Below are 72,089 nucleotides of genomic sequence, written 5' to 3' on the forward strand. Positions count from 1 at the left end.
TTTCTTCATTTCTCCTTTTCTTTTCCCTTTTCATTTTCTATTTTTCAGGGTCTCACTATGTTTCCCAAGCATAGTGAACTCCTGGGTTCAAACCATCCTCTTGCCTCAGTATGCTGAGTAATTATGGCTACAGATGTGTGCTACGGTGCCTGGCTTACTTTTCCTTATTTAAGCATGTGCCAGTGATTTTATTTAACTCATTAATTAAACATATGAACCATATTCCAATAGCTCAGGAGGCTGAGGCAGGAGGATCACAAGTTGGAGGCCAGCCTCAGCAACTTAGCCAGACCCTGAGCAACTCAGTGAGACCTTGTCTCTAAATAACATATAAAAGGGGCTGGGGATGGGGCTCAGGGGTTGAGGGCCCCTGAATTCCATTCCTGGTACCAAAAAGAATCAAAAATAAATGTGACCAGTAAGATATCACAACCTTTCAAATACCTGAATATTAATTTAAGAACTTAAATTTAAAAAAAACAACAACAACACCATTTTTCTGGGCTGGGGCAGGGGCTCAGTGGTAGAGCACCCACCTAACAGGTGTGGGGCCCTGGGTTCAATCCTCAGCACCACGTAAAAAATAAAAAATAAAAATAAAGGAATTGTGTCCATTTGCAACTTAAAAAAATTTTTAAAAAACCCCATTTTTGTGAGACAAAAACCTGATAAAACTGGCCTTCACACAGTTGCTTGAGTTTCAATGGCTCAGTGGGAACTGAAATGCTTTGAAATTTGAAAAAGTAGAGGTCAATAGGCACATTTGATGGTAGTCGCCCCTGGAGTGGGGGGGTGGGGGACACAGCAGGGGCTTTTGATGGCAACAGATGAGGAGACATTTCTAGATCCTGCCACAGAATAAAGGGCAAGCCGTGGCCTCCCCTCAGACAGGAACCTTCTGTCCCTGCATCTTTGAATTCCTGCAAAGCTGCAGAGGGAGGGAGAGAGGGTCATCTGTCCCCGTCTGTGCTGCTCCCTTGACGTGATAAAGATCCCTGTCAGGGACTTAGATACCAGAGCCAGCAGATGAAACCCGTGTCCTTTGTGCTGTCATGGCCAGAAACAGCGCCTGCAGCCCCTCTCCTGGCCACCAGCTGGGCCATGGTCCACTAGGCCTTCCCCTGTCTACTTATCACCACTGAGAAACTTCTAGACCAATATGAGTTTTTGTTTTTGTTTTTGTACTGAAGCTTAAACCCCAGGGGTGCTTACGCATGGAGCCCCGTCCGCAGGCCTTTTTATATTTACTTAGAGACAGGGTCTTGCTGAGTTGCTCAGGACCTCACTAAGTTTCTGAGGCTGGCCTCCAACTTGCGGTCCTCCTGGCTCAGCCTCCCAAATTGCCAGGATTTTTAAAGACACGTACCACCATGCACGACTCTGCTTGATTCTTGCAGGTCAGAGGAAACCTCCAGGGGATCCCTCTGAGTTCAGGAGCCCCTCCTCCTTCCCAGGGGAGCTGTGCTGGGCCTGTCTACCTCAGGCTTCCAAGTTGAGTGACATCAGGACCTGCAGGAGGCAGAAGGATGGGCCTTGGTAGCAGCCTTAGAAAGTCCTCTCTCCTACAGGGGGGACAAGACATCCTGTCCATGATGGGCCAGTTGATGAAGCCAAAGAAGACAGAGATCACAGGGAGGATGCGTGGCGAAGCCTGGGCCCAGAGCCAAGTTGAGGCCCTGCCTCTGACATGCTCCCGGCTCTGAGTCTTCACTCCCTTTAGAAGCCGTGGCCACACTGTGTGCTCTGGCCCCACTATGGTCAGCATCAGCTTCCTTTGAGGTCCCAGAAAGGTGCCGACTTTGACACCAGGCAGTGGGTCCCCCTTGCTCCTTTGTAGACTTTTTTTTTTTATGCAAGTGATTGAACTCGGGGGCCCTCGACCACTGAGCCCCATCCCAGCACTTTTATTTTTTATTTAGAGACAGGGCCTGGCTGAGTTGCTTAGGCCCTTGCTAGGTTGCTGAGGCTGGCCTCCAACTTGTGATCCTCCTGCCTCAGCCTTCCCGGCTGCTGGGATGACAGGCGTGTGCCACTGCACCTGGCTCTTCCCCAATTTTATGTCCTTCTCAGGCCCATTACCACTTTACTCCCTGAAAACGTAAGTTCAACATGAATCCACTGTTGCCTTGAGGCCTCGCAGCAGCCTAAGCTCCTCCATGAGTGGCCAAGAGCAGATCTGTCTCTGAACTGGGTTTTGACAGCCCCGCGTCATGGCTCTGGGCGAGGACAGGCCTCAGATCCCGGTTCTTTGGGAACAGCTCCATCCTGATGACAGGGGGCGCTGGTGAGGGCTGGGACCTGAGGTGGGTCTGCCTTTCTGCAGAGGCTGGTGGTTCTGGAGCCGAGGCTGGGCCTGCTCTGACCCTCCTTGCTCAGGTTTCCCGGGGAGAGGATTCTAACTGCACTGGATGGAAAGTTCATGAACCTGAGCATTCTCACGCAGGGCCCCAAAAGGGCTCCTTGACTGAGTGCAGCAGAGGAGAATCTGCATATGAAAACACATCTCCCTAGGGCTCCCAAGTGGGTTGTCTCAGCATCAGGCTCAGGGCTAGATGGGGCAGCTCCTGGACACTGCACCCCACACAGCTCCACAGAAGGCTTTTTGTGGGATTTGGGGGCGATGATGCCTGTTTTCTTTTTTTTAGATGAGGGTACAGGGATACAACTCAGGGGCTCTTGACCCCTGAGCCCCATCCCCAGCCTTATTCTGTATTTTATTCAGAGACAGGGTCTCAACTGAATTGCTCAGGGCCTTACTAAGTTGCTGAGACTGGCCTCCAATTTGCGATCCTCCTGCCTCAACCTCCCAGGCTGCTGGGGTTATATGCGTGTGCCACCACACCTGGCATGATTCTTGTTTTCAAATGATGACACCAAACCTGGAATGGGTCCAGTACCCAGCCTGGGGTCAGAGAGCCAGTAGGAGAACCAGGCTGCAGGGTTGGGTCTGGAGGGAATTGAGGTGGGGAGAAGAGAGCAGGTGACATTTCCCGCACTGGTTGGGACCCTGTCCAAGGTGAGATCAACAAGGTGGTGAACAAGTACATCGACCAGGGAGTGTCCGAGCTGGTCCCCAGCGTGCTGTTCGTGGACGAGGTGCACCTGCTGGCCATCGAGGGCTTCACCTCCCTGCACCGAGCTCTGGAATCTTCCATCGCCCCCATCGTGGTTTTTGCCTCCAACCAAGGCCACTGTGTTATCAGGTAGGTGCTGCCGGCTGTCCCTGCTGCCCGGGTCTGTCCCTACCCATGATGTCACAAGTCAGGATGGGAAGAAGGGAGTGCATGTTGCCCCTGGGAGGAGACAGCAGGGGGACCAAAGGCCACAGCTGCCCTGTCCCTGAATGGCAGGGTCTCCGCGGGCCTCTGAGGCTCCACAATCCTGTAGGGAGCAAAGGCCTGAGGAGGTGGGGCCGCTCTGGTGACCTGAGTGTCAGCTCCCTCACACTGGCTCCCAGAGGCCAGCAGAGCCCACTTCATCTTTGATGAGGACACTGATTGACATCGCGCCTTGTCCCTTGTCATAGGTGGGAACACAGGTTTGTCTCTGAATTTGTTCTTCTTAGCTCCCCGTGACAGCAGCCTTCATCCTGTCATGTCACCTACACGGGGCGTGATTTTCATTCCTGTGGCTGGCCCTGCTGTGGGGTTTCCCTGGTTGTGTTCCTATGTGAACATGGGAAAGTGACGTCCATTCATTCCCCTGTCTCTCCCAGTCCCTCCCCTCCCTTCCCTTTGTCTCATCCAATGAAATTCTCTTCTCTTCTCCCCTATTGTGAGTCAGCATCTGCATGTCAGAGAGGACACTCGGCCTTTGGTTTTTGGAATTGGCTTACAGTATTACTCAGCATGATCCTCTCCAGCTCCATCCATTGACCTTCAGATGCCATCATTTCATTCTTCTTTATGGCTGAGTAATATTCCACTGTGTATAGGGACCACAGTTTCTTTATCCATCCATCTGCTGAGGGGCATCTATGCTGGTTCTGTAGCTTGGCTACTGTGAGTTGAGCTGCTCTAAACACTGAGGAGAATGCAGGTCTCTCCAGGAATAAAACCAGTAAGGACAGTAAGACCTTCCTGGAGACACAGTGGGGCCTCTGGCCCCTGCCTGGCCTCAACCTGTCTTTGAGAATAGCTGCTCCAGGCCGTGGGGACAGGGGGTCAGGTGCAGAATGGACACATCTTTAGCACAGTGGCCCTGCCACCTGTGCCACAGCTAGGTGACGTTCCTTGGCTCCTGAGCCCACCCTGGGCCCCTGTGCTGGAAGCCTCCCTGCCTCCCCTCAGGCCCAGTGGCCGAAGTGGGCAGGTCATGCCCTCGGGATTTTCTGTCTTCCTGGTTGAACAGGAGCTGGGCCTGGGCCTGCTCAGTGCAGGTGGCAGGAGGGCCTCTTCCCCACCAGTAGCCGAGGGCTGAGGGGACAAGTCCCCGACAATGCATGCTGGAGTAGGAATCAGAAAAGGACCCTGTGGTCCAAGTGTCTCAGGACAGCTAGAGCCAGAAGTGACCCCCCATTTGCCCAGACTGGCTGCTGAGCGATGGACAGTGGGGAATTCAGTGGCTCTCGATGGAGAAGGCCCGTCTCAGGAGCTAGGGGACCACAGCACCAGGTCACCCGCGGGTCCTTGCCACTGGCTGATCTTTTGCCCTTTGAATCTGAGCGAATGACCCAGGCTCATGGGCAGCATTTTGTAGTCCCCCCAAGTCCCCTGATGTGACTGTACAAGATCCGGACGAAAGTGCCACCCGCAGCCTGGGGGGCAGCTGGTGTCAGCCCGGCCAGCTGCTGGGGGAGCTCAGGGCACCCTGGGTGGCATTGGGGACTGAGGGCCCTGCAGCCACCACCTGGTACTCCAGGAGTCCCCTCACTCGGTCCCCTCACTCTGGGGGCCTGTGCCTTGGGGCCTCTTGGTCCTGGCTGCCTTCCTGGGTGCCATCGGCTTGGGGATGGGGATCCTGTTGGCTGTCGCCAACGTCTCCCAGTCCTTCGAGATCTTCGTCAAGGAGCCAAGTGAGGTGGGCAGCATGAGCACCCCGCTCTTCTGAGAGCCACGCCTACCCGAGGACCAGGGAGGATGCTGGGCAGTGCCTCGGAAGGCAGTGGTGGCCGGGCAGCAGTGCTGTGGTGCATGGGGACGTTGTCGTCTGGCTGACATCTGCCCCTCCTCTCCACTGTGGGGCAGCCACCCTCGGGGGGGGGCTCCTCTCCTCCTTCTGGCTTTGGCAGCTGCAGGGATGGGGAGCGCTGTCCCCACTTTCTGTCTGACTTTGGTTTGGGCCTCCCCTCCCCCCTCAGTGATGTGTGCAAGTGGACTTGATAAACGTTCAACACCAAGGAGAGGAGCCTTGGTTCTGGGGTTGACAACCAACTGTCCCAGACTGGAATCGGTGCTTCAAGGGGAATCAAACTTTCCTTTGCCTGAGGCAAGGCTTCGGCTCCAGTATTCCAATTTTGTTGGGCTAGTGACCCCACCCCTGGCATACAAGGGTCACTCTAAGCCCACCTCTGCCCTCTCACACTGGGCCAATAGACAGTTTAGGGGTGGAAGACCTCCCGGGAATCGGACAAAAGGCGTGGAAAAAGCCTGTCCCAAGGAACTCACAAACCACGCTGCATCCAACTTCAGAGTGGGTCCCAGACACACACTCTGCAGCCCACCAGGACCCCAGGGAACCAGCTGTGAGCACTGCTGGGAGAAGGACTGGAGGAAAGGAAGGGGTGCAGGCCCGCGTGGGTGTGGGAAGCCCATCCCACCACGTCCCAGCAGTGTGACTTTGGTCAGGGCGCTGCACCTCTCTGTGCAGTCCGAGCATGGAAGCGCACAAGTTAAGCGCCTGGCACACAGCAAAGTGGAGCTGCCATGGCCAGCAGCGCCACCCCTCCACCCGGGAAACTGAGGCGGGACCTGGGGTCACTCCCGAGTGCGAGGTCTGACTGGCCAGGAGGACCGGCCCGCAGCCCTGGCTGACCAGCTGGGCGCAGGTCCAGGTAGCGCGAATCAGGTGGTGCCACCGCAGCCACGGGGTGTGCTGGGCTCCTCCAAAGATGTGGGCCACCTGCCTGCCCGCTCCCCTCGCCCAGGACCTTGGTTTCAGCCCCTCTCACCCTCCTCAGCCCCGAAAGACCAACACCACAGCCCGCCACTCACCAGCCATGGGGCCTCTGCCGCCACCACTACCGCCACCACCATGAAATCTCGCGAGACTCCACTCCTCTTCTCAGTCCCCCGCCCTCACTGCTGGGTGCTCAGACCAGGTCTGGACCCATCTTGGCGGGCTCCCATTTACACAGCCCACAGGCTGGAGGGTCAGAACTAGCAGTTCTCCCGACCTTCTATCATTACTCCTTCCCCTGAATCCACTCTGCCCACCCCCTTGACCCTGAAGGATTAAAATCCAGGGGCTAGGCAGCTGTCTGGGTCTCACCTGGCTGGCGGGAGTTTGTGCGCATGCGCCTGCAAGGGCCTTGGACCCGGGCGCCTCAGCCCAGGTTTGGACCACAGAGAAAGTAGTGATCATAGCAGCTGAGAACTTTAATGACTCCCCTTAGGTCCTCACAACTGCCCTAAGAGGGTATTACCGTCCTCCCTATTCCACAGAGAAAAAATAGGCCTGCAAGGTTAAGCAATGGACTCCGAGTCACACAGCTAGGAAGTGGCAGGAACCCACTTTGGAATCTGGGGTCCTCTGGTGCCCAAACCAGCACCCTCCGTGACATCCCCCAGGCCCTGTCTCTGCTTGCACCAGGGGCACTGCCTCTTAGCCCCAGCCATCACTCCCCACCCCTTCCCTGGCCCCAATGTTCACCAAGGTGAGAAGAGACAGGCCTAGGAGGTCATTTGCTACAATACCCCTGGTCTCCATAAAATTGTTATCAATAAAATATTTCAGCTTCATTGCACGAATTTCCTAAGGCCTCCCTGTGCCATTTCTTGGGCAAGAACCAGAAAACCATGAGACTGTATTGAATTCTGTAATCTCCTTGGGTGATATTTTGCTGATTCAAAGTACGATGGAATGGCATACAGGACATAGAATACACATGACGTTAGGAGAAGACACGTGGAACTTCTTCCCAGGAGAAATCTTAATAATTGTTTCTAAAGAAGAGGGGCTAACATTTATTGAAGGCACATATTCTTCCAGTCATGGAGATGAAGATACTAGCATAAATGTTCATAGTTAGTCAGAATTTGAACCTGAGTCTGAGTTTGATCCTGTTCCACAGGACAGTGTAGGCTACTTCTTCTGGGTCAGCCTCTGTAAAATCATGAGCCTTGAAGGTCCAGTTTACCCCTTTGTTGGGGTCTACCTGGGCTAAGGCAGTTATATCTGTTAGCAAATGCAGGGCTACTCACCCTCCAAGATTGTCCACTCTCCAGGAAATGATTTTACTATATGAGCCAGAGCATATGGGTCCCCTTCTAAATATCAACACAACTCAATCCACCAGCTGAAGGAGTGGGTAAGGAGGTGAAATCACATCAAAGGGGCCGCTACAAGGTGCCTACAACAGCTCCAAGTGCTGTCCACTCACTAACTCATTTAACCTGACAATGCTGTGTCAGTGTTCCCCAGAGAAACAGAGCCAATAGAATATAGATATAGATATGTAAAAAGGAATTTTTTATGGAATCTATGAAATCCCACACTATACTGTCACCTGCCAGTTCTGTCCCCGGTTGTCACTTTTGCACTTTACTGTGCCTGCTTGACGGGAATGGGATTATCACAAGGGCTGGGAGGAGATGACATTCAAATGCACTCTCTGTGAGATCCTTCAGTGCAAGGGCTGCTGTTATCAAGATAATGGAGCAACTTTGAGGACTCCAATTACTCCAGGGATTGGAGAATATCTTGGAGTAAAGCCACCCCAAAAGGGAAATCACCAAATGCCAGGTACTTCAGGTCTGTATTTCTGTCTTAGCTTAGAGGAAGACATGCTCTCTCTGGAACCAAAGGCGGGGCAGCAGAGAAACTGCTGAGTCTCAAGTGTGTATAGCCAAGTGCGTATAGCCAAGCTTCTGAAATCTGGACCTGGAAGCAACTGTCAAGTCCTCTCTATGTTCTTGGCATTAAACTGTTAAAGAATTCTTCAGTGTATGTTAATAGTAGTATCTGTGTATTTAGCAGGCTGCTCACTCTAGATAAGAAGTGGCCCCTGCCCTTGTAAACTACAGTCTCATGAAGAAAGCATGAAACCCATGTGATCCATTGCTGTGCTGACAATAAACATTGCATATGAATTCTGACATCATTTATTGCCAAGTACTGACCAGTAACTGTAACACCACAACCAGGGTTGCTACTTTAGGTAAAAATTTTGTTCACATTGGAGTAAAAGATTCTGGAAATTATGCAAGCTTAAGAAATTATTTAGTCACAGAATAGTATGTTCATGTTTGGGTGGTCAGATTCTCACCTGTCTGTCAGGCTTGATTTTTGTCCTTTAATTAATTCTATGTTTTGAATATGGTCATTGTTTATGTGGCTCAAATATAAACCCATGTTAAAATACACTAAAGTCTCACCTCTACCCCATCCCTAATAATCTCCTCCCATTGCCCCTCATGAACATCTGTTTTATTTTGTTTCTAGTATATATTCTTACTGTTTCTTGTTTTGGTAGGAGGCAAGAATAATGATATGTTATTATGTAAATTTCTTTCTTACCCAAAAGGGAGTGCTCCTGAATATTCTGTCTGCCCCTTATTTTTTTTACTCAATGAAACAACCTGGAAAACACTCCACATATGCAAAGATCTTAACCTTCCATGGTGTAGCTAGACCAAAGTTGAAATTAATCAAATGATGGACATTTGGGCTATTTCTGAAGTTCATTTCTGGACAACATTTCTATACTGAATAGCTCTGGGAATCTATTTTATATTCTTGCAAATGCCTCATCAGCATTCAATCCTGCAAGAAATATTGCTTTATCATTGGCTAATTTTTTTTTATAATACCAAATTAAAAAGCCCAATTAGCTGGAGGGTTGCAACACTTTTCTTTTTCCCAGCAGGTATAGAGTTCATGCATTCTGTAGATTCCCCAGTAGACAGAGGCCACATTTTGGATATTCTGTGCACTGCCACAGTGTGCTTGTAATTTCTTCTGTCTTCTTCTGAGGGAACCATTTTCTATTTATGTTAATTATTTTTTCCTTTGACGTATAATTGATACCATGTCATGGTCCTACCCTTAATAAACCCATGGCTTGGTGAGGATCCAATGCTGAAACCAATAATTTCTTCCCTTTATGATGATCACCAAGGACACAATGCATTTTGATAGTTTGTGTCTTCCAACAAATTGATCTATGTAATCTAAGTTCTCATATCTATGGGCTTAGAGTTGTAAATAAACATTGTTTATTTATTTTAATGTTCAGGCATTAATAGTGATAACATCCTTTATTTTTTAGTGAGAGGTTTATCTATTTATTGACCTTTAGACCGAACTAAGGACATGAGCCCTAGAAAGAAGACTTCCTGGAATACCCCCAATATAAAAAATAAATGCCTTGGGAAGTAACACATTGGTGCAATTGTTCAGCATACAGTAATAAATATAAGATCATGTGAGGTCACATTGGTGATGGCAGTAGAAGAGAATGAGAAGCAAGCATTCAACATCATGTAGAATACCCATAGGAAACAAGGAATCACAGGCTCTGATGTGGGAATTCATGGTTAATCTTTGCCAAGCAGGAGCTTCTGGGGCTGATGGTGGTATCATAGAGGACATTCAGCAGGCAAGTGGTACAAATGGAGAAGCCCCGCAAAAAACCTGTGGAAGTAGATTATTTATTTACATTCGATGTCACCTCTAAAATTCTGAGACAAAAAAAAAAATCTGTAGCTATAAACCCCATCATTACCAGCACCCCTAGGTGTATCAGGGCCAAGATACCAATGGTAATGTTCTTGTGCTAGAAAAGGAATGTGAAGTTGTAGAAGAAAATGATGGTGTTAGCTGAGACCTCAAGATGAACTTCAGAGAAACATGTTTCTTATACTAATAAAATAATATCATTTACTTGGTATTTTTCATCTTTTTTCATATTCCATATAAATAGTAAATATCTTAGGAGAAAATGAAGCAGAAGTTTTCATTTCAAATAGTATCATCTTCATCAATCTCAGCCTATGCTATTACCAGGGATAGATGTGGATTCACCCAACATGCCCTTTTTCCACTTCAGTTAACAAGTTTTTCTAACACTCTCCAGGTGCCATTCCCATATTATTACCAAATCATGTCTGGATTATGTAATGGTATCTGTGCTCCCCCTGTACATTGGCTTTTTTTATAGATTCAGAATTACCATATGTTATCAAAATAGTTCTTGATATAATTTTATCTTGATATAATCTCAGAGGTTTTCTGGGGTAGTGTGTTACTTTGATTTCATCTTTCTCTTCTTGATTAAACACTAGAAACATATTGAGAACTTTACATTTTTTGGTGAATTGAAATGAGATGATTGCACAAAATAAAGAATTGCAACTTTGTCAAAAAATGAATCTCAATGTAGTAGGTATGCCAATAGGTGTATTGTTTCAGTGCTGTATTTTTGACCATTTATTACCAGACCTAATGTCTTTAATATATCATCTAAGATGACACTGAGAAGCATCCCCTCTAAGATTTTTTTTTTAATTTGCATTTTTGATCTTCCATTGAGCTCAAGTTTTACCTTGATGCTAAACCTGATCATCTCATATGATATAGATGGGGTCATACTACTTATACTCTAGAGCTATTATGTATGAAAGAAGAACAACTATAAAATATGGATGTGTTTCTGACATAAAAAGTCCTCAGTAGAAATGTTGGTCATTATGCTTTAATTATGCAGTTCCTCATATATGTGACTTGGGAGATTTAAATCTCTTGTTTTAATAATGGCTACATAAGTTGCTCTTTCAGAATATTTTCCATGATGTTAGAATACTCTAACATTATGTGTAGAAAGCTCTTTGGCAGTATTTTAGGACTGTCTTTGAATCTCTCATGAAGCTATCCATCTTACATATATGTTATTATCATGACCAGAAAAACTATCTTAAGTGGCCAAATCCAGCTATTGAAAATCAGTAGAAATATATTATTATTGTTTTCTCCTCAGTCATCTGGAATAAAGGTGGTAATTGAAGTCACAGTTCAGTTAGACTCAAAGTCATTTCATTGTAAGGTTTTTAATTAAAGAACAAAAATTAGGGGCTGGGATGTGACTCAAGCGGTAGCGCAGTCGCCTGGCATGCGTGCGGCCCGGGTTCGATCCTCAGCACCACATACAAACAAAGATGTTGTGTCTGCCGAAAACTAAAAAGAATAAATAAATATTAAAAATTTCTCTCAAAAAAAATTAAAATAAAAGAACAAAAATTAGACCCAAGCCTAAAAGATGAACTTCCATAAGAGTCCCAATATTCATCTGCTTGAAGTAAGCAGTGTATTTCTACAGTAAAGACACCATGCATAAACTTGATACAAAAAAATTGATGCTAATATTTTTTTATACAAGGCATGTTGTGTTTTAAGTCAAGTGTCTGAAATACTGGTATGCATTTTAAATTGTTTCCAGTCACATATTAAAAAATACCAGTCATCAGGGCTAAGATTGTGGCTCAGTGGTAGAGTGTTTGCCTCGCACATGTGAGGAATGTGTTCAATCCTCAACACCACATAAAAAATAAAATAATAAAATAAAGTGTAAACAAGTTTTGAAAAATAAGTCACCAGAAAACCAAGTAGATGAGGCTAAATCATTCCATGACTTTTTAGACCTTGTAGATCTAAAAGACATGACAGTAAGAGAAACCAAAATAGTGAAACATTCATGAACATAGGATACCATTTAAAAATCTGAGATGAGTAATGAGATGTCAGTCCAGTTCCTCACCAGGCTTTCCAGCCTGAGTGCATCCTTGTTTCAGTTGGCTGAATCCCTGTTCATTAGCTCTATATTTTACACTAAATTTTGGGGCTTTATGACCCCCCTTGAAATCCTTATTAGCCACCACCAGACTTCTCCAGGATATCATTTACCCTGGGGTCAGAAACATCTGGTCTGGTGGTCTCCACCCTTATCTTCTCACTTTATCCTCTTATCAGGAGAGTGCAGCCTGCCAGAGGCTTCACTCTGTTTATCAGAGTAAGGGGAAGTAATTGTCTGAGGTCATCTGGAGGGATCTGTGGGTGTGCCTGGTGAGAATGCAGGTTTCAAACTGGAGTTTTTAAAATGGAGTTCCTTAGGCTCAGGCCTAAGGCCATTCTCACCATTCACCCACCTGATTCACATTGTACATCCGGGGGAAGGGGTGCCTAAGCTTGGCACTGTGAATCATCCATTCCATTGGCCAAAGGCTGAACTTCACATATGTCCAAAAGTCACTTCTCATTGTGGTTTGTTGCATTGTTCCATAACCACCAATAGTGACCATAGTTGAATTACATCTGGTTAAGACCAAAGTGTTTGCAATGTACCCAGGGATATTAAAATTACAATATAGTCAAAATCAAGTGGTATGATTGGGTTGAGACATTTATAAATTTGTCTTGCATGTAAGTCCCAATGGACTAATTCTGTTACATTGTCCCAGTTGATTCTAATAGTCACTGTAAGGCTCTCAAATGCTCTGAGATATATTGAATCTAAATATTGACTAAAGTACAAGAATGAGGGTGATTCCTCTAATTATATATACATAGGCATTGGAAATCCAACTTCCATCATTCTGTGTTTATTAAAAGCAGGACTCTGTCCTCAAGTCACCTCCCGGGCAAGATGTGGGCAGACAAACAAAACGTGGAGTTCTCACTGTTCCATTATAAGCTCAGGATTTAGATCTTCAATGCCTATTTGTGCTGAAAAAAATAATGTGACTTTCCAATTTTGTAGCCTCTGAGTGACGCTTGCAGGCTTTCTGAAACTGGGAGAACATGGGTCTGTTTTTCAGTCCAGCCACATACGCACCCCACAGCCTTGGCTAATTGCTCCAGCAACACCCCTGCTCATTCCACATCTGCAAAGTGGGACTTATGCAGTTTTGGATCCTAGGGTGGTTTTGAGGATCAAAGAACAGGCTGTGGGGATGAGTGGGAGACCCCACATAACTGGAATCCTTGTAAAACCAAGGTATGCCCGGGAGCCATGGGGCTGCACTTTGGTCTGAGAGACATTAGTTTGCAATGCGTGGCCCGATTGGCTTCTGGGGGAATTTAGCAGGGAACCTACTCTGCATTTAGCATGCTTGTTTTGGTGCCAATGAACTCATCGACAGACAAAGGGGCAAGAAAAATGATTAGGCCGTGGTACGCACCCAGACCACATGTGCTTAGCAAGGTTAACTTCTTAACGCTGACTCATTATTAATCAATGGGAAGAATAGGACTCACCTCATGGAATTTTCAGGAAGACAGAGATACGGGTGGACAAAGCATCGAGCCCCATGTCTGGCACACAGTAAGCTCTGTAAATTTTATCTGTGTTTTAGAAGACAATTTAAAAATTTCCTTCCTCCATAGACAGTAACATCCTGATATCTTCTCTGTCTGCTTTTAGAAGAGTGGACTCACTCTGACCGTCCCTAACCCAGCTGTAACAGGAGCCATAAAGGTTCCTGAAGAGGAGTGACTGCAAGATGAACCTGGGAAAGGAAGACAAGGAGAGGAGGCCATGGTAGGAGGCTCAGGAAAGGCAGTATTTTAATCACCCCCAAGGGCAGGCATGTGAAGGGCCTTGAGAGATCACAGGGATGGAGTGCAGGCTCAGGCAAGGCCAGAAGGACCAGGCCAAGAACACAGGACTTGTTGTTATATATCCACGGCCCACTCTGCTCGGGGCTTTACCCTGGGCCAACGAGGGCAGCATGACCAAGTCATTGCAGTCTTTTCCACTGAGTGAGCATGTAAGGGTCACTGCCTTTGACTGACATTGGCACCACCCATGTTCTCTCTCTAGAGGAGATGGGTTCCAGAAGGAAAGACCATGGCTTTTCCAGGAGTGGGAGATAAAAAAGAGAAAGAGAGGGAATGGAGTGAGAAATCTCAAGATGGAAAGACCTGATACTCTCAATTCCATGTTTAGAAAAGAAACCTGGCCTCTGACCTAAGCACACAGGATACAATGGAGCAATATCAGGTGAGGAGCAGACAGATTTAGGCCAGTCTCCAAAGAATCATGTTAACTGTGTTAGCCAATGGTCCATTCCTGTAACAAAATACCTGAGATGATCAACTTACAAAGAGGAAAGGTTTAGTTTAGCATAGAGTTTTGAAGGTTTTAGTCAGCTGGTGGTTGGACCTCTTGCTTTTAGCCCCCTAGCAGGTGACAGCACATCATGGTAGGAACAGAGAAGATCCTTTCACCTCCTGGGTAACCACAAGGGAGAAACACGGCAGGGCCCCACAGTCTTTTGGGGGGCATGCCCCATTGACCTAAAGCCTCTCATCAACCCCAGCTTTAACCGGCTCTACCCCCCTCCCAGATCCCCCTACACTAGGATGAAGCTGTCAGCACATGGGCCTTGGAGATACATTCAAGATCCAAACACAGCAATTCCAAATATTTCTTGAACCCTTCATCTGTGGCAGGCACACTGTGAGCCACATCCATGACCTTTCTCATTTAATCCTGACTGCACTATTGTGATGTTAGCCACGGCACAACCCCAGCCTGTGAACAGGAGAATGAGCCAAAGGCAGCCACGATACTCAGTGATGGAGGTGAGGCAGGTAGGATGGCCAAGCCCAGCACTGCCCACACAGAGCCTTCTGAACACATGAAAGACACAGTTAGCACATAAGCACCCCGTGAATTAAAAATGCATGGACTTAATAGTCACTTATTTTCAAACACAGAGTTATATGGCCATCAAAATTGAGGAGGAGCGGAACCACTTCTTTTGGCCTCCTAGCAGGGGGAAGCACATGAACCAAGCACCAAAACTCTAGGACATCCTTGTCTGAAAGAGAAAATGAACCCCCTGCTTGTGTCCAACAGAGAACCGGTTGCAGGCGCCACAACGAACACTTATTTATTTGATGACAACATCCGCTTTCCCATTGCCTGCTGCTGGTTGACATGTGGCGAGAACAACAGTCGATGTCTGTGTTTGTGTGAGCTTGTGCATGTGTGTGCAGGCGGGCAGGCATGCGGGCGTACAGGCGAGTGTGCATGCATGCGTGTAAACATTTTGGTGGCTTTTCCAAATAGCTAGAAACTGCACCAAATGACCATCTCCCAGGAAGCAGCTGAGCAAGGGCTTAGAAGGGTCTGGGTTGTTGTGTCACATTCCTTTGATTCATTCTTTTCTTTTTGCTTTTGAGTGTCAGTCTAATGAACCAACTAGTGCAGCTCCAGTTAAGAAACTAAAAAGGGAGGAAAAAACATCAGAGGATTTTGTAATCAGATGTGATTTCTTAATAGATGGAGGTGTCAGATGTCCAAAAGAAACACCGTGTGGGGTATTCACACCCCTACCCCTGTTAAATGAGATTATTTACTGATAGATGGCAGTTTTCAAAAGCAACCCATTCCTATTCAATGGCACACACGTTCACATAAATGTTTGTTTATTATATCATGTGTGTCTTTTGGGATTTTTTTTTTTTTTTGCTTTGAGTTTCTTATCAACATCAACTGTAATCAGTCACTTGTAGAAAAAGGTGGAAGGACCTAATTTATCTCCAAAGACACACAGTTGAGAAAATCCTTTCTGTTTAGAATTCAATGAAACGTCTGTGTCAGTTTTCTGTGAAGCCAGAAAGGACTCCAGGGATAGGATTTTTTCCTTAGCCCCTTTTCCAAAATACTTTAACTCTTAGAAATAATACTGGCTAGCCAATGGAAACACTTCTTTAATAAAGACTAAAGATTTAAGATAAAAAAAAAAACAGCTGGGCAGGTTTACACACACACACACACACACACACACGTGTGCGGAAACAACTAACTACACAGACAATATCGTTTAAACCCAAATAGATGTGGTTTAATCTTGCTTTTGATCCTCTTGTGATTTTCCTAAAAATTGCCATGTATGCATAGACATGATGACTCTCAGATGTTGGGACCTAATTTATTTCTGTTAGAATAGCATCTTGGTGCATAGATCATGTAAACCCCAGGCTCCAAGCCTTTGATCAAGGACAGCAGGTTACCAGGGAGAATACATGATGGACTTTTGGTTTGGAGCAGTAATCCAGTAAGTAACTAAAAAGGGAGGGAATAAGCAAGGGTTTCTATGTCATGTCACATATATCTCCTGTGGTGTCAGTAAATCATGGCAGAGCCTCAGCTCCTCACACTTGGAAATGCTCCTAAGACAAACTGTATCATGATGCTCTTATAGAACCATGCACAGGGGATTCCTACAGCTGTCTGTGTCCCTGCTCTTTATCATCAAGATTTCCCAATATGATGGCTGGAGAAGAAACCCCTGGAGCCAAATTCATTCAAAACACAAAATGGCATTGTCAGTCACCCTGGAGAGGGACCTTCTGAAACACACTGACTTTACTTTCAACCTCAAGGTGGTGAGAACAGCCACCTCAGGCCTTAGAAGGCAAAGACTCAGACAGATACAAACCTTGTAAGGTTCCCTTGTCCTTCTCCCTGCTTCCCTACTTGAATGACTCTCATGGTGAAACAGGGAAGCTGTAAGTGAAATGTGGAGGTCTTGTCTCCAATGGGATCCCCAAGAAAAAGAACTCAGGGGGAAGAGGATGCTGGGTAACTAACACCTAGCACCATCAAAGGACCTGGGGAAATCCATGAGCAGCCCTGTTCCAACTGGCTCTCACTTCTCGGTGTCTCCTTCTTAGTGGCATTTCCTACATGGTCATAACCCTTGAGAAGACTGAAGAGGCCAAAACCAGAGGAGAAGGAAAGAAAATGCTTGTGTTTGTTGTGTGTGATTTTGTGTGTGTTTGCACACACATGCATACGTGTGTGGGTGGCATGTGGCAGTTGTGAATGGGGGGAGTGAGGTGGATGGTGGTGGCCTTGGTGGATTTGTGCTTGAAGGACTGGGAAAGTGGTCCAATGGCCCCAGTCTAAACACAAAAGCAGAATCCAATTCATCAGTGGTCAGACATTTTCTAGAACTCCGCTGGCTCTCCAGCAACACACTGTTGCTCTGTATTATGTCTTGCCCTGTGAGAAGCCTCCTCTGGGCAACTCTGTGATATGAGGCCATTCCTAGCCACACTCTAATCTACCACAATCTAATCTACCACAATCATCTACCATCTACCATGTGAATGCTGATTATTTTAAAAATGCACTTGTGTTTACATGGCTGGAGTCTCAGGGTCCTCCTCCTATCCGACTTGGGCTGTCTGTCTGGATGTGTCTCCTGGTCTCTGATGAAGTTGCCCCTGCTCAACCCCACTCCAAAAGAAAATAGGAGACTCCTGTGGCCTGTGTTGTCCTGATTCCCATGACAGGGGCTTCCAGGGTGATGTTCCCTACCAAGCATGATGGTGGCTGCTGGAGGATGGGAAAGGGGGACACAGGTTCCTTGACAGAGCAGTGGGGCAGTTCCTGCAGGCCATGAGGAAATCTAGTCACTCCTGGGGAAGCACTGGGGTGGAGACTGAGGCGGGGCCAGAGTGGAGGACAGCACTGCCTTCCTCAGAGGATGCGTGGGTCCTACACTCAGAGTAGGGGGACTGAAGGACACAGTCCTCTTCTCTGGCTTTAGGAGCAGGAAAAGAAGACAGGAGAATGGCAGTGTGACTTTGGAGACTTGGAAGGCAGCTGAGTAAGGGTCAGAAAAGTCACTGGACCAGAGGGCCACACTGCTGGGTTTTAGTCCTGGAGCTTTTTAACTGCGTGCTAGAGACTGGCCACCTCTGCTTTCCTTACAGACCCGGTGCAAAACAGGAAGGTTGGATAGGAGGGCTTTAAAGATTCTTCCAGCTGGGGAACAATCTGAGCAGGACAGTCTCATGTCACTGCTATGACTCCACAAACACAAGCACTTTAACCACATGTGTGGTAGAAAGAGTAGGGAGGGTGGAGAGGGACACACCAGGCAGAATGAGCACAAGTGAAGCCACCATGGCCACTGGGCCTGACATCTACGAGAGCACACCAACCAAGGTGCCTTAGAAGACACAGACTGCTCATCTCCCACGTTGGGTCCAAGACCACATTTTGCCCAACTGAGAACCATTCTGATACTTACACAATAACCATGATAATGGCTTCAACTATTGTCACCATTTTTGGTACATCCGTGTCCCTAACACAGGCCTACTGCTCCATCTGTTACTCAACAGAAGAACCACCAGTCTCTTAATATGGAGGAACACCTGGGCTGGTACTAGAGAAAATTATCAGGTGAGTCTTCAGTAAGTTCTTCTTAAAGACGCTTCAAGCATGACTGATTTGGTTTTCTGTGGCTGTAACTGAATACCACAGATTGAGCACTTTATAGAGAACAGTAGTTGATTTATCTCAGAGTTCCAGGGGCCAGAAATTCCCAGGTGTGGTATCTGGTGCATCTCTGGCTGCAACACAACATGGCAGATGGCTTCCCAGGCAAGACAGGTGCTGGAGAGAGCTCACTCCAAGGCTAACCCATTAAACCATTAATTCGGGAATGGTTTTATCCACTAATTAAGGAATGGATTAATCCATGCATGAGGGCTCTGTTTCTCAAAGGCCACAACTCTGAACATTGTGAAAATGGTCACCAAGTTCCCTATATATGAAACTTGGGGAACACATTGGAACCACAGGAATTTGTAATTCAAACTGTGTTTGGTTTTCCACTTCTTGTGCTGATCTTAGAAATACTGAGACTACACCCACGGCAAATGCATTGGGTGGTGTGTGCATCTCTGCTGTAACCTGGGAGGCATCCTACAGAGCTAAGATTTGAGTGGAGTCACCAGCTCAGTCTTTCCCTGGGAGTCTGATGACAGCAATACAAATAGCTAATTTGTATGGAGGATCTGCACAGGCCTGGTACCCTGTGAAATCCTTGACAGACACATCTCCCTCTGTTTTTCACAACAATCTCATAATTCATTCAGCAGCTCACTTATTTTTATTGCCCACGTACTGCATGCCAGAAACTCTCTTGGGCTCCAGGCAGACAGCAACAAGTAAAATCAATCCAAGTCTCTGCTGATATGGGGTTGCATCCTAGTAAAGGAGAGAGACGATAGATGCATATACATGATGGCAGGTGTTTATGAGGCCTGTGGGTAGAAACCAAGCAGGCCAGGGAAGTGAGAATGGCAGAAGGAAAGGTGGGCACTATAGGGTATTCAGAGAGACCTCTGGTGAGGGCAAAGAGCAAGAGACTGAGTCCCAGGTCCAGGCAGAGAGAGCAGCAGATGGCCCCTTCTATGGAGGGATACCCAGCAGCTCCAGTGTCTCTTGTTTAATGAGAGGTGATGATCCCACTACATCCCAACATGGCATCTGCTTCCCAGACCAAACAGATATGGGTGGGGGACAGCTGGGACCATATGGGGCCAGCAGCTCTGCTTGCAACCCCACACATTAGGCCAGTCTCTTAATGCCAGTACCCTGCCTGGAGACTGCCCAGGGTGGCTGAGCGCTTCTGCTCTCTGGGGCCAATGGAGTAAGAGCCAGACACACTGACAGGACAGAGAGGACCTGCACAATTTTCTGGTTGTTTTTTCTCTTTATCCTACCCCAGAGCCTCAGGCCAAACAAAGAGACACTGGAGTGTGATTGTCAGACAGTACTCAGAAAGTGACCAGGGACTTCACAAAAAGACATAGGGACTTTTGCCACAGGTGACAGGGAGCTCAGTGACTGGAGCTCCAGGCTGCTCTCCAGGGCACCAGGACCTGTGTCTGCCCCACAAGGACTTTGTAAATGAGATTTTGGGGATTGGCACCACGTTTCACCAAGAGTGAAAGTGGAGGCTCTCCCTGTGAAGAGTAAACAGAGACATTTGAGGGCAGGGATTTAGATCAGGTAGGACACTGGTCCAGTATTCCCAAGGCCCTGGCTTCTGTCCCTAGCACCATTACACAAATTGATAATAATAATTATAATAATAATAATAATAATGTAGAACTTAGAAATTGACTTTAAATGTAAAGTTTCTGAAAATGTTCCCAATGGAAATTAAAGCCTCCAGGGGCAGCTTTAAAGGTAGATGGTGGGCACGGCATTCTTCGGCATGAGGATGCCTCTGTTCCAGGCACTCTAGGCAATTCTGATCCAAGGTTTCAAGGGGCCATGGGGGCAAGATCACCAGGCAGCCACACCCTTTTCTCTCTCCCCTCTGCCCTGATGGATATGATGATGGGTGTTATGGTTTGGATGTGAGGTGTCTCCCCAAAGCTCCTGGGTTAATGCAGAAATATTCAGAGGTGAAGTGATTGGACTGTGAGAGCTGGAACCTAATCAGTCCATCCCAGTTGGAATGGACAGGCTGGGTGGTAGCTGTTGGCAGGTGGGGCATGGCTGAAGGAGCTGGGTCTTCCTGCTGCCTCTTCCCCTCCCTCTGTCTCTGTGCTACCTGATCCCACCATAAACTGAGCAGATTTCTTCTCCAGGATCCTTCCCCCATGATATCCTCCAGTCTCACCTCAGGCCTGGAGAAATGAAGTCTGCCATCTATGGACTGGGACCTCTGAAACCATGAGCCCCTGATAAACTTCCCCTCCTTTAAGTTGTTCTCATTGAGTAATTTGGTCACAGTGATGCAAAGGCCCACGAAAACACTGGGTATGGCACAGCACATCCATGAAGGTATACACATGTACACACACACACACACACACACACACACCCAGGTTTTTATTCATGACATGAAGTTTAGTTCTTTTTTTCAAGGTTTAGTGCTTTGAAATCAAAATTGGGTGTAGAAGGATTTCTTCTACTGTGTAGACTTCAGAAAGCATATAATTTCTACACTAACAAAACAAGAAGTCTTATTGGCCAGGTGGATAAGTAAAAGGAAGGACCTTAAAGAGATGCTAAAAGCCAGAGTTTGGTGTCTAACCCACAGCTGAGAGGGAGATAATTTCCCCTTGATTTCATTGGTGGTCTCTGTTTAAAAGGGTGTCTAGGGCATATCCAGGTTTTCAGGCATCTCTGGCATAGCTCAGGTGGTGCTGGGGTGTGCACCTGTGGTCCCCAAAGAGAAATACCATGGAGTCTCCCAGCCCTCTCTTAATGGCCCAGGGAGCAGTGAACAGTCACTGATCTCCAGTGAACATTGGCTTTTTCCTCCTTTTGGTGATGACAATTTCCTGCTTTGGGGGATCACATGGTTGCCAGTTAGAATTGCTTCACCCAGCCTACTGAGGCCATGGGACAAGCCATCACTGTGGGGCAAGCACTGGCAAGAAGTGCTTCTGAGTGGCCTCCTCAGATGTACCTCCCCTCTTTTTCCTCCTGGGAGTGGTGATGTGGGTGAGCAGTGTGAGCCACATGCATGCACTGGCAGGAACCTTGCTAGAGGGCCAGAGAGCAGCAGGGAGCAGCAGGAGGAGTATGGGGGCTTGGCACAATACTTGGAGGGCAGCTACTGACACCCTGGACAATGTGCCTATGTCTGGAATATTCCAGAAAGAGAAGCCTACTTCTGGTCTGTTTCAGCTACTTCTCTAGTTGCTATTGTGTTCCTACTTTCTTTGTTTAGCAATTTATTTTCTACCCTGACCATAACCTGTTGAGTTGATAAGACACTGAAGTTCAACTTGGACCCAGAGTGTTGCAGTTTTGCATCCCTCTGTGCCTTCCTTGAGTGCACAGGCTGATGGTCTGGACTGGGGTCTTCACTGCTGGCTCTGCAGCTCTCAGGCCTCTGATCCACACCACCTGCCATCAAGCCTCCAGCTTGACCGTGGCTCTTCTCAGACTGCATATTTTTGTGACCAGTGCTTCATGCTGTCTCTCCTCCCTTCTCACCTCCCCTAGTCCTTCTCCTCCTTCGTTCTCCTCTTTCTCCCTCACCCTCACATCGATTCTGATTCTTTGGGGAATTCTGACTCATGTGTGCACCACCACCATGCTCGTACACATACACAAAATCTGCATGATAAGGCTCTAAAGGCTCAGGGAAATTCACTGTCTCTTGGCATAAAACTTAATTTATGCTAAAGCTCTATGATTTGATGGATTTCTTTTGAGTCCCTGTAAAGTCCCATACTAAAACACAAGGCATCTAATGTAATGATTTTCTTGGTAAGATAAGTCAGTTCCAGGACACATGCAAATAGATAGGGAGGAAGAAGGTGGAAGCCCCCGAGCAAGAGACATCTGGCCCAACGTCTGAAGCAGCACGATGTGGGCCACTGATGAACAGATACACTTTATGCATATAAATATAAAAAATAGATATTAAATATATTATGATATATTTTATGTATAAATGTGTAAATGAAATGATATAATTAGCATCAATATAAAATATATAACTAGATATGTATTTATTATAGAGATCTATATACACACATGCATATACATACATGCACATGCACACACATATGCCTACTAAATCCATACATATATGTCGTCATTAGATCAAGTTTTTCTTGGTTCCAAGGAAACATATATAAATAAAACAAGCAAAACTAATAACTTGCTAGACTGTTACAACTTTGGATTGTGGGAAGACTGGAGACAAAGGAAGAAAGACTCTGGAACCTTAATGGTACTGATGAAAAGACTCAACTCTCTGACACCGTCTTGGGCACCTTTGCTGGGGTTCTGTGCCCTCAGTTAGTGAGAGGACAGTGGCTCTGACTGGTCAGCTGTGGCACTCTGGACACATCCCTGAATCAGGATGCAGCCAGGAGTAGAACAGGAAAAAAAACATGGAGAAGCAGGCACCATGGCCGACCCTGGCAGAGCAGGACAGGGAAAGTTCCACAAGCAAAATCCGTGGTGTGTCTTCTGAAAGTAGGAAAGAGAATTCCTGGCTAGGCTAAAGCAATAGCTATTTATGATGATACTAGCTTCCAGCGGGGGATTTCCTTCCAGCATTTCTTGGGAAAATGATATAGGTGTATTTTTTGAATCCCACATCCTAAGAAATTGAGCTTGGGAAGTCAGAGAAATAGGAAAAAGAATTACAGTTTTCCACTGAGAACAAAAGAGTACCATTCCACACAGAGATGTTGCTCCTCAAAGGGACCCAGTTGTGCAAGAAGAAAAGACAGCAGGGGGCGCCAACAGGCAGAACTGAAGGTCAGTGTCCTGGTTCCAGCCAGGGCAGGAGAGAAGGGGCCACCATGCTTGCTCTTTTAGGGGTTGTGGGCAGCTGTGACCACATGATAAACACATGTCCTTGGCCCTGTCTGCTGCTAAGGGTGACATCTTCCAAAGTCAGCGCTGTGCTAATCACACACCACTCTTTCCTCCACTCCATGGTGGTGCTCCAAGAAATAACAGGCTCTGAAGCAAAAGAAGCCCTTCCCTGACATTTCTACATGGGGCTCTGTGCAGAACTAGTCCTGCTAAAAGTTTAGACCTTACATTAGTTAAAAAAAAAACCCAGCAATACCTGCAGGTGTGTTCCTATGTTTGCATATTCAACCCAGGCTACAGCTCTCTGTGAATAGTATCAAACATACATATGTATCGTACTAATTACACAATTTTACTGTCTCTCATAACAAGTTAAGCACACGAAGAGTGTCAGAAGCATTTTAACAGCAAATGGTGATTTAGGTGGGTATTTAGGGGTGCCAATTCTGGTCTTTTGTTTCTAAATTCCTAACATCAATATCAGTCTGGAATTTGAAAACCAACAATCACAGGAAGTGGCATCATTCAGAGAGCAAACAGGGAGATGCAGAGTATCCTTCTCAAGATGGGACATGTCTTCCCCATTCAGTGCAGGAGACTCTAAGGAAGGAATCCAGGGAAGACAGGGCAGTTTGGCAGGGCAGGGAGGAGTGAGACAGAGACACTGTGTGTTTGTGTGAGGCAGAGCTGTAAGGAAGGAAGGAAGGAGGGAAGGAAGGAAGGAAAAAGGGAAGGAAGAAAGGAAGGAAGGAAGAAGAGAAGGAAGGAAGAAGGGAAGGAAGGAAGGAGAAGGGCATGAACTCTCTCCAGGGAACAAGGAAACCCTTTAGAAATTCAACTTTTTTTTTTCCTTTGAGTGTTTAGGTTTACATAACTGCCCTAACCTAGCTCTCTTTTCTTAAATGTAAGAATTGTTCACATTAAATAAAAATTTGCCTTGGAGACTACATTTAAAATATGCTAGAAAATTAATCTTATGGACAACATTATATTCTTAGTAGGAGATATTACCTAGCAGATTACTCTCCTGGATAAGACAGGAGTATTAACAATTATTACACCATACAAGGCATTTTCCCTGAAATATGACATTGGCATACACTGGTCATACACATTCAATTAGTATGTACAGTCCCAAACTGTGAGTTGTGGTTAAGTGGTAAGTAATAGGCAAAGTGCCTACTTTTCATATGACTATTTTCATGTTTTACCACAGACAAAACTTAAGTGAAAACATGCAGTATAGAACATAGGCTTAAAACTTCGTTTTTCAATTAAGAATACATCCTAGAAAAATTTTTTTTAATATAAATCTATAAATACTAAATTCTTATTTGGCAATTCATCTTCTTTCCTTGGGTATTTCATAGAATATTCAAGGAACATACAGTCTTAAATGTTGTGCTTTCATGTTGACCATCTTGAATGTCAAGATAAGTTTCAACATATTTTAACATTATGAACCATATAGATTTATTGACTATCAACTATGGAAAAACTCTAAGGCTAGACCCTGAAATGAGGAGTTCTTTAAGCCATTGTGCATTTTCTAGCTTGCATGGTGACTGCTCTTTAATTTAGAAACTGTGTGATTACCAAAAATTTCTAAAAAATATTCTATAATTAGAAGGAGGCAAATAACTGCAAAGTACTCATATAAGCATATATTACATTAATACATCTGAATAAATAAAGCACGTGAGATCACAAAACAAAAACATGGACCTAAAACTCCTCACACAGCTATGAAAATTGCTGTAATTACAAAGAAAAATTATTGTCTTTTAGGTCCAAAGCATGTGGTTTCAAAGTCCTGTAGCTAATAAATGTCTGTACCTTCTTTATTCCAAATTTATTGCTGTGCATGCATTATTATACTTTGTTTGAAAGATTGTGTTGATCTAGTGTTTCATTTCAAACAACTGTCTTAAAAGTACTAAGAATTTTTCTTGTAACATTCAACACTAATTGTATTAGTCCCATAGTGAAATGGTGAATTTTGAGCCTACAGGAGAAGTTTCTTTAAAATTTTAAAATTCTGTGTCACTGAAAATGTAGAAGATATATTAAAGCTGAACTTATTGTCTAGGAAATAGAAATATTTGAAAGAAATTATTTTCAGGTATTTGGTCATTTGAGGTACTGATCTGTGTATAATAAGTAAAATGTGTATTTGTAGATTTATGGAACTATGGTTCAAAATAAATGTGCCTCGAGAGAGAATATTAGTGTATTTAGCTTCTACATCTATGTGTAGACAATTTACATAATATAAAAATTACATGATCTGTGTAGAAATACTATTCACTGAATCTTTATAGTATTTGGGGGAGATTCATGGATTTGGTATTTTTGCTTCAAATATATTTTGTTAAAAATAAACAGAACTTGGTCATAAAGCTTTTTGTTTTATATTATATCATCAATTTATAGTAACATTATTATTCTCTTTCAAGCACAACTATATATAGAAAATAGTGATTCTTTTTCTTGGTGCCATGTTATCTTCCAAAATTCTTATCCTTTGTGAAAAACAATGATAAGTTTGTAGTGTAGAATTACATCCTTATAAAGCCTATTTTATTTCCTCTAATTTTAGTCATGGATCTAAACTCATATTAAAATGTATTGGAAATTTTTGATTGTGTATTATCAGCCCATGAACTAAGCTAACTATTTGAGAGATCTGGATCTTCAAATATACAAGGCTATCTTACTCACAGTCAATTAAAGAAACAGTCAAAGAGAAGTATAGAATGAGATAAACATCCACATAAAAAGAGGAGGTGATCTCCAGTGACAAAAGACTTCAAAGAACTTCTGGAAAACAGAAAGTATGGAAGTAGATGAAGGACGCATTTGAATTCTAATTAGGGCTTCACAGGAGGTAGATTAAGACCATGACTAGGCATCTTGGAAGTCTATACGTGAGTGTGCTTCAGATCAGCCCAATGGAAATAAAGGGAAGGAGGGGCTGGGGATGTGGCTCAAACGGTTAGGTGCTCGCCTGGCATGCGCGGGGCGCTGGGTTCGATTCTCAGCACCACATACAAATAAAATAAAGATGTTGTGTCCACCGAAAACTGAAAAAAAGTAAGTATTAGAAAATATATATTAAGAAAAAAGAAATAAAGGGAAGGAAGCACGTTTGGGCACACAGAATTTGGGGTTGCAGTATAATCTCAAAAAAGGCTACGGCTTACTGAAAGTGAAATTTTGGAGCTGTCTTGCACTCTCATATTTGTTCCTACTTGAGACAAGGAGTGTGATTTACATGCATTTCAAATGTCTTGGGTGTATGAAGCCTTGAATGGTCATAGCCAGAAACACTCTCTTCCAGTGATGAAAAAATTTTGAAAAGGCCGCTTTCAGAAATTGTCTGGGAAATGAATCCTTTGGTCCTAATGGTACCATAAAGCACAGTTCCCTATAGTGACACCACAAAAATTCACTTTTCAGTCTAAGTTCTGTACTTAGTTTATGGTCCTGGTGAGACTCTCTTCCTGAAGAAAACTTACAAGAAGGGAAAATAGTGCAATTAATTACAGTTTTGACAGCTCTGTAGACTGAATGTCAAATTAATGGTCACCTTGTGTCTCTTCTGCTGTTCATTTGAGATCCCCTAAATGTACTTCTTTTGGTCTCTACAACTCAGCTGATGGAGTGAAATTCATACTCATCCCCAAATCATTTAAGCCTCCTCACCATAACTTTCTCAAGACACAACTACTGTACTGGTCCTTTTACAATTCCTGCAGGGCAAGTGAGTACTAAAAAGTAGAGAATTGGATCATCTGTTTGCAAATTGAATCATCTGATTTTTATCTCCATTGCGTCATGGAATCAATGTCCTTCTGGTAACAAGAGTGAATTGACCTAGCTAGGATTGTAATTTCTCCTCTTCCTTGCCATTTTTTTTTTTTTTAGTACAGAGAATTTAATTTAGAGTCCTCACGTGCAGTTTAAATTTTAGTTGGAATCTTGTTAGACATCCTGTTGGAAAAGTGTCCACTTAAATAATTAGGATTTCTGAAACTGGAGGATGCAGAGGCATGGCATAAACAATATAATTGCAACATGGGTTAATGAGAGTGATCGTGAGTGAAGACTCTTCAACTTTGACACTCTAGCTCCTGGATTTATGTAGTCTATCTCTTGGTAGCACAACCTGATATACTGATGTGAAATTTAAGAAGTGTCAGCAACACCATCACCTGTTCCAGAATTCTACCAGGCCAGCAGCTTTTTGTTTCTTTTGTAGGTGATAATACAGTGAATACCATGGTCATAGACCCACAGTAGTATCTTTATTTTTGTTAAGTGTGGTCTGATTCAATTTTAGGCAGGATCTATTGGCACTTTATTAGTGGTGCTTGCTTAGGATTTATTGTCTGTAAAAGCAAAATTAAAAAAAAAATTCTTGGGTTTTTCTGGTTAAAATTATTTCTGGGTTAAAAGAGGTCCACTTGTTAATTTAATATGAGAGAATGATGAAAAGAATGATGCTGTCACAAGAACCTAGAGATAGACCTCTCCTCCTAGCTGGCTGGATATTTGGAAGAAGCATTGGATAGATAAAATGCGGTGATTGGAAACCACTATGGTACTCAGTCCTCATTCATCCTGTGCATCATCCGAGGCTGGATAAAAACAACTAGCCAAGTTGTCAACTTGGTTGTCTTGGACAATGTCCATGATGTATGTGCTTTGCTATTTGATAGCATGAAATCCCATGATATTTACACTGCATTGTTTCTCTCAGAGATCCATCCTGCTTACTGTACCCCCAAATTTTATAGTCTTCAAAAGTTCCTTCTAGACCCTTGACAAGTCTTGATTTCTTCCTATTGGTTTATGTACCTTCTTACCTGAGGTAACTTCTTTTTCCACGTGTAATTAAGGATGAAGTGTGCTGCCTGGTATTCCACTCTTTGGAAAGAGCTTTTTTCATGTTTTTTATTTTTCAAGGCTAACCCTGAAAGATACTGTACAATGGTGCAATTTTATTTCCGTTTACTTTTAAATGAAGCTAACTCATATTTATTTCTAGTAACATCTTGATACAGGTTGGCCAATTTCCCCTTCTATCTGATTCACAAAGGGACCTTTTCCCAAAGAAGAAATGAATAGGTATTGTATCAATTCTTTGCTCTGACATTGATTGGGGTTTTATGAGAAAGAGTGTAACTTCGTGACTATCTTCTTGGTTAGTTATTTGCTTAGTTATTGGTCGTACTCTACATGTGTGATTTCAGGTGAAATGCCAAGGATGATGGAGAATAAAATAAGTAGAAGCTATCAATTGATTATACTTTTGTAACTGAAATAAGGTTTTTGAGGTACTATATGACTTGCATATCTCTCTGCCTTCCATTTAAAATCAAAATATAAAATTCATCTATATTTTTATGTATCACAAACTTCTAAAAATAAAATTTACACCTATTTTTTTATAATCCTGTTCATGATTTCTCTATTTTCTTGATTATATGAATTTTTTATAGCTGATACTAACTTGATAATCTGTGTCATTTCCTGGTTTAAAAACACTTATTGATTTTTGTCTCTTTTTAGTTATAGTTGGCCTCCAGTGACTAAAGGGAAAGACCCCTTCCTGTCTGCTCCTCCCAGCCCTGCTCCAGACTCTCAGCTTCCCAGACCCCCATGCAGTTGGTTATAAATTTTTCCAGAAGCCATTTAACTGTCTACTTTTAAGGACTAAAAAAAAAAAATAATAATAATAATAATAAAAACTAAAAAAAAAAAAAAAAAATCAAAACTTTAAAAAGCAAAATGTGGAGAGAGAAAGCAGCACATTTTTTTTTTTTTTTTTGTAATTAGGCTTTTAAATTTTTTTTTAACATTTGTCTGTTTTTAATGTGGGTCAGTCACTGATACTTCATCATAATAATAGTTTCTTTGTCAAGTTTACGTGACCAAGGAATAGCCACACCCTCAGAACAAAACAAAACACACACACATACAAAAAACAACAACAACAACAAAAACCAGAATCATCTTTAACCTAACTTTTTATACGATGTCTCATATCCCCATAACTTTGCACACAAGCTTCTGTGTTCAGTTGAATTGTAACTGCTTTTTGTATTTGGAGAGAGTGTGACTATTGAACTTGAAACCTTTTATTCTGGGTGCCTTGGTGGTTTCTGGTGAGATTAAGCGAGTGAGAGGGTGAAGGAATGTGGGGAGTTCTTTCCTATTATGACATGAAGTTTCCCCCACAGTCTGCTCTCAGCTGCCAGACCTCAAGTTTTTCTCACAGTGGTATACTTTCATTATTTGTACTTCCCTTTTACCCATAATTTTTAACAGCTGTTTATCCAACTGCACTTATTAAAAACAATTTTTAAAATAAAGTTATAGTTCACCTCACCAGTCTGCATTTATTGCTTATGGTTTCACTCACCTGCTATGCCTGTTTTTGGTGTCTTAAAAACAGACATATTATTTTCCATATTATATCCAGTTACTTCATGTATATACTGGAAAGAAAATAAAATTTTAATATGCTAAATATATCTACAGAATTTCTCAAGTAGCTATGCTTAAAACAAAGAGAATATCCTGGAAAAAAAAATAAAAACTATGGTCAGCTTCAATAAATCAAGAATAGAACCCAAGTATTTATCATTAATGATGGTTTCTAGATGATACATACAGAATAACTTCAACATTTAAAGGAAAAATAGTATTCAACCTGGTATTCTAAACTGAAGCAGACTGTCCTTCAATGATAAATAAAAATAGATTTTCATAAATGATAAAATTCAAAAAAGCAATTTTCTATGCCTCATTTCAAAGAGAGTTACTCAATACAGAAGAAAAATAAAACAAAGGGAGCAGAGTTTGTGGACAGAAACAGTGGCTCTAACTACAGAGCTCAATAAAGTTCTGCTGATTCTGCAGTAGACCTTGAAAATAGTTGTGTTAGCATAACTCAGTCCTACCTTTAAAATGATGGTTTAATAGTAATATTAGCTAGTAAGTAGTCAAGTGATTGAATTTAGCAAAAGTTAGCAGATTCTAGTGATCTGTTTTCCTCATCACACACAAAAAATGAATATTAGAAAATACAGGAAAAACAAAGTGATGAAAAAGAAAGTAAAAACCCACTAAACACAAAAAATTAAAAGTCAAGTTCTGCATATGAAACACAGTAAAATGTGCAATTTTTGTAACATTTAATGAGATATAAGAAAGTGGTATTGATTGTTCTTGGTGGTAAGAACATCCCTCCATGAGCAGCATTCATGTTCTGATATTGGATGTCAGAAAGGCTAATAAATTAGAGAGAGAAATCATTCTTACTTCTGGTGTGTGTTTTGCGATGAAAACTATTTTAAAGTCAAGTTTGTGAAAATGCTTACTGGTTTTTAACCTTCATAAATTTTCTGTAGACAAAAAATGCAACACATAATTATTTTTAAAAGAGAATAATAACTGATGAAGCATGAACACAGGGACTCGAACTATTAAAAGATAAAGTGAGGTGTGGTGGTCTCTACAGATGCTGATACTCAGAAATAATAAAGTGTCCAATGTAGATTAAGCAGGAAATCACAGAACACATATCATTATGATTACATAAATGATAATCAATTAAACACTAAAGCCTATTAATATTTGATTCATTAGGCCTGAAGAGAAAGAAGTGGCCCCATAAGCTAAATTCGTTTTTCTCCCATTGCAATTGGAAAAAAAAAAATAATGGGAACACCTAAAACATTGTGAAGGGTCTTCTATGTACATATTTCAAGATTATGGTCAATATCAGACAACTAGTAGTAGGTATGGCTAAATTTAGTTTCCTTTTAGAACTTTACATAGTTGTAGACAGAGTGGAGGCTGCTGATTTGGGTCTAAATTTTAGAAACTACTCTTTTATATGGTACTGGGGATTGAAACCAGGGGTGCTTTATCACTCATATATATTCACATTTCTTCAATATTCATTTTGAGACCTGGTCTCACTTAGTTACTGAGGCTGGCCTTGAAGTTGTGATTCTTCTGCCTCAGCCTCTGATTTTTGAAATTACAGATATGTACCATCACATCAGGCCTGGACACTGCCTTTTCATTTTTTACACACATCTAATAATCAAAACTATTTTAAATATTCCTGTCTTTTCTTTGATATAAAAAAACGTTGCAAATTGGTTTTCACCCTAATATTCTTTTCTTGAAAAGGCCAATCTTCATGTTGCGTAGTTATACTTTTTTTTTTTTTTTACCATATCATAATATATTCATTAGATTCTATTCTGAGTTAGCAAGTCAATTTTATATATGTTTTAGAAAAACAAATTGCCACATATTGTTCTGGTTATGCTCTTATTGGAAGTACCTTCCTCTTCGTCATCATCAAAAGAAAGATAGGATGACATTTAGTAAAGTCAAAAGCTAAAATCCAACAGTTGGCCACTTCTCGTTTCAACCAGATGTTTATGATTTGATTGATTTTTAAAATTTCTTCTTCTGATTGCTCTGATGGCCTTTCCTATGATATTTAATAGTCAGTTCCATTTAAAAGCACTAGTTTATGTGAAAAGTGGATATTAAGGAAAATAAATATCTGGAACATACTAATAGTACTCAATATGTTTCTCATGATTATATACAGCTTCCTCCCACCATTCTGGGATTGCAAATCATAGAGCTTTCAATGACTTCCATTCCTCACTATATTTCACTAATCAGCTAATGCAGAATTAATTTCTCAACAAATTTGTATTAAATAAGTAGCAATTTAGACAAAACCAGATATAATTTACACCTGTGAAATTAAAACAATATATGTGGCAGTTTGCCAAAGAATACTTGGCATATTCAAAGAATAAAATGAAGAAGTTTACCAGAATTGTTGCTTTCCTTTATGTGATAGGGGAAAGTTTATTGTCATGTTGTTTCAAAATGACATTGACAGTTTCCTTATGAAAAAAAAAAAGTTGTTATTCTGTAACGTGGATTTTTTTTTTTTACCCATTTTTCTTGCACACTGAACACAAACACAGTGAGATACTGATCAATCAATTGTATTTTCAACTAATGGTGTAAAATGCATCTCTGACACATTTGCATTTGTTTTCATTTTATATAAAAGCCTCTTGCACATTCAGCATGAGAAGAGGTTGCTCATTAATTTTGGTATCAATACTGGGTTAGGTACATTGAAAAAATGTTGAGAAAATTACACCTATAATGATGGAATCTCCCAATTCTTCATTCTCATCTTTCCCATGGTGCTTCTGCTATTCATATTAGTATGTTAACTTTAATTTGCATTGTCCATACAGTTTCTTAAAACACAAGACACTTAGAATTGAGGAAATCACATATAGCATGTTTATTTCATAAACTGATATAAGATTCAATAAAAGACTTCAGCATTATTAATGTATATTTTATTAAAATTCTATTAAATCACAATGTGACATAGAGTATTAAAATTTTATATAGCTAAATATTTTTTAACAATGAATGATGGGCACCCTAAGCAAGTGTGCAGTTTTGACTGAAAGCTTTGCCATATTCTTTACATTTGTAGGGCTTCTCTCCAGTGTGAGTTCTACTGTGGCACATAAGGCCTACTTTACGACTGAAAGTTTTGCCACAATCTTTACATTTGTAGGGCTTCTCTCCAGTGTGAGTTCTCCTGTGGTAAATAAGGCCTACTTTTTGACTGAAAGCTTTGCCACATTCTTTACATTTGTAGGGCTTGTCTCCAGTATGAGTTCTGCTGTGGCGAATAAGGCCTACTTTTTGACTGAAAGCTTTGCCACATTCTTTACATTTGTAGGGCTTCTCTCCAGTATGAGTTCTGCTGTGGCAAATAAGGTGTGATTTTCGACTGAAAGCTTTGCCACATTCTTTACATTTGTAGGGCTTCTCTCCAGTATGAGTTCTGCTGTGGCGAATAAGGCCTACTTTTTGACTGAAAGCTTTGCTACAATCTTTACATTTGTAGGGCTTCTCTCCAGTATGAGTTCTTCTGTGCTTAAAAAGGTCTGTTTTTTGAGTAAAAGCTTTGCCACATTCTTTACATTCGTAGGGCTTCTCTCCAGTGTGAGTTCTGCTGTGGCAAATAAGGGGTGATTTTACACTGAAAGCTTTGCCACATTCTTTACATTTGTAGGGCTTCTCTCCAGTATGAGTTCTGCTGTGGCGAATAAGGCCTACTTTTTGACTGAAAGCTTTGCTACAATCTTTACATTTGTAGGGCTTCTCTCCAGTATGAGTTCTTCTGTGCCTAAAAAGGTCTGTTTTTTGAATAAAAGCTTTGCCACATTCTTTACATTCGTAGGGCTTCTCTCCAGTGTGAGTTCTACTGTGGCGAATAAGGTCTGTTTTTAGACTAAAAGCTTTGCCACATTCTTTGCATTTGTAGGGCTTCTCTCCAGTGTGAATTCTCTGGTGGTGAACAAGGCCTGATTTTTTATATGATTTCTGGTGTTCACTCTCACTTGTAGTTTTCCATATTTTCTTTTGTTGTAAATAGTCAAGATCACAACTTTTATATTTCCCACTTATCACTTTGTGAAATATATGTTTTATGCCCTTTTCTGATGAATATTCTTGGGTATCATGAAGAGTCATGGCTGAAATACACAGAAATTTTTTAAAAAAAACATATCTATTAGACAGGGATAAATATATTTTGCATACATAACATGAAATTAAGATAAATACATCAGGTGTAAGTCCAAATCATCATAAAGAAAAAAAATATATCAGTTTAATAAAAATGTATAGACAAAATTACCGTGAGAATATTACCCCAATTCTTGTGCAGACCACAGTATCCAAGATGAGTACATTATTAAGAAAAGTAATATAATAAAGAGAAGGTAAGTATGTTACTTTTATCATCCACAGCCTTTTGTCCTCCATAAGATAGTATTGTGTATTTAGGAAATATCTACTATCTACCTTCACTCTCAGTAGAATAAGAAATATGTAAAACATATACAAACATTTGTGGCTTTTTCAAAGAGTGTCCAAAAACGGGTTTTGGTCTACCATGACATACAGACATGAAAATAACTAGTATATTTTAAGTGATAATACCACAAATATTCAACAAGGGTAAAGAGGCTGTGGACTCTTAAAAAGAAATATGAACAAAAAATTTACTAAGAAATATACACATATGTCTATAAAATTTTCCATAAAAAACATTTTAAAAGACTATAAAAACCTTGCATAGCCTATGGCTATAATACTTGGATGAAGTCAACACATAACAATCAAGTATAATAAATTGATTTTTTTATTTCTAAATTTGTGTGATATGATGATTTCTTCCATTGACAAATACACCTTTGTTTATTTCCTAAATATATCATGTATTTTATACTATATGTACAATGTAAAATGACTAAATAGAACGAAATAATGCACAAAAAAAGAATGAATTAGCATAATCATTTTTTCATATAATTATCAGTTTGGTTCTTACAAGGTATTGTATTCCTTCTAATAGTATTTATAAAGAACATAATACAATCACCATGTGGTAAAACAAAACTCTTGAGCCTCTTATGTGCAATAAAACTTAAAAAAATATGAGACTTTGACTATAATATCAACCCTACACAAAACACAGTACTTGGTGAGCAAAATTTTACTCACTAAATTTCTGATTTCCACACTTCCATATGTGAATCAAATGCTCCTGCAACTTAATCTCTGCATGCCACATTTCACTTAATGCAAAGTCCTGCATATATTTCTTATAACATTTTAAAAGATAAAATATTTTTACAACTGAATAATAATAGTATATAAGTACAATATTTTTACTCATTTAATCATTGATGGGCACATACATTGAGTTTGTAGCTTTAAATGAAAACAATATGTGCACTAAACACAAAAGCAGAGGTATCTCTTCAATTTTCTGATTTAAATTTTCATGGATACATATTTAGCACTGGAATTTCTGGATCTTTAGGTCATCCAACTTTTAATTCTTCATGTGTAGTGATTGAGATTAACCCCCCCAAATTCTATATCTACAACACAAGCCTTTTAAAAATTATTTTGAGTCATGCTGTTTCTAAATTTCTATGACCTCCCTAAAACATGAAGTACTTTTGCATGGCCTCCCAATTAGCAAATATTACAAGGATGTAGCACTGTTCTTGCCTATTTTTATTTATTTAAAAGTTTTTTATACATTTTTCCCATAATGGGCTATATAACCTATGGTTGGCTCCTTTAATGAACAAATAAAAATAATACAGCAAATATAAACAAGGAGAAGCATGGCTCAATCCAAGTGACAAAAAAGGATACTGCCTGTTATGAATTACTCAAAGAAGACTAAATAATGGGGCTGGGGATGTGACTCAAGCGATAGCGTGCTTGCCTGGCATGCGTGGGGCACTGGGTTCGATCCTCAGCACAACATAAAATAAAATAAAGATGTTGTGTCCACCGAAAACTAAAAAATAAATATTAAAAAAAAATTAAAAAAACTATTTAAAGAAAGTTTAAAAAGTGAAATTGAGACCAAAAATATTAATATAAATAAGCACAAATTGTATATGTGAATAATTCTTTAGGAAAAAATGAGAGAAGCATTCCTAGTGTGCAAAGGTGAAATTCTACCAATATGGGAGAGGCTTATCAAGGAGAACCAAGTTTAAGACAAGTCTAAGCAACTTGTGAAATAGTGTAAAAATTAAAAACCTAAAGGATATATAAAGAGAAGTGGGATATATATATATATATATATATATATATATATATATATATATATATATATATATATATAAATAATCCAAGCATGCCACAATAAAAAGCAATGATCCAGAAATTAAATCATTAATCAAAATAGAAAATAATAAGAAATATAGAAAACAACTTACAAAGTAGAAGTATAATGAATTTTTCAGTTCAAAATATTTATGATTATCAATGCAATATTGCAAAACACAAAACAAAACAACAACAAAAAAATTACTAACAGAATTGAATCTAAACAAAGAAACTGCCAAGTCAGTTCCTGCAGAGAGCATGGAAAGAAACCAAGCATGATCTGCTCCTAGAGGCCCTATTTGTTTAAAGGTGGATAATGCCCCTCCCTTTACATCTCATCCTTTTGCACAATTTTGAATCAATAAGACACAGTTTTAAATAATGAAATTTCTCATAATCCTTTTGGACAAGCTTTTGTTGAGTGGTATCCTAATACTTGCCTTCTAAAACAGAAACAAAGATCTAGCCTCTCTCATATTAATATGCATTAAACATTGTTTTATTTACAGTTAATATGCTCAATATACAACATAAAGTTAAATACTCAAAATTGGTCATCTGCAGTGAATAGACATTTTATTCACAAACATCCATTACCAAAAAAATTAGGTAATATATAAGACTCCACCTGACCCAGCATGACATGATCCTATGCCTTTGATCACATGGGGCAAAGCATAGACTGCTACACTTATGCCAACATCTCCTGTTTGGACTCTAGCTTGATGCATGAAATATAGCAATTATAAATGTGCATCAGGGACTTCACAAGCTGATTCCTAAGTTTCATTTAACCCTGGAAGAGAAGAGTCCCTCCAAACAAGAGAATAATCATTCTCCTCAAAAGAGGAGAAATGTTAAAAGAGGAACCCAAGATACTATAATTTCAGTTACTTGGGGTGATATAAAACCATTAACAACCTCAGCTCAATAGGTGTTGGCTAAAATGAGGTTAGAATGTGCTCTAGATAACTTTCTTACTGCTTTGATTGGTAAACTCACACAAAACTCTGTAAATGCTTTGGTCTTAGTAACAATGTTGCTCCGTTTTTGTACACTAGCTGTGGGAAATTCAGTACTGTCAGATCCTGGACTTGTACAACCCATTATAATATCTTGACTCACTTGGATGAAATTGTTACATACCTGCAAAAACGTCTCATGGTATTCATTGTTGTCTTAGCAGAATAACTGTGTCCTTACCATCCACATAGTATTTCATAGGTCACAATCCTGCACAATTTATTCATAAAATGTCTATTCCTCTTGATAAAAACTCTGATGATTCAGTGAATCTTCTCTCTAAGGCAGAATTTGTTGCTTTGACCTTCTCCTTAATGGGTTCCCCTGGATTAGCTCAACGGGCTTACAAAACTACTATGAAACTCGCCTATGCTACCATAAAAAGTATTAGTCATGCCTCCATGGCTGTTTAAATGCTTAATGAAGAACAAAAACATTGTCAAGCCATACTTGACAATCATGCTGCAATTGATTGTCTATTATTGCTACATCATAAAAGATACCAGAAGTTTAATAAAATGTGTTCCTTCAAGTTAAGTGATAATTGTAATTTTATTTCAAAAGAGTTAGATTAACTTAAATATATCATTAGTAAGGTCCAACAAGATGATGGATGTTTAGACTTGTTGGAATGGCTAACTTCATGTTTACTCAATTTCACCTGGGTCAAAAAATATTCATAGGTGAATGTTTACTAATGTTGGCACTTGCTGTTGTTTATGACTGCCCAAATTTGCCCCCACCAGCATTAAGGAGATAAGTAATATTATTTATTCAAAAGGCCTTAAAAAAGGAGGTGGGGCTATAGGTATTCTTACCTTGGAAATAGACAGGGTGATGGTAACTGGCACCCTGAGTCCCACAATGTTAATGCCCAGCAGTTTCTCCCTGAAGCTATTAAGACAACTCTACAGGTGCACTATCTAGTTTCTGTGGTAATGTCCTTAGGGAGAAGGGGCTCTATGTTTGTATTAACTGTACCTTATCTTGATTAGCTAGCACTTGGGGTTAAAATAAGGCTGGGTTACAATGTATGAATGGTAACAGAAGCTATGTGATTTTGGGGTATACTATGTGCAGCCAAGAAGATGAGTGGCCAGTTTTTTCTTTTTTTCTTTTCAATGTGTGTGTGTGTCTCTCTTCTGTTTGCTTCTTCACAGGTTTCCTCACAAGAAGATTTGTAAGAGACCATGCTGGCCCTCACAACAAAAGGTAAGTTTTGGTGGTTAATATGAGTAAATTGGGACATCAGTAAAGAAGAAAACAGAGGACTACAAAGAATTTGAAACTGTAATAAATATAGGGCAGTATGTGTTCAATGATTACAATAAAAAGAAATAAACATAAGCTTCTGAAAATGTTTTCTGCTGAATAACTACTCTGTCAACATTTTTTAGTTTGGTTTTCTCCATTTGAACATCTCAACTGTGTCCCCTGCTATGTCTAGGATACAATAGTTTACATCACTAAGTTATGTCAGGTACTACTTATCTAAAGTGAAGGATGTATAACACACCAAGAAAGAGAGAGATTAGAGAATAAAATAATATATATTAAAGAGTAAAATATCTGTACTAAAAATGCCCTTTTTCTTTGAAACACAAATCTGAAACTCATTCTTACAGAGAAGTTCCCAGAAGACACAAGAGAAGTAAATTAAATAATAATTAGTAATTAAATTATTTAAAAGGAAATTAAACTTACCCAGGAAGGCAAAGTTTCTATAGTTCTCTAACATCACATCTTTATATAAGTTTTTCTGAGCAGGTTGAAGGCATTCCCATTCCTCTTCAGTAAAATCAATGGCTATATCCCTGAATGTTAACAGTACCTAAAATAAGAATAGGTAAATAAATAAACACATTGACCACATGAACATTTGCACAGTCTGTAATGTCATTGAAGTTGAAATGAGAGTTAGTAGACTATCATGTAGGTGGTGTTTTGGAACACAAAGATACCATTACCTACTTCTGCAGAAAAAGCGATTTAAGTTCAAAAAAGTATATATACTCCACATTTATGAAACACAATTTAAAACTCAGGCATTACCACAAAAATATATATTTTATAATTTTTATGTCATGATCTAAATTATACATACTGTTCAGATAAGAAAATTAAGATAATTAAGAAAGGGAATCCTCAAATTCTAATTGTACAACCACTAATCAGACATTTACTAAAGTGTAAAATCTTGTTTGTTATTTCTCTGATAAAGCTGGCTGTTATTAATATGCAGTGAGATCTGTAATAATTTCAATACCAATGGTATAAGAAAATTTTTCAAATGTAACAAGGTAGACAGACCACTTAATGGAAATATTTAATAGTGAATTTAAGTTCAAACATTTTATGGGATTTGTGTATGTTATTAATATACAAAATAGCAACAACAATCCTGTTTGGATTTTCCTTTTTATAATTTTAACGTTTTTCACATTATATATATATATATATATATATATATATATATATATATATATATATATATATATAAACTTTGATTGATGTATATATTGTATGATGTTTATAATAGAATATACATATAGCTCTTCAAACAAATATAATTTTTTAAAAATATTTTATTGGTTCTTTCTAGTTCTACCTGATAGTGAAATCAATTTTTAGGGTATGAAGCAAGCATGGAATATATCTTATCCTAATTAAAATCCTGTTCTTGTTGGTGGCTATGATGGTAGGATTCACTCAGGTATATATATATATATATATCCTTAATAATATTATCCCCTTCCCTTTTATTTATTTAATCATTATTTATTTATTCATTTATTTTTTTTTACCATCTTGCAATCTACTGATCTTCTTTTCTTACCCTTCTTCATTTTATGAACTTTAGATTTTACATATCAGCAATAACTTTCAACCTTTGGTTTTAAAGAAATGTTTTGCTTTTTTTAGCATAAAATCTCCAGATTCATACATTTCCTAGCAAATATCATAAAGTAGTTCTTTTATGGCTGATTAATAGTTTATTGTATACATAAGAAACAGTTTTTTATCCTGTCATCATTGAATGGATCCATTCATTATTGAGTGGTTGGTTTTATAGCTTAGCTATTGTGAATTGTGTTGCTATAAACATTAATGTGAGTGTGTCAATGTAGTATGCTGATTTTATATCCTTTGGGTATATACAGTGCAGTCAAAAAACTGAGTTAAATTGTGGTTTCCTTACTTTAACAATATCTGTACAGGTTATTATCTTTCATTTAGACCTTCATACAGCTGCAATAATTGGAATTCATCTAAACCTGAGGTTGAAAATAAAACATACAGAAAAAAAAATAGTAAGCCATAAAATGATTAAGAATTTATTATCAAGTCATCCATCCCAATGAAAAGTGAATTTTATAAACTAAAAGTAAAGAAAATATTAAGCAAAAGAGCAAAATTAGAAGCTATTGAAGATGAACATAACACAGAGAGAGTTACCAATATCAATGTTGGTGCTTTTAAAAACTAAATGGGCCAAGTCTAGTGATGGACAACTGTAGTTCCAGGGACTGAGGAGGATAAGAAAAAAGGATCATAAATTCTAAGACAATATTATATATAATATTGTCTTATATATATTGTATTGAGCAAATTATTGAGGCACTTAGCAACTCAGCAAGACTGTCTCTAAATAAACTATATTTAAAAAAAAAAGACTGAGGATGTGGCTTCATGTTAAGCACCCCTGGGTTCAATCTTCAGTACAAATTTTCAAAAAAAGAAGATACCATTAAAAAAGCACTAGCAAATTTGAAAATTCAACAAATAAAAATTATGTCAATTATATAATACATAATTGCAAATATATGCATATATAATTATTTCTCACTTGATGGAAATACACTCTGAAAAATTTATCCAAAGAATATTCTGCAATTGTTCAATTCTCTGAGTGTAATGACAAGAATCTAGATGGTATAGACTAGTACATGGCTAAGACATTTGCTATATCCACTGTTGTACATAAAGTCTACTGCTGACCAAAATACCATGATGCCACATGATTGATGTTATGAAGTTAAATCAATCAGGGTAGACCTCATAATAAAATAATTGGTGGAATTACAGAAAACAACAACAATAAAACTCTTGGTAAGTCTCTTGTTATTTAGGCAGTGATACATAATGAAGATTACAGTGCAGGGAAGAGGAAAAATGACATTCATTCCAAAGAAAGATGCTAGGATATTGGGAAAACAGTGTGATAATAAAATGCTATTTTATCCCTTCACTCATAAAACATAACAACTTATTTTGACACATTAAATGCTGAATATAAGTTATTAATAAATAATACTGAAATATATAAGAAAGTACAAAGCTCAAAAGTTTACATACAAAAGATAGGGTGCATATGGTGTTTCACACCTGAAATATCTTCTATTCTGGAGTCTAAGGCATGAAATTCAAAATTTAAGGCCAACTGAAGAAATTGAGCAAACCCCATCTGAAAATAAAATTTAAAGGAGAGCTGAGGATATGCTCAGCAATAGGACACTTTGGTTGAATCCCTAATATCACAAAAGAAAAAAAAATAGTTTTCTGTTTTCAAAATTATACAATATAATATGTTTAAACTTATGAATTACAAAATATTAATATAAAAAATCTATTCATCAAAATATTACATTAAAAGGTGCAAAAGTGACAAGGTAAAAAAAAAAAAAACAACTAATTTCCTCACATATAACCAAACACTTATAAGAAGAAAGAAAAAATAAAACATTGCAAAAGAAAAGCAGAATAAATTCTTGAAGAGCCACTTTAAAAAGGATATATTTAAGTGTTCAATAATCATTAAAACTCAAAATCTTTATAAATTAGGTAACATTGAATAAAATCACATCATATAGATGCATTAAATAGTATTGATGAATATGTGGAATAAATGCATTCACAAAAGAGGAAAATAAAAATTTAAGCTTTTATTATTCATTTGTAGAAACTGTTTTGTAATCAAATGTATATGATACACCCACACAAGAAACAGAGACTAAAATTACAGTGACTGTACAATGAGAATACAGCCATATTCTTTCACAGTTGAAACAAAGGGGCATGATTAAAGAGGAAGAAATAATTATTAAATTTTATAAATATTAAATTCTAGAAGCTAGAATTTTTGTTGATGTATTATATCCAGTTTGACAAATAGTATAAAATACCATGTATGTTTTATGCTGATGTCACATGAATATTGCATTTCATATGCAAGTATATTTAAAAAAGGAATATGCAGTATTTGAGAAAATAAAAATACAGAAAAAGCACATAAAAGATTCAAATATTCAACATATTTACAAAGAAAACTATTATAAAAATGACCATTTTCCCTAATTTAACCTATAATAATAACTGGTCAAAATTTTACCATGATTTACTTTTTGTTAAAAAAGAAATCAAAACAAAAACTTCTAAAATTCTCCTGGAAATTTAAATGTATATAAAATTAGCCAAGAACTCTCTCATATATAAGAGCAAATGTACTAGTGATCATTACCTGACACTAATACATGTTATAATATTACAATAGTGTAGTAATTTTAAGATAAAGAAATCACAATACAGAAAACTACATAGGGTAATTCATGTGTATGCAAATATCATATTTATTGTTAAGTCTTGTAAGTATATAAATCAAAACATATCAATAAAAGTATTTAATGTGAATGAATGCTACAATCCAACCTCAGTAGATGTTAGAACAAGAGACACAGATCATAAGTAGGGACTTGTGTGCAGAATGTGTGTAATACTGGAATTATACACAAGCATTCACCAAACAGCAGATATAAAGAAAGATAATTTTTAAAAAGATAAAATAAAAATAAAAGCAGAATACAAACCTCCCTCCATTTATGGATACACCAAATAAATATATACTCCTGTTTTGAGTCCTTCTTAAAACTGTAAAGGAATTAGAGGCACACACATTGGAAAACTGAAAAGAAAAAAAAATCTACCAAGAGATGAGTAGAATGCACTTGAGCATCATCCTGATTTGAGCAATAAGCCATATTACTAGAACAAAATGCCCAAATCCAGTGTTAATAGGAATAAAGGAAGACTGATTTGGGTTTGAAATACAGCATATTTAACTCTAAATTTCCTATAGTCTAGCACAGTGTTTCCTTCTTCCATATCCATAATTGGAGTACTATGTACTCTTCCACTTTTTGAGAGTAGCCATTCTAACAGCTGTGCTCAAGCTGCAGAAGACCTTATAGTTGGCTGGTGTACTAAAATTCTGATGCAAGCTTTTTAGATTCCAGGTTTGAATGCTAATTTATCTGTACACACAGAGGAAGGAATAAGATGTATACAAGTATCAACTCCAGGGGGAAAAAATGTAAGTGGTTTTCTAAGGCCATGCAAGATCCATGAGCTTTTTTCCATTAGACCAGAGTGGAAGAGGTGTTAAATCTTAAGGGAACCTTTAATCCCTTAGAGGGATTTGCCAACATTCTCTAAAAATGCAAAGAGCTGTTGCTGACAGTTGAACGTTTATCTAGACAGTACCAAAAAATTAACAGGGAAATACAGACCACCACTAAAATCCAAAGTGGCAGTTTAGCACTTCCTGAGCTCTCACACCCAGCTCACTTCAGTAATAACACCAGACCTAACTAATTCTTTCTGTAAGTAATTTGTAAGTAACTTTTTACATTCAATGGACTACATCTGAAACCTCAAAGCATTGAAAGCACTGGCAACTGTGCGGGTGCAAATCTCCCTAGATCAAAAAGGAGTGGTTTCACATTGGTGTACAAACATTGTAATGAGCTAAAATCTCTAATATTAGTGAAGAAAAATTATTAGAATCACAGATCCATCTTTGTTTCTAAAATAGGTGTACATCAATTTTTTTCCAGTGAGCATAAGGCACCCTGGAATCTAAAAAGCTTGCATCAGAATTTTAGTGCACCAGCCAACTAACTTCTTCTGCAGCTTGAGAACAGCTGTTAGAATGGCTACTCTGAAAAAGTGGAATAGGAAGTAATACTCCAATTATATGAATATGGAAGAAAGAAACACTGTGCTAGACTATAAAATTAGTGAAGACATTTTAAAAAAATGGAAATTGAGAGTTCTCTCAGTTACTTCTTTGACAAACTAAACCTTCTACATTTATACTGCTCTTGAACAAGAAAAGCCCCAAGTACTGGTCTGGACTTACGAGAGGCATTAGATGTACCAGCTGTGGGATCCTCATATTACATAGTTCTGAAACACAGTTCCAGGAAAATACTAGAGTAGGGAATGAGAATGCTCTCATATACATTCCACAAAAGGAAATCAGAGCATAAAAACACTCTGAAAGGTGGTCTGCCCTTGGAGACACAAAGGAAGAATAGAAACACATGATTTTGCCAAGATCAAGGGATTCTTCTTTACTTTTCAATCATGTAAAATGCTCATAAACAACAACAACAAAAAATTTGCTTTTGATTTTTTTTTTTTTCCTATGGTACTGGAGATTTGAAACAGGAGCATGTTAATTCTGGGCTACATACCCAGACATGTTTTAGAATTTTGAGACAGGTTTTTCTAATTGTCTAAGTTACTGATGTTTACCTTGAAACTACAATCTTACTGGCTTAGACACTTGAGTCTCTATAATTAATATGCATGTATCATTGTACCCAGAGAGAAAAAAAATACTTTAAAAGTCTCACCTACTTTTGTTTTAACAATTGAAAATACCGTGTTCATTTGAAATATAATATGGGTAAAGTAACTGATAATACTGCAGAACAGTAACTGATAATACTGGGAAAGGGGGAATTGGTCATTGAAAAGGAAGTGTATCAAGAACCTAGGAATTAAACCAGAGACTCTGTGTCTAATAGAGTAAAATGCAGGCTTTAATCTTCATCATGTGGAATTAGGCCCCAATTTCCTTAATAAGACACCTATAACACAAGAATTAAAACAGATAATCAATAAATGGGATGGAATCAAACTAAAAAGTTTATTCTCAGCAAAAGAAACAATCTGTGAGGTGAAGACAGAGCCTACATCCTAGGATGAACTTTTTACCACTCACACATCAGATAGAGCACTAATCTCTAGGGTACATTAAGAACTCAAAAAGCTAAGCAAATAATAATAATAATAATAACAACAACAACAACATCATCAACAACAACAACCCAATCAAGAAGTGGGCCAAGGGTCTTAACAGAGAATTCTTAGAAGAGAATATACAATCAATCAACATTTTTTCTATATATATGATTGGTTATGGTGCTCCCTTTACAGGGCCAAGCATAGTTCTGGTTCAGTTTCTAAGGAAGGGAGACATGAGCAAGAAGTATTCTCAACTCTCCTTTATAAATTATCAAATACAATTTTCTACGTCATTTTCTAAACATAGCTGGACATGGGAAATATAGGCTTGGAGCAGAGAACATTTTTTATTAGAAACACTGTGTAAAAGAAAGACAAAATATATATATATATTTGCATCACATTGAACCATAAGAGAAATGGAACTTGGAATTCAGAAAAGAAAGATTCAAACTTTTATACTTGGGAATGTGGATGACATGGATGCCTAAAGTGAAAAGGTTATTACAAGCTTTTGAAAAAAAATTCATGTGAGTAGCAGATAATTGTTAACCAATTAGAATCTGCACAGTGTCTCCCAGGGGCTTTGTCAGCTGTGCACCACAGAACATACAGGTATTCATAGCCCCATGGAGAGCATTATTCATCTGTGCCCTCTAAAATTATTCCCATAGTAGAGATGAAAAAACATGGGTATCTGGATACTAAATGGCAATTCACCAGCCCACAGAAAACTACCCAGAGACAGAACTGTAGAAATTTCTTCAAAGACCATCAATGTATTGTTAGCTCCTGACACAGGGATGTCAGTCTGGGGAAATATTATTTTCTCTCCATTTTGAAGAGAGTGCATTGAGAATACATTTCAGGGCAACATAAATATATATATTTTCTTTCATGTTAAGAAACTTTTCAGAAACAGAGCTCACAAGACAGATTTCTTAGACGGGTAAATGCCTGGATATTACAAAATAAAAAAAACACATCAGTGGCCCTGAGTGACTCAGTAAGGAAATAAATCTAAAAGGATTATTAGAAACTGAAAAAAAAAAAAAAAGTAACTATTTCTAAAAATAAATATGTTCATTAGTTGCTATCTCCACCACATATCATTAAGTAAACAACAAATTATGTATGAATATTTCTAGGATTGGCCAAATTGTATTCCATATGATTTTATATTAAACCCCAAAATCCAGAAATAGAATTCATAATTCACTGCCAAAAATATTACAGAAAAAAAATTTTTTTAAGGAGTGGATGTTTAGTGAATATGTCATTTAATAATTTTATTACCATATGATTTTAAAGAAATTTATTCATTTTCCTGCAGCCATAGTATAGAGAAATTTCTTATTTAATTTTCCCATAGTAATTAACAAAGATAAGCCCTAGAATCCACTTTAAATAACCTACCCTTACAATCATACAAGAAACTTATAATAAATGATGAGTAAAAAAAAAAGTCAGTTTAAAAAAATAATTTAAACCTTTTTCTTTTCCTTGAAATCAATCTCTAGCTGCATTTTTGGATCATTTTCTCATCTTTTAAGCCAAAAAGATAAAAAGGACAGAAGTTTGAACTACAAATTTATACAAGAGATATGTTTATTAACTACAAAAATTCAAAATCTTTAGAAATTTAATAAATCCAAAATAAAAACCCATCATGGGAAAAATTAAGTAATATTGATGAACATTTAAAACAAATTAATAATCATTAACTCAAAAGGAGTTTAAATTAGTATCTATTTGTGGAAACTATTTTGATATTGAATATACATGATACTCCCCATCACAGAGATTTACTGAAATTAGAGCATATGTGATCATGATAACATATAAGTATGCAATGGTACTCACCCAAACACTTGAAGCCCAAGGGCATGGCACAACACAATATACATCTTGGAAGAGATAAATATAATCTGTAGGAAAAATGGTCGCTAGGGCCAGTCTCATTTCATAATATATCCAGTTTAAAAAAGAGCATAAAACACTATGTATAATTTTTACATAGGTGCCTGATGCAAGTGGTATTTCACATGTGTACATTTTTAGAAACAAAACATGTAGAACTTATGAGAAAATAAAAGTCACAAAAAGCACATAAAACACTGAATTATACATCCCATGTATAGATGATAAAACTAATCATTATAAAGGTGATAATTTTCCTTCAAATTAACCCACAATATATCTCACCAAAATTGCTATATACAAATATGAATATATCACAGTGAAGTCTATTTTTATTTATATTCTATAAAGCAATAATTAAAATAAAACTATAAATAAATATATGATAGAAGAAGTAGGAGAATAAGGAAAGGGGAACTACTGGATATTGAAGGGGAGCAAATTATATTCCATGTATTATGGCTATGTCAAAATAAACCTGATTATTGAATACAACAATGATGCAATAATAATAAAAAAAAAAAAACAAGCTTTACTTTAAATGAAATAAGAAACCACAGCATAAATTTTCAAAATTCATCTACAAAGTTATATGTAACTTTAGCCAAAAACCTTTTCAATTATAAGAGCAACAAAAGAACTCATCATGACCTACTACTATTCATATATATTGTGAAATTATAATATTACAATAATCATCAAAACACCACAATATAAATAAGATCCCCATATGAATGCATATGTATGTAAAAACAGTATGTTTTATTGTAATAGCAAATTCTAGATAAATCAAACCATAACAAAAATAATCTCAGCAACTTAGATAGGACCTTTCTCAAAATAAATTTATACCTCTTAGGGCTGTTTACTGGTGAATAGTCCTTGCTTCCCCAATGCTGAAGTATAACACCAGAGAAGTGCGCCGAGGCAAGTTTAGAGTGGAAAGTAGAAGCTTTATTAAAGGACAGTAGAAAAGACTTCTCCCCAGAGGAAAAAGGGGACCCAAGAGGTGGAATTCATGAAAGGGATTTTTTTTTTTTTTTTTTTTAACTAAGGTCTTTTTAGCTTTTTTATAGCTAAGGTCTTCCTTCAGCTATCCTGCATTCCTGTCACATTGCTCTCCTTTGTTCTGTTATCTTGCAGTGATGGAATGTAGGTGGGAAGGCCCAAAGTGTGGGGGACAGGTGGGCTGAAGGAGTTATCTGGGCAGAAAGGGCTTTTGGATTAGCATCTCCATGTTTGCTGTGAGCTGCTTCATTTAAATTTCCTTGGGATGGGGTCAGAGCCCTGGGACATTTTCAATTCCCCTTTTCCTGGACTCCATTCTCAATATGGTGTTCATTCTTGATTTTATTGAATATTAGACCCAATTTACCTAACTACACTAACTACCTATCTGTAAATCTGGCTTCACTACCAAGGATATGGCCAAGTAGTACAGTATCCCTCAGTTCACCTAACTTTAACAAAATAATAACAATGAAGAAAGTAAAAATAAAAGAAAGTCAAAATGAAAATTAGCTGGCTCAAGAAGAAATTAGGTACCCGAAAATGACAGCTCCTCTCCTGCAGGAAAATGGCCCTTGGAGATTTGATTTTGATAATTATTCCACCTGTCAATCTCCAGCATCTGGGCTGCAGGAACACCCCTGCCACATAGTATTTTATGCAGGTGCTGAGGATGCCCTTTGAGCATAAGGAAGACAGCAAAGGGTCTCTGCCATTGACATGTTCCCCACCTGGTTGGCCAGAAGGACTGAGGACATAGTGGCCCAGTGGAGGACTTAAGTCTGAAGACTCCAGAGACTGCCCAGAGTCCCAATCTGCTAGCTCCTGTTTTCAACACAGCCAGTCTTGTGGTTCCAATAGTCTTTCTGCCCCAGCCTCCCTTGCTAGGCCAATGCACACTCACCATTGCCTGGTTCTCAGGAGTAGGGCTACTTGGGATCCTCAGTTCCTGCACAGCAGAACAACCTGTGACTCTGAAGGGTGAGATTCAAATGGAAAAAATGGAGGACTCTGGAGATAAGAAGTGAAAGCCCACCCTCCTCCTCCCTGATGACACACAGGATTGGACAGTTCCCACAAAATGCTCTTGATTGGAAGGAGCTTCAGATCATGAACATTGAATGTGAGAGAAGTGAGCCCTTTTTTTGAGTGACAGGGAATATTATCCAATTCAGGCATGAATAAGGGCTAGAATCTCAGGTCATTGAGTGCTTCTTCTTTTTTTTTTTTTTTCAATCTGAGAAATATACCCCAGGCTGCTACTATTTTAAGGCAAGTTTTTTTTCCATAAGTGGGAACTAACCCAACCAACAGAACATTTTCATTTAAACTTATATATAAGGTCATTTCAGTTTATGGATTATATATGCTTGTATATTACTCAGGAATTAATATAAAATAATGACAATAACTTTCAAATTTTATTTAAATTTTTTTTTATCTCTGTTCTTTTTAGGTGACAGATTGAGCTTTGAACTGGGAAGAAACTCCCTAAAGTAAAAATACCGAATAAAAACAACACATAAGGGGCTGGATTGTGGCTCAGCAGTAGAGTGCTCACCTCTCATGTGCGAGACACTGGGTTCAATCCTCAGTACCACATAAAAATAAATAAGTGAAATAAAGGTATTGTGTCCAGCTACAGCTAAAAAAAAATACATAAAAAAAAACATAAGGTACAAGGTGAGAAACCAACCTCTACCTCAGAGCAAAGACTGTCCAAGGAAGGGGGCATGACTCTTGTCCTTGCAAAGACCCACAGAGCACTCCTAGGCTCATACCCACCCTGCTGCATTGTTTATCTACAAATAACAGGAGAGATCTGCTGTGTCAGGTGTCCCTGACTCAGTCAGGGTAGGTGGGGACCCATAGCAACCCCCTAGCAGCCACCAATCAGCATGAGACAGGGAAAATTCCTGGAATTCCAAATGACCCTTCCAGTAGTTTATGGTGGATGATAACATTTTGGGAAACCATATAGTTCAGCACATACTCTCCTCATGGCCTAAGCCAATCAGTTCGAATGAATCCCCATCTTGTACTAACCAATCACCCTTACCCAACTTGTTCCCACCAGTGAATGTGCTAATCATGTTTTAGAGTTCTTTATGATTTTCCCAAGGTGTGTGATGATTTGCTAAGAGATGCTATGATGTATGTGGGGTACCTGCCTTCCCCAAAGAGTTATAAAACTGCTGCAAACCCCGGGCTCAGGGCCTCTAAGCCACCAGTTGCTGTGAGTGTAGAGGACTGAGCTAGCTTGCAATAAAAACCTCTTTGGTACTTACATCAATCTTGGTCTCTGGTGCTCTTTTGGGGGTCCCGCATTTGAGCATAACAGTCTCTCCTGAAATCCATGGGAAAGGAAGACAGCACTCCAGTTCTCTAGGACTGCAGTTTCATAGCACAAAAAGTTGCAAAAGCGGGGTGACTTGAGAACTTACACGGATAACAGGGTTTTGACAAACATAATACAAAGGCATGTAGTAGGTTAATGGTCTAAATGGTTTAGCACTTAGGGAGTAAATTTAGATCACAACATCAGAATGTATGATGCACCACTAAAGTTTCAGAGTGAGTTGTTATTTGGTCAGGGAAAGCCAGAATTTATGAGTCATCACTAAAGTTTCAGGGAGGGTTGTTATCTCATCAGGGAAAACCAGACATGGGTGAGTTCAAGGCACTGGTAGGCATTTCAAGCAAGTTTACAAATCATGGTAATTTATAATGAAGCAGAAATTAACTTTTCATGCCTTTGTGATGAGATGGCTTCCAATCTTAAAAGGAAATTAGGCTGTATTTTTCACTTGCTATAGCCATAGCTTTCAAAGTATATGTTTCATACTTTAACAAGTATGAGAATTAAATTATTAATATTAATTACTACTAATTTTCTGCAGCCTATGCAGTACTGTTGGAATGGCTATTATAAAAATCTAAAATTGTTATGTATGGTGGCATATGCCTGAAATTCTACAAGCAATGAAAAATGACACAGGAGAATTATTAGTTCAAAGACAGCCTCATTAACATAAAAGGCTACAATCAACTTAATGAGAGCCTGTCTCAAAATATAACATAAAAAAGAATGTGGATGTATCTCAGTGGTATGCACCCCTGGGTTCAATACTCAGCACCAAACCATACAAAAACCAAGCAAATATCTCATAATTAATAGCGATTCCAGGGTACACAAATATGTAAAAATGTTGGTGACATTATAAATTTAATAAATATATTTTTATAAAAGTGTTAAGGTTCTTTAAAAGGCCAAAATAAAAATGCCACATAATCCACTAGTAATAATTTGGGGTAGCAGTGCAAGGTTGTACATGCCTGTACTCCCAGTGGCTTAGGAGGATAAGAGGTAGAAAACTTGAGGTTTATTCTCAAGTTAAAGACCAGCCTCAGGAACTTGGCAAGGTCTTAAGAAACTCAGTAAAATCCTCTCTCAAAAATACATAAATAAATAAAAGTGTTGGAGACTGGGTATATAGCACACTGGGTAAAGTGCCCTGGGGTTAATCTCCAGTATTTAAATAAATAAAAAGATATAAATAATAATTCTTGGTAAAAAAAAAAATGCCATACAATCCAGTAATAATAACTCAAGGTATATATGTAAAAAATTTGAAATCCTTTTGCTAAAGATATTGCCACATGTCTATTTTTATTGTATCTTTATTCACAGTATCTAATAAAAGGAAACAAATAAAGTACCTTTTAGATAGAAAGTATATCAGAAAATGCCTTCCAGCTGCAAAGCATCCAATTAGTCCATCCCTTCAGAAGCTGCACTCTTAAAATTCAAACTGGTCCCTAGAAGGCAAGACTCAGAGAGTGGTGTTTTCTAAATACTCCAAAAAATTTGGAATCTCTGGGAACCTTGTTTCAGATATTCTAAAACTCAGAACTAGGTCATATGGGAGGTCAGAATGAGAACACAAGACATAGTAAATTCTTTAATGGGGAATCTTAACTCAGACACTGTCATAACCAAAAGCAGTGTTGGAGATAAAAAATAGATTCTGTTTCACTGATTTCTGGGTTATGGATTCAAATCCAATATATATTAGAGAAAAAGTAAAGGCTAGTGGTTAAAATCTACGTAAAACAGGTATTAAAAATGTACCAGGGGCTGGGTGTGTTGGTGCAAGCCTGTAATCCCAGTTGCTGAAAAGGCTGAGGAAGAAGTATCAAAAGTTCAAAGCCAGCCTTAGCAGAAGTGAGGTGCTAAGAAACTCAGTGAGATCCTGTCTCTAAATAAATTAAAAAAAAAAAAAAAAATCCTGGGGATTTGACTTAGTAGTCAAGTGTTCATGAGTTCAATCTCCAATATGCCCCATAAAAAATGTACCAGTGGGCTGGGGCTGGGGCTCAGTAGAGCTCACTTGTCTGGCACATGTGAGGCACTGGAATCAATTCTCAGCTCCACATATAAGTAAATAAAATATAAGGTCTATCAACAACTTTATATATATAGTACCAAGATATTGACATGGACTTTGATCTAATTTGCTGTGTACTTTAGCCCTTACGATTGAAGTTGGCCAGGCATGGTGGTGCATGCCTGTAATATCAGCTGTTTACAAGACTGAGACATAAGGATCATGAATTCAAAACCAGTCTCATCAATGGTGAGGCACTAAGCAACTCAGTGAAACCCTATCTCTAAGTAAAACACAAAATAGGGGTAGGGATGTGGCTCAGTGGTAGAGTGCCCCTGACTTCAATCGCTGGTCTCCCCCCAAAAAAAATGGGGCTGAGTAAATAGCTCAGCTTGTAGAGTGCTTGCCTTCTAAGCATGAGGCCCTAGAGTCAGTCCCCAATACAGAGAGAGAGAGAGAGAGAGAGAGAGAGAGATTGAACTTGCATGTAATTTAAATTCAAGTTAGTCCCACTTTTATTTTTTCCTGCCACACCAGAAGAAAAGAGTATCCTGAAATGTTTGGCATGTTTCTGTGGGTTATTCATTTATTTATTTTTATTTACTTATTTTTATGTTGTGTTGAAGATGGAACCCAGGACCCTGCACGTGCTAGGTGAGTGCTCTATCACTGAGCCACAACCCCAGCCCCTTCTTTTTTTTTAATATTTATTTTTTAGTTCTTGGCAGACATAATATCTTTGTTTGTATGTGGTGCTGAGGATCGAACCCGGGCCGCACGCATGCCAGGCAAGTGCGCTGCTGCTTGAGCCACATCTCCAGCCCAACCCCAGCCCCTTCTGTGGGTTATTTTAATAAAATGGTCTGACCATAAATAGATGAACAAACAAATAAATTAATAAATAAATAAACCCTCATTGATGACCCATTACAGTTTTTAAAAATCCTTAAATGGGACACATAAACCTCATTTAGGAGAGATTCATTCTTTTTAATGTCACCTAATTTTATTCTGCTTTCTTCTCATGTGAAAATCTCAGAATGAGAAATTAAAATATTTTAAAAATGCCCTCCAGTTCTTGAAGAAAAACATTAAGAATGATGCATACATTTGAAATAAAACATGGGAAAATAATGATTAATAATGCTGAAAGTGGAGTTTTGAGATGAACCAAAATTTCTCAGTTTGCCAATTGAATCTGGGTGCTTGTCTCATGAATTTTGAAGAAAAAAAAATCTATTTAAGCAAGAAGAAATAGAGCGCCCAACATGTGGTATGAGGAATGATATCAGAAAAAAAAAAAAATTCATTTTTGTGTGCCATCTTAGAAGTTTACTCATGGTTTTGGGCAGAACACCAGTTAGCCACCAGGTGTGTTTGAGTGAGGCCCATTATCCACATTACATGGTGATTATACTATCTATTCTATTTTATGCTTTTTCTCTGTGAACAGAGAACCCTAGTTTTGGATATGTGAACAGAGAGCTAGAAAACTAGGGGTGTATTCTGAGACCTATGGAGAGCTAAACTGAAGTTCTGGATTTCAGATGTCTGTTCTGGATTTGAGATACTGCTTCCCCTACATTTAAAAATCTCGGGACTCATGAAGAGAATGAGTTAAAAGCCAGCATCATCAAATTGTGAGGCCCTAAGAAATTCAAAGGGACCCTGTCTCTAAATAAAAATATTTTTTTAAAAAAGGGGTGGGAATGTGAATCAGTGGATGAACACCTCTGAGTTGAATTTCTGGTACCAAAAAGAAAACAACACACACACACACACAATAAATAAATATATAAATAAACAAACAAACAAACAAACCCTCATGAGTAACAAGCCCTAAAATCAGCAGCCTCTCTCATGCATGAGTACAACAAATGGATTTTGGGTTCTCCTGATGATCATCTCAGTCTTCTCTATGCAACCTGGACTCATGCTGGACTCCTGGGACATGGAAGCCCACAAAGGGCTTTAGGAAGAAGATGAAGGCACTGGGCCCCAGCGCACGGTGGCATCAGGCTTTGTGTGTGTGTGTGTGTGTGTGTGTGTGCGCGCGCACGCACACACACGCGAGAGTGTGTGGTCTGCATGTGAGTGAGTGAGCGCACTCCCCCATCCTCTCTCCCCGCCAGAACCATGTTGGGCAGGTCGGTTCCAGCCGAGACCAGGAGCCGGGCCAAAGATGATGTCAAGAGGGTCATGGCGGCTATCGAGAAAGTGCGCAAATGGGAGAAGTGGGTGACTGTGGGTGACACGTCCCGAATCTACAAATGGGTCCCTGTGACGGAGCCAAAAGTTGAAGTGTGGCTCCGAGGTCACCACCCCAGAGAACAGCACCTCCCCGGGATGATGGACATGCACGAAGATAACAGCCACCAGAGCTCCCTAGCAGATGCCTCCCCCATCCAACAGGAGAACAGCAGCAACTCCAGCCCTGCACCAGAGCCCAACTCCACCATGCCCAGCGGCGGCACAGAAGCCAAAGTGGACGAGGGGAAGGAGCACCCTGGGGCCAAAGCCGCTTCTGATGAGTAGAACTCAGTCTTGGATGGAAAACTCGATGAACAGTTCAGAGAAAGTAGAACGGCAGCCGTCAGTCGGGGCTGGCGGCAGAGATGTCCACGATCTCTCAGGATTTGGAAGGAGTGCCACCCTCTAAACAGATGAAGCTGGAGCCTCTCAACAGAACTCGGAAGAGACGTAGACAGGGAGCTTGCTCCTCCGGCTCACCCTAGAAAGCGCTGTGAGCGCCATTCCTCTTGGGCCCGAACAGGACTCCTAATGTTTCAAGTTTACCAAGTGCAAATCCAAGAAAACCCAGAACGGCGAACTTCTCAGACACTGAAGAACTCTGCTGTGAAGCGAAACACCCGAACCCCGAAGCGGCTGTCCTGGGAGGCGGGCTGACCGCTCAGGAGGGTCCACACTGTCTCGGAAGCCAGGGTCACATTGGTGTTGCTGCTGTTCCCCCCCCCCTTCTCTATTTATGGATATCAGCTATTGGAGGGTGGTACCCATCAGGAATTCACTTTTCTGTCGGGGGCTGTTCACTGTGCTACCAATTCCTTCCACTTTCTTTTATTGTGCCTTGTGCCCTTGAGGTGACCTCTGGCATTTCCTGGTTGTTTTGCATCTCCCTTTACAAAGTGCCCTCTCAGTCCGGATGAGGCAGCGGCCACAACCTTCCTCGCCCTGCTCCTTCCTGCCCAGGACTGCTGTGGAGTGGGCAGGCTGGAGCTGCAGGACAGTAGACACTCCTCAGCTGGCCCAGTTTTGGAAGGGGGGACTTGGGCCTCCTCTGAGCCCTGGGTGGGGTGGGCACCAGCCTCCAGGACTCCAGGAATTATAGGTGCCAGGGCCCAGTCCTCAAGGGCTGGCCTCCTCGGGTCCAGGCCATGCCCTTACCTCCTCAGGGCCTTGGGGGCTGGGTATTTCCAAGTTCCCAGCAGCCCAGAAGGACATGCAAAGCCCTTAGATTTTTCTGGCACTTCCACCCTCTTGCCCCTACTGTCACCACCACCTCCGTCACTGCTTCCTCCTGGACCTCCGAAGACCAAGTGGCTTCTCTGGCTGACTGCGTGTTTGTCTCCTTAAGAGGATAGCAGGGCCAGGAGGTGGGAGCAGGCAGAGGGAGCAGCTGGTGCTGAACTTTCTCACGGGATGTTGCTTGGATTTCAAATCCATAGAAACCTGCTGCCCTCTGACCAGCCCCCCACCCCCATCCTTGGCCTCCCCCAGCCCCAGAGGCAAGATTGCAATTGGAGGAAACCCACTCACTTCTGCAAAATGTTCTGACTCCCAGAGTCGACAGTTGGATGGAATCTCATTCCCAGGACATTTATGCCACCAGGGATCAGGCCTTGATGGTTGGGCCTTAAAGGCCAGAGTCAAGGCACCAAGGAATTGGAAAGATTTGCACACCCTCCAGAAAGGAGCGACTGAATTCCCCTCCCTGTGAGCGGCCTGCGCTGGGAGGGTCCTCTCAAAGCAGAGATGCCCCCTTGGATGAACTGCCTAGCTATTGAGTTTTGAGGCCTGGTTTGCTCTTAATTAACATACGGACTCCTCAGACCGTAAACCTTTTCCTCAGCTTTCTTTACTGCACTGGAGTTCTGACTCCCTTTGAGTTGTGTGTTACTAGGGGGTGGGAGGGGGACTTCGGGTTTTGTTGGGGGTTTTTGTTTGTGTTTGGGCTAATTGGTGCATATTCAGGTACCACTGTGACATGTGGATCTTTCTCCCGACCACCATGGGAAGTGTCTGCCAGGTTCCAATTTCTAAGAGTTTCTGAGGGTGAAGCTCCTATTGTTTGTTGTTGTTGTTTTTAAGGGAGCATATACATTTCCTGCACTTCAAGAAGAATCAAAATGTTCTTGAATTTCAAATACCTCATGCAAAATGTCTCCTGAAATAAGGGAAGGAAAAAAAAAAAAAAAAACACTTTGAAAAATCTTAATGTTGAAGTGAGCAATGCCGAAAGGTTCTGTTTAAAAAAAAAAAAAAAAAAAAAATCCTTGTACTTATCACTTTTGCCCCTCAGGCGGTCAGTTCTGCTGAGAACTGTGTTCTGCGCCTCAGCGTGGAAGTGACCCCAGGTGCCACCTCTCAATGTATCTCAAGGCGGCTTCAACTTCAGATCCTGTAGAGTTAGAGTAACGTTTTTTCTTTGCAGCAAAGCTCCATTTTGATGAAAGATGAATCTGGATATTTATTTCTGTTTTGGAAAACCGGAGAGGTTACAACCCAGACAGCTGAAGGAGACTCCAACAGCATCCATGGAGACAGGAAGGCAGCCAGGCCTCCTCTGCTCACGTGGCCTCTCTGGACAGGCGAGGGGACCCGGCCCGGTGGAGGATGAAGATGTCCACGGTACCAAGGCTGTCATTAGTTTTTCTCTGAAGTGCCTGAAGGTAGGAATGGGCCAGCAGTTGGGACCAGCTGGGCCCTGCCAAGGCCACGCCACACAGAGTGCCAGCGGCCCTGCACACCACGCTGGCCGGAAAGGCCTTCCCTGTGGCATGGTTAGACTGCAGAAATCCAATGTGCTTCCTTCCCCAGGCAGTCTGCTCCTCGGAGCTGCTGCTCCCCACCCACCCTGCACCCCTCGCCCTCGTCCCCACCACGGAATCTAAGACCTTTTAGCCGGCGGAGCCAGGGGTGGGGATCCTAAGCGATTGCCTGAAATGGACATCAGGCCCCGTGGCCTAATGGGCTCCCAGGGCAAACTTAACTCCCCCACAAAACTTGAAAGTGGGGGAGCTGGGCTACACATTCCACAAAGTGCTGGCACTTACACCCATAACCCGGAAGGCTGATGATGGATTCATACGGGTGGTGACCTCCCATCATCAAAAGGTGTCATGGTTTGGAATGTTCATGATGGCCGAGGACCTGGATAGAGGTATAAAGAGCCTTTTTTCACCGTTACCTAATTTTCCCCCCTCTTAAATGATTTTCTTCTTTTGTGTGTTGTTGGGGTTTAAGTGTGCAGAGTTTAGCTCCCTCAGGCCTGTCTTTTTGCAAGATCTGTGGCTGTGATTTAGGTCAGCTGAGGCAAACCTCAGTTAGGAGGAGGAAACGTTCTCTTCCCATTATCGCAAGGCACAAGTTCTGCATGGTTTGGCCAAGAGGAAGAAGCTTCCTGCATACTTATCCTGGGAACAGTACATTCTAAATAAACAAATGCATCTTCAGGGGATTAGATAATGTCTACAAAGAACTTTAAGAGGGTACTTATCAAATGAAAAGGAACAGTCTGAATCTAGCTCTGTGTATCCCCTGACGCATGATATTTGGGCAATGTGGGTAAAGTGTTATTGAAGAATTGCTTGCTTTGTTAGAAGAAGAATATAAAAGGAACTTGCAAATAAACCTCAGCATGCAGTTGCAATTGCTGCTTTTGCTCTGCATCCCCTGTGTCCTGGTTATTTCGTGACCCTTACCCAGGGACCCGAACGCTCTAGACGTTCACAGTGTGTGGTACAGCAGTATAATTTTTCACTTATTTATTCCATCAGTAGATGGTTTGTACAATGTACAATGGTTCCATTTCAGAAAGTAAAAAAAAAAAAAAAAAAAAAAAAAAAAAAATTCAAAAAAAAAAGAGAGAAGCTGAAAACACCATACAATAATGAAACAACATGCCCAGGTTTTCAACTGCTGATGTAAGCCTCACTAGACTAGTAAGAGGGAGGTGAAGGCTAAGCTGCTACAGAGAGACTCTCTGGCCACAAGACTCTGGAGAGGACCAGGAGGAGTCCCTAGCCACAACTGCCAGTTTCCACCATTGCCACTCCTGTCAGCCTTAAGCCACCTTCCTACGCAGTCTCAAGATGACAAGGCACACTTACCATTTCCTGGCTTTCAGGGTTCTCAGCGGTCTCCCTGTGGTTTGTTTTCAGCTTCTCCATAGCACAGAAACCTGGGCTCCGGATCCAGGACAGAAAGCCTAAAAAAGTTTGAAAAACTGGCTGGCTCCAGACGCGAAGGGAAAGGAAGTTCGTGGAAGCCCGCCCCCTCATCACCGGCTGCGTGCGGATTGGACAGTTCTCGCCTAAGAGACTGATTGGCCAAGGCTTCAGGCACTGCCTCCAACCTGAGCCAAGTGGGCGCAGAATCAGTCTGAATGACAGGCTGCTCCATTGTCACTGTTAAAAGACCGCGAGGCGGCGCTGGGGTTGTGGCTCAAGCGGTAGCGTGCTCGCCTGGCATTCGTGAGGCCCAGGTTCGATCCTCACCACGGCATATAAGTAAAAGTTCTGTGTCTGCAGAAACACACTCTCTCTCATTTTTTATTTTTTTAATCTCTTTAAAAAAGACTACAGATCAGGGCTGAGGAGATAGATTAGTCAGTAGAGTGCTTGTTTTGCTTATATAAGGCCATGGATTCAATGCCCTGCACTACACACATACACTCCTGCCAAAAAAACAAATGAATTAAGTAAAGGATTTGGGGGCTTAGGGTTATGGTTCAGTGGTAGAGTGCTTCCCTAGCATGTGTGCGGTACTGGGTTGAACACCCAGCACCACATTAAAAAGCCAACCAACAAACAAACTACTAATGGTAGTGTGTCTATCTACAACAAAAACTATTCAAGAAACAATAAAGACTGTGTATTGGACTTGTGCACCCTGACTACAGAACCCATAAACACTTTTTATAAATAATATTTACATATATGTCTTCAGACAGTGTATAAAATTCTCCTGTGATGGCTTTTCAAGTAACTTATATTACAGGTATGCTTCACAACCCTGAAATCCGCCACACCTCACTTTTATTATTATTATTATTATTATTATTATTATTATTATTATTATTATTATTATTTGATGGCCTGTTAATTGCATTAAATGCCTCTGTATGGGGTTATTTTAAGGCAAAGTTTTCTTCCAATAATAGTACCTAACCCAGAGAGAATTGCAGTAACACTTATAATTGATTATAAGGTTAAAGCAATTTGTGAATAAATATGTATATATTTTATTTATTAAAATGATATCACAATTACTTTGATATTTTTTTAACTTTTCTGTTCTTTGTCTCATAAAAAAAAAAAACAGTTTGAGCTTTAAACTCATTAACAATGTCCTTATATCCCTTCCCCCCAAAAAAGTGACTCACAGGTATAATTCAAATTATTGAGACTCATAAATTTTGGATCCTTTATTTTAACTAGTGAAGTCTAAAGATTTTCTTTTTATTTTCATCTTTAAATGAAGCCCACTTTTTATAGCTTTCTTGTTATGTAACTGACCTTTAATATTCTGCAAATTTTACCCCCGATTCTGATCACTTTGGACTACTGATGTTTTGATGGAGGGGATCTCAAAGTGGTCATGCACAAGGTAGGAAATGGATACAGTAAAATATAAGACTAGTGATTGCTGAGTATGTAGATTTTGCTATACAAAATAAGTATTGGTGGACGATATGGGGGTAGGGAGAAAAAGAGCAATGAAAAAAAAAGAAGAGAAACTTGAACAGTAGACAGGTTCAGATGCTACAAGTCTACAATGATAGAGTGAATATAGAGGGTAGTGTTCTTGGAAGCAGCAATAAAATTTGAGGGGAAAGAAAAAGGTAATTTTTTGCACAGTTCCCAAGTGAGAGAGCCAGGTGAATGGGTTCTGTAAACTCTTCCCACCTAGGAGTGGAATTTATAGTTCATAGGTTATGTCTCAGTAAGTAGTAAAACACCATTTCTATGTACCTTTACACTTTTTCATGGCTACAAGCTGACTTTGACAATTCCAGTCACATTACATCTTTGTACTTGTTAGTTATTCAGTAATTAATTCATTCATTACATTATTTATTTGTTTTTTATTAATTCACTTTTTCTTTAGTTGTCATTGTTTTTACATTACTGGTGATTACATAATTGCATAAATATTCTGAATGTTAACTTTTTGTTAAATATTGTTTTATGTGTTTATACATACATTTACTTTTCATTGAAATGTTTTTCCTTTGCCAAGCCTGATTTATATTAGACCTCAATCTTTGTTTATGAAGACTAGATAAAATCACATTATTTCAAGTAACTCAATGATTTATCATCTTGGCAGAACCCTAATCACCCACTAAATTTGACCCAGTCTGGGTCAACTAAAAGCTGTGTCAAAACTCCTTTTTTTTTTTCTTATACACACCTTAATAAAGAATTCCTCTCTCACTTTTATAAGTTGGAGAGCAGACTGACTTTTCAAAGCAGCAGTTAATAACCTAGATGTGTTTTCCAACTAGCTCACTATTACTTTTAAATTATTTACATCCTTGACACTAAGAGTGTCACTGATTATTTTTTTTTATTTTTGCAAGATCTCTCTCTCTCTCTCTCTCTCTCTCTCTCTCTCATATTACAAATTCAAATCAGATATGCTTTTTTGCTAAGAAACACTCTCAGTCTTTAATAAAATATTCTATAAAGAAAAAGGGTTTTGTTGATTTTCTTACAGCCTCACTAAGTGGCTGAGCCTGGCTGACTTTAATGTTTTAGAATATAATGTTATAGAAGTTAGCATTACATATATACACATACACACAATTGTGTGTGTGTGTGTGTGTGTATGTATCATTGAATACTCACCAGGAGAACATACAAAATAACAGTAAAGCAAAAGTGAATGAAAAAAATGGAATGAATGAATGAATAAATAAATAAATAAATAAAATAGATGAAAAAGTACAAAGATTTTATGTGACTGGAATTTTCAAATGTTGATTGTGGCCACACAAATTTGTAAAGCTACTTGGAAATGGTTTTATACTACCTACTTAAACATACTCTGTGAATTATCAATTCCACTCCAAGGTGGGAAGAAATAAACACAGAATCCATTCATCTGACTCTTTCTTTTGGGGACTCTGACAGAGTTACCTTCTTCTTTTGCTTCTACCTTATTTCTGCCTCCAAAGAAACTACCCCTTACCCTCATGCTACTATTGATCCACCACTAGACTTATTAGATCTGAACCCTTGAGCTTGTCATTCTTTCCCTCTTTCCTTCACAGCACTTTTGTTCTCTTCCCCAATCTACTCCACTAATACCTTTTCATGAATATTCACTACTACATACTGAGCATCCACCAATCTCACATCCTGACCCATCCCGATCCTGCCTTTTCCATGGATCACTTTGAGATCCCCTCCACTCAGATATCAATAGTCCAGAGTAAGGTCAGGTTAGGGTGTTATAGATGCAGGTTTTTACAAGTCATTTACATAACAATAAGCCTATAAAAAGTGGGATGTATTTTAGCTGAGGTTAAAAAGAAAATCTACAGACCACACTGTTAAACTGAAGTGCCTAAAATTCACTAATCTCAATAATTTGGAAAAAGAACTTCTACAAACAGGAGAGTAAAGAAAAGAACATAATGCATAAAGTGACAAATTTGAAGACACACCAGGTATATATATCCAAAGAGTGTCATATATTGGTGCTTACAAAAGACAAATTAATTTGAAATCAATGTGGTTAATGTGAGATGTAGTAATCATTTATTAATTATATATAATGATAGTATATATGTATATGTACCAAATGCATCTCATATAATTATGAGTACATGTTGCAAGAAATGAACTCTACAGTAAGTTTTTTTTAATTTTTCTGAAACACTATAAATACCTAAATCTGGGTTTATGTATTACCAAATATTCAGGATACATTTTATACTTTATAAAATTTATCACTGAACAATAGACCTTTTTTTCAATTTTTAAAAGGAGTAGTATTTATTTCCAATTAGAACATAATGCCATCTTTTATTTTTTATTTTTATTTACTTTTTAATTATATATGACATCAGAGTTCATTACAATTCTTATTAAACATATAGAGCACAATTTTTCATTTGTCTGGTTTTATAAAAAGTATATTTACACAAAGTCACTTCTTTATACATGTACTTTATATAATACACATCATTTTCCACCATCATTTATTTTTTTAATAAAGTTTTTTTAAAGAGAGAGAGAGAGAGAATCTTTTTTTGTAGATGGACACAACACAATGCCTTTATTTTTTTGTGGTGCTGAGAATTGAACCCAAGTCCCACCCATGCTAAGTGAGCACTCTACCACTAAGCCACAATCCCAGCCCTCCACTATCATTTCTAACCCTATGAGCCCTTCCTTTCCCTCCCAACCCTCAACAGGTCATTTTGACACACACTGAAGTATGCTATGAAGTTATAGAAAAGAGTATATACCTTATAATAATATGAACAGATAAACTTTTGTAACTAATACATAGCATACTACTACTACTACTACTACTACTAATAATAATAATAATAATAATAAACTTTGCATTTAGAAAACAATAAAGTATACATCTGGTACTACTGACATCTTTCCCCCCCAAAAATGACATCTATTCCAAAAAAGGGGGGGGGGTATTTGTGGGAAAAAATGATATTCTATGCTTTCTTAATATCAAGAATAAATTATTTTCAGAAGTAATATATATTTCAAAATAAAAATAAATATAACAAGGTTCCATGACACACACCTCTAATCCCATTGGATTAGGAGGCTAAAGCAAGATAATCCTGAGTTCAAAACCAGCCTCAGAAATTTAGCAAAGTCCTAAGCATCTATGTGCGACCTGTCTCTGTGTGTCCCTGATTTAAATTTCCAGTAAAAAACAACAACAACCAAAAGAATACAGAGTATTGATGAGGACACAAAACAAATTCTCATGAAGTAAAGATGGGGTAGAAATTGCTGTTATTTCTTCATGAAAACTGTTTATGTATATATGAAGTACTCCTCACCTAGCAGCATAGACCTGTAGAAATTATAGTATGTGTGTACCATGACAGTGTACAGTTACAGGATTGCATAAGGTTAGAGCTATACTTGTCAACACAGTGGAAATCTATGGCCTAGGAGGAAAGAGGAGGTACATTCAAAAAAAAAAAAATAAAAAATAAAAATAATAAAGTTTGAGAAAAATTGGTTTCTAGAGCCCAGAAAGATTTTTGGTTTAATTAGAGTACAAAATACCCCATAAGTTTTATATTGAAGTTACATCTGTCAAATACATTACATGTATAATGGCTTTCAAGGAAAATATATAGAATTTATCAAAAACTAAATAAAAATTTAGAAAAACACATAAAATACCATGTGTGTAAATAAAACTAATCATTACAGAGACAACTATTTTAACTACATTTAATATATAATATTTTTCTGTCCCGACCGGCAGGACACATCAACGACAGCGGCGAACCTAGGTGGGGAGGAATGAAGAGACAAGAGACACGAGGGATGACAGCAAGACAAGAGTTCTGATCAAGCTGCAAACTTATTGTTCACACAGGGGTATTTATATGCTGGGGATGGGGAAGCTCTCTTATGGGCAGTTGCTGGATGTCTTCACAAGGTGAGATAACCTCAGGATGTTTCAGGAAGATAGGTGGCCACAGGATGTCTAAGGGAGATAGATGGCTGCAGGGTGTCTCCCAGGCAGGATGTCTCCCAGGGGGCTGTTTCTTGTAAGTGTCAGTCTATTCTTTGAAGGAGAATTTCCTTCTAGCCCCTGACATTTTTCCATCAAAATTTTAGCATGTTTTTCTTTAAATACAAGAAGAGAGCTGGATGTGCTGGTGCATAATTGTAATCCCAGCACCTTGGCAGGCTGAGACAGGTGTATTGTGAGCTCAAAGCCAGCATCAGCAAAAGTGAGGCCCTAAGCAACTCAGTGAGACACTATCTCTAAACGTCATACAAAATAGGTCTGGGGATGTGGCTCAATGGCTATGTTCCCCTGAGTTTAATTCCCAGTACCAAATAAAAGAAAAGGAAAGAAGGGACCAAAAAATCATCTTGGAAATAAAATATGTAAAATACCACAAAACCTTTAATAAAAAAAAAACACAAATAATATAGTTATTGTTATGTGACACATTTAACTACATTGCAATAATACAGAAGAATAAATCATAAGATGAATCAAATCTGAAACCATATATATGTCAATAGTATTGTTAAGAGTAATAGAAAGGCATATGTAAAACCAGTCATATGAAAAATAACATTAGACATGAATGAATGAATCTATCCAACCTAAAGTTAGAATTGGGACCTAGTGGCAAAGTTCACTGTAAGAGTGTGTGTGCAGAATGTGCAAGGTAGTCAGTTCCAACCTTAGCAACACTATAAAAGGCAAATGTTAAGAGGGAATGATGTTGAAAATAAAGCAGAATATTAAAATGAGACACTCTCTCTCCATCTATAGATACATTTAAGAAAAAACTACTATGAGTGTCTCTTTGGCAAAATTATAATGAGTAGAGAGATTTAGATACAGTGGATATTAGTCCTGTCTTGAGCAATGTACCACATTTGAGACAAAATACCCAATTACCATCATCACCTCTAGTGAACAGAAATGTGAGAGAGGGGCTGAGGATGTAGCTCAGTTTTTAGAGTGCTTGACTTGTATGCACAAGGCCCTGGGTTCAATCTCTAGCACCACAAAAAAAAAAAAAAAAAGAAAGAAAGAAAGAAATATGGGAGAAGTGATACAAAAAAAATGTGGTGATATCTAGGAGCCATAAATACCTTTTCAAGTGTTTCATCAGCTGTGATCAAGACACATAAATACCCAATTATCAAAGCTGTCAATTTATCTCAAAAAAACATTTGTCAGCATATTTTATCAACTGCTGATGCTGACAGATGAAGTTCACATTAGCTTGTATTTTAGGGGAAATAGGGAGGAATCCAGTAATCTACTTTTAGCTTGAGTGAGATTTTAGCACTTCCTGAATCCTGTCCCAACCCTGACACACTAGGAATAATGCCAGAACTACCAATTGCTCCTAGAAAAAGTTGTGTGTGTACGTGTGTACTGAATGTCTCAACTTTAACATTTTGTGTTTACATTACTATGTCCTGAAGTTCCAAGCTCTGGAACAAAAGGTGACTGAGCTTATGTAAATCTCTGTAGATTTCAAACAAATAAATTTACATCCTTTACCATCACTTTTATGAAGTATGATACCAAACAGTAGTTCAGAAAGGAGGTTGAAAACCAATGATCCCTGTTTATTCCAACAAATGTTTAAAGAATAGTCCTACATTGGCTACTTCATATAAACTTTCCTCAGGGATAAATTGCATCAAAGAGATTTTCTGTAGCCTGAGCAGTGTTGTTGAAAAGGTTATTATAATAATCTGAAAGAGCTAGGTGGTGGCAACTATACTAGTGGCTGGAGAGGCTGAGTCAAGAGGATTGTAATTTGAAAGACAGCCTTAACAACATAGCAAGGCTATAAGCAAATTAGTGAGATATTAGTGATATATCACCTGTCTCAAAAAAAAAAAAAAAGACTGGGCACATAACTCAGTGGTTAGCACTCCTGGAGTTCAATTCCTAGCACCAAACCACACCAAACCAAACAAATATCTGAAAGATAGTAGGGAGTCCAGAGTATATGTGTATATGTATAGATAACAATTTTGGTTACAATATAAAGTTAACAAAGATACTTTTGAAAAAACTATCATGATTCTTAAAAGCTCAAAATAAAAATGCCATATAATCCACTAATAGTAATTTCTTTGAAGCAGAGTATTGTTGTGAATGTCTGTACTGCCAGTGGCTTTGGAGGATGAAACAGGAGGAACTTAAGTGCAAGACCAACCTCAGAATCTTGGCAATGGCTTAAGTGACTAAATGATACACTGTCTTATTAAAAAAATATATAGGGATGTAACACAGTGGTAAAGTGCCTAAATAAATAAAAACAAATAACAATTCGTGGTTAAAAAATGCCCTATAACCAAGTAATTATAATTCTGGATATATATCTAAAGAAATTGGAACACCTTTGTTAGAGAAATTACTTCATTTCCATTTTCATTGTAGGTTTATTCACAGTATCTAATAAAAGGATACAAATGAAGTGCATTTTAGATAACAAGGTATTGATTAAAAGGTTCCTTCCATATACTTGCCTTAAAGGCCGCATACTTATAATTGAAACTGCTCCCAAAAAGGCAAGACTGAGATACTGATTTTTCTGAATACTCCAAGAGATTTTGGTACCTCTGGGCAAATTGTGTAAGACTTTTCTAAAAGTAAGGAATAGGTAAATATTGGGTTTAGAATGTGGACAACACACAGTAAATTACTCAAGGAGGAATCTTAGACACTGTGATAAGGTGTCTGAGTCTGGGGAAGAAAGAGGAAGTAAAATCAGAGTTTGAGATAAAACTAGACTCTCTGCTTCACTGATTTCTAGATTATTGATTTAATCCAAATAGATATTGGAAAAGGGTTAAGGCTACTAATTAAAATTTATCTAAAACAGGTATTTAAAAAGTACCAGGAAAGAGCTGAAGGTGTGGCTCAGTGGGCCAGTGCTCACCTAGCATATATGAGGCCTTTAGCTTAATTCTCAGCACAACATATAAATGAATAAAATATAAGTAAATATATAAAAAAAAATACCAGGTAAGGGTCCAGGGTTGTGGCTCAGTGGTAGAGTGCTTGGCTAGTATGCATGAGGCAGTGTGTTTGATACTGAATCCACATTAAAAATAATAATAATAATAATAATAATAATAATAATAATAATAATAATAATAATAAAGATATGTGTTCATCTACAACTAAGAAAAAATTATTTTAAAAAATTACAATAGTGCTATGGCATGTGACCTTCTAATTAACTATGTTCTAATTAAGCTTTTGCAATTGAACTTTCTTGTAATTTAAATTAAAGTCCAGTTCACATTTATTTCCTGCCACACCAGGACAAAGGAGTTTGTTTGAATATTAGGAATGCTTCTAAATGTCATTTTAATAAACTTGTCTTACATATTTAAAAACTCACTTGAAAGCAAACTTGGTGGCACAGGCCATAACCCCTGTGGCTCAGGAAAATTATACATGAGTATCATGAGTTCAAATCCACCCTCAGCAAAAGCAAGGCACTAAGCAACTAACTGAAACCTTCTCTCTAAATAAATACAAAAAATAAATGGGCTGGGGCTGTGTCTCGGTGCCCCTGAGTTAAATACCTGGTATTAAAAAAAAAGAAGAAAAGAAAAGAAAAAGAAAAAGAACAAAGAAAAAAATCTCAATTGAGGACAAATACATTAAAGAAATAAACAAACAAAACAAAAACCTTAATTTTGAATAAATTCACTACACTAATGAAGATGGCCTTAGGCCTGATCTAAACAGCTCCATTTTAAAAACTTCAGTTTGAAACCTGCAGTCTCACCAGGCATGTCTAAAGAAGCCCTGCAGTATATATCACTAATATCTCACCAAGTTGCTTATAAACAAATCACTTCCCCTCACCTTGATAAACAGAGTGAGGCCTCTGGCAGGTTGTCCTCACCTAGTAAGAGGGAAGGGTGAGAAGGCCAGGGTGCAGACCACCAGACCAGATGTTTCTGGCCCTAGAGTAAATGATGTCATGGAAAAATTTGGTGGTAACTAAGAAGGATTGAAAAGGGGGTTTAAAAGCCTCAAAATTTAGTATAAATAATCGAGCAAATGAACAGATGTTCAGCCAGCTCAACCAAAAATGCACTTGAGCTCCAGAGGCTAATAAAGACTTGCAATGACATCTCATCACTTCTCATCATTTGCATTATTCTCACCACTCTTAAACTCTACAACCACATAATGACCTTAGTGAGAGGGGGAAGGGTAAAATATCATGTGATGTTCTTCTCATGTGATGAAAACTTAACTTCAATAGGGAGAAAACAAATGGTGAAAAAACAAAAACAAACAAATAACCAAGAGGCAAGGTCTCCCACACACCCAACATATATATTTCTAATGAATAAAAATTTCATCACAATTACTTTAAAATTTCATTTAACTTTTCTGCTGTCTGGTCTTATGAGAAAGCAAATTGTATTTTAAACTTCTAAGCAATATCCTAAGACAGTAATATTTCCCCAGAGGGAAAAACAATATAATACATGAGTATAATTTAAAAATTTCTAGTATTCATATTAAAAATTATGAAGGACAGCTTAAATCATTTGTAATACCTTAAACTACTATATCCAAAATATTATTATTTTTGACAATATAAATTGACTAATAAATAAATGTATTTTTCAAGCTTCATCCTACAATTCACTCTTGACCTCTCAAGGATATCTATGTCACCACAGCTATATTCCATGTTTGAGATCTATGAATACCCTGACCTCAGCAAGGTGAAAAAACTGGACAACTCAGTTCTGTGTCATAGGTTATGGAATAAACTTACCAAACAACATTGTCTCAGGGCCAAAGAACAGGAGAAACTGTGCACTTTAAGAGAGTTGCCATCTACAACTCAGAAGTGTACAAAAGTGGACCCTGTTTCTCACAGGATTCTGGGCACAGATCCATTTCCATTTTAGATATCATAGTGTAACCAAAAGAGATGGGTATCACTGGAGAGAAGACTCTAGGCCATCCGATCATCCATAACCCAGAAATTAGAGTCTAAACATTTTAAAGAAAAACTTATTTGCAGTTTTGTCTTTAGCCTAATGCAGGGTTGTGATTTCAATTTTCTTCTTTGGTATGGGGTACGGTGAGAATATCATCAAACATTAAAGGCATAGAAATATACAAATATTTCTATATAATTCATTAAATCCTGTCAAGAGATTAAAATTTAAATTTAAATTAATAAAAATTTAATCACTACTTATAAGGCAGAAGGTGTTTTTCACATAACTTCTGTTCCACATGTGATTGAATCCTGGCATTCAGCCTATGGTTACTGGATTAGTTATCTATCATTGAATAAGAAGAAACTATATAAAAATTATTGTCTCATGTATGGGCTTGTCATCAATTAAGACTGGGTTCATATGGGAAATTTTTACTCCATGTAATTAGGTGATAGTTGATACGGTTACTGAACTTCAGAAGGAGATATGATTGCCAAAAAAAAAAAAAAAAAGCACCCTTCTTCTCAGAATCAAATAAATTAAGGTGGGCTCATTCTCATGGAGGTGACAGTGTTGTGAAAGCAAAAACAAAGTATTCAAAATGTTTCCTGACTAATACACTTGCATAGTCACAGCTTTCCACAAGTCACACACACAAAATAAGACCTCAGATCCAAAGTTTAGGAAACATACTCTGCACTTTGGCTAGAGGAGTAAAAACACATTGTCAACTTTATGTGTACAGATAAGGCTAAAGAACTGCTAATATGTTGACACTCAGTGTCATTCTGCCTTTTGTAATAGATGAAGTTTACATAGCTGTTCAGTGTGAAAGAATATTTGGAAGGTCTCACAAATATTAAGCAATTTTACTGGAATTTAGGATCAACTCTATGTGACCCCAAAGCCACAACTCACATCCTCTAGACTACATGAATTATCAGTCTTTCATTATTGTCTTAGAAGTTTGATGGTGTCACAAATAAAGCAGAATTTTTTTTTTTTTTTGTGTGTGTGTGTGTGTGTATCAAGGACTGGACTCGGGGCACTTTATCACAAATCACATCTCCAGCCCATTTTTTTAAATACAAGCCAAGTTCTCACTAACATGCTGAAGGCCCCAGTGAGTTGCTGAGTCTAGCCTTGAACTTAAAATCCTTCTTCCTCAGCCTCTTGAGTCACTGAAATTACAGACATGCATTACAATATTGGCTCTTGTTTCCAGGTTTATGAACAGGCAAAATTGAAATGCTAAGCAGAGAAGCAGCTGTTATAATCACCCCTTTGTTAATTCTGGCTTATTTCCGAAGGTTTAAATATTGAAACCCTCACATTTCAATGTATATTGAAGGTAACATTATCTATTATAGTCAACAGTCTGTTGATCTCCATTTTATCCAGAGAAATTTACTGCCTAAACTTTGATTTAATTTGAAAATGTTACTCAATATGTTTGAACTTCTGATGTTTCTGCTGGTGTTATTAAGATACTAGGTTAAAACCATACAGCCTATGGAAAATTATGGTGTAGTTATAGCTAAAGAGAAGACTATATGATAAATAAAATTTAAACTCACGAGGATGAGGTATTTTCTTTGTTATTTTTTTATGTATGCTTGGTGAATAAGATAGATAGTACACAGCCAAACATTAAATCATACAAAGCAGGCTCTATCTCTAGTTAATAAAGAAAAATATCAAATACAAAAAGTTGTGTTGCAAAATTACATGACACTTGGTTTGTTAACAGTAGCACAGAAATGGGTTTCTGCCATATTCAGTTGTATATATATTCTAGATCACCAAAATAATATCAGTATGACTTCAATACATATGACATCTTTAGTTGCAGCCACACAGAAGTTGATCAATGATAAGTTTCAAGAATGATGAGCTTGTCTAGATACCATCTGAAGATGGATTTAGTAATCCTAGGCAGGGGGATTGTGTTCTGGTCATATCACAATATAGCATTTTTTTTTGTGGCCTCTGGATGCAGAGCTCTTACCTCCTTGCTAATAGATCATTGCAGAAGACTTCAGGTGTGTAGATTTTTTGATGATAAATCCTAAAAGGGTGGATCATTAGAAAGGCCAGACATGGCTATAGCTACTCTCTTGTTGATGCTTCCAACAGGTTATTATTATTATTATTATTATTATTATTATTATTATTATTATTATTAATTCAAGAAACAAATACTCTGATTTAGTGTGTGCATTCTCTGTCATAAACATTTTCTTTTGAGCATGTGTTCACTATGTAAAATATTGACCATGCACCTTTGTTTTCCTGCCTATGTATAAAAAAGCCTATGGAATGATCCAGAAGTCTGAGGGCTGAAGGCTCTGGGCTATCTGGGAGCTATTGTTTCTTTTACATAAGCATGACTTCACTGCCAACTCTGCCTCACATCTCTCAATTGCTAGAGACCAAAATTTTACATCCTGGGTCTCAACACCCACACAGCAACTGGCATAGTCTTTAGGATATTTGCAGGTGAGAGATATCTCAGTCCTGATAGATTAAATGAGGTTGTTAGGGGAGTGGTGGCACCTATGGACACCAAGAAGCATACAACACTTAGTTGCCTCAGTCCTATTACAGTGAACTCCTATGGAGAGTTGTGATATAATGGGATGAGTTCCTTGTAAACAGAAATAAGGATTCTGACTGCAC

General features: G+C 39.1%; 1 protein-coding gene and 1 pseudogene across 15 annotated transcripts; one reads left to right on the plus strand and one right to left on the minus strand.

Moving 5' to 3' along the window:
* Positions 1 to 32,612: 32,612 nt before the first annotated feature.
* On the minus strand, positions 32,613 to 59,006 carry LOC114082313 (zinc finger protein 300-like). 15 transcript variants are annotated; one of them, XM_071613753.1, is made up of 8 exons: positions 58,821 to 58,905; positions 50,371 to 50,473; positions 49,644 to 49,727; positions 48,987 to 49,056; positions 47,018 to 47,082; positions 42,931 to 42,991; positions 38,771 to 38,897; positions 32,613 to 33,879 (listed from the first exon to the last, which is right to left on the minus strand). In XM_071613753.1, exons 4-8 carry the CDS (start codon positions 48,987 to 48,989, stop codon positions 32,774 to 32,776), a joined length of 1,362 nt encoding a protein of 453 aa, XP_071469854.1. In that variant the 5' UTR covers positions 48,990 to 49,056; positions 49,644 to 49,727; positions 50,371 to 50,473; positions 58,821 to 58,905; the 3' UTR covers positions 32,613 to 32,773. The 15 variants fall into 15 exon arrangements, 14 of the variants coding, with proteins under 14 accessions (XP_071469854.1, XP_071469853.1, XP_071469858.1 ...); XM_071613752.1 differs by lacking the exon at positions 58,821 to 58,905 and adding an exon at positions 51,803 to 54,244; XM_071613757.1 differs by lacking the exon at positions 58,821 to 58,905 and adding an exon at positions 51,803 to 54,243 and having other exon boundaries at positions 47,018 to 47,061.
* LOC139706096 (B-cell CLL/lymphoma 7 protein family member A pseudogene) lies at positions 54,607 to 55,388 on the plus strand (annotated as a pseudogene).
* Positions 59,007 to 72,089: the final 13,083 nt, after the last annotated feature.

Source organism: Marmota flaviventris, chromosome 6 (genome assembly GCF_047511675.1).
Source record: "Marmota flaviventris isolate mMarFla1 chromosome 6, mMarFla1.hap1, whole genome shotgun sequence".
Classification (NCBI taxonomy): Eukaryota; Metazoa; Chordata; class Mammalia; order Rodentia; family Sciuridae; genus Marmota; species Marmota flaviventris.

Excerpts from the sequence above, each read along its gene's own strand:
- LOC114082313 (XM_071613751.1), bottom strand. The coding sequence starts at position 58,991 with ATGAGGGGGCGGGCTTCCACGAACTTCCTTTCCCTTCGCGTCTGGAGC. Across the intron at positions 38,898-58,820 it reads ACCCTGAAAGCCAGGAAATG|GTACTGTTAACATTCAGGGA; the intron begins GTAAGTGTGCCT and ends TTCTTATTTTAG. Across the intron at positions 33,880-38,770 it reads TAGAAACTTTGCCTTCCTGG|CCATGACTCTTCATGATACC; the intron begins GTAAGTTTAATT and ends TGTGTATTTCAG.